General features: G+C 42.3%; 2 protein-coding genes across 2 annotated transcripts; both read right to left on the bottom strand.

Moving 5' to 3' along the window:
• Positions 1-12,348: 12,348 nt before the first annotated feature.
• Positions 12,349-13,296, bottom strand: LOC141082594 (olfactory receptor 5V1-like). The gene has a single exon (XM_073566576.1). The coding sequence runs from the start codon at positions 13,294-13,296 to the stop codon at positions 12,349-12,351; it is 948 nt and encodes a 315-aa protein (XP_073422677.1).
• A 2,501-nt stretch (positions 13,297-15,797) lies between these two features.
• Positions 15,798-48,743, bottom strand: LOC141082593 (olfactory receptor 8H1-like). Its single transcript, XM_073566575.1, has 2 exons — positions 48,654-48,743; positions 15,798-16,730 (listed from the first exon to the last, which is right to left on the bottom strand). Exons 1-2 carry the CDS (start codon positions 48,741-48,743, stop codon positions 15,798-15,800), a joined length of 1,023 nt encoding a protein of 340 aa, XP_073422676.1.
• Positions 48,744-72,089: the final 23,346 nt, after the last annotated feature.

Here is a 72,089-nt window from a genome sequence, read left to right as displayed (position 1 = left end):
TTTTTAGTGCCCATCCTTCTGTCGACAACAGCAATTCACCACAGCTGTTTCACATTTGTCTGTACACAGGCCCCGGTACCTTCACTTCCTTTGTAACTATAATCGTGGCGTCCTCTGTGGCTCTTCCACTGTGGCTGGCCTAGGCCCAACCACCACAGCGCTGCACCAGTCTGAGCCCACCGTCCGTATGTTAGCCCCAGCCCATCTTCGTCTGCGGCTACCGTCCTCTGGGCCACCCCCCTGTGACCGCCTCAACTGTCAGTCCTCTCTGGACCCTTTCCACTCTCTCTATTTCCTCAGCAGAACTTCCTCTTTACTGTGCTCCCGTCGCTGACTGACTCTTCCAGAACCTTCCCTCAGCCTTTTATACTTCCAGTTCTGGTAACTCCACCCACCATTACCTAACAGTTTCCCTGACCAATGGCAGTTATTCAGTCCCACTCCTACACTCTCCACTGCCCTGCAATGGGCAAGCTAAAATACTGCAATACACCTCTGCTTCTCACTACAGGCTGGTTTGTCTGTCAGTCCACCTTCCCTACATCATCCATAGTGAGTGAGCGTGTGTGGGTTACGCCTTCTATATATACGGTGAATCGGAGAAACACATTTTTACACTATACAGCTTGTATCTTGTTATACAGTACCTTTGTTCGACATTTAGCATTACGTTCAAATCCATACTGTTTAAGCGTCTGAGAGTGACTACGGGACTATTTATACGGAGATTTCATTTGTACCCTAAAAAATATATACTTGCTATCTTGCTATCCAGGACCTTTTTTACAACATTTTTTATTATGGTCAAAACCAAACTGAGTGAGCGTCTGAGGGTGACTACGGAAAAATATACCGATATTTTCAATTTGGCCAACACTGTATACAGCAGAACGCTTCTCATACAGTAACCTTTTTAGCTATTTAGAGTCTGGTGTAATCCATAATGAGCCTGTAAACGTCTGTCTGTTACTCCGGCAATATATTTGGAACTTTAAGATTACCCCAACACTGTATACAGCTGTACGCTTGTGTTACATAACCCATTTACAGCTTTTCATATTATTATTACTTTATTATTATTTATTATTGTGTCTGCCTCCTGAAATGTATACGGAGAATCAGAATGTTTACACTATACTATATATACCTTGTATCTGGTGATACTGTATCCTTTTTCAACTTGTTATTTTATTGGGTAATCCATACTGAGCCTGTGAGCATCTGTGTATGCCTCATGAAATATATACGGAGATTTACTGTTATCCATAGACTGTATAGAGCTGTACGCTTCTGATACAGTACCATATATCTGCTGGTATTTTGGGTCCATTTTCCAAAACATGAGGAAGTATGGTTGAAGAGGACGCGGATGTGGGCGTGGGGGGCCAGCTGGTACTGATGGTGGTGGTGCATCTGCTGGTAGTGCCAAAAACACAATAGCAGCTAAGGCAGGTGTTGAGCCAGCGTCATGGTGTAGCTCTGGAAGGCCTGTAAGGCTCCCTTTTCTGGGAGTAGGTAGACTGCTTTTAAAGCCGGAGTATCAGGAACTGTTTGTGGCTTACATTGCTGAAACAGCCTTCACCTCTATCGCCTCCTCTTCTGAAGTTGTAAAAAATGCAAGCACTGAGTCGCAACTGCAGGCTTCTGGTCAGGAGCAACCCCTTTCCTTGTGTCCTTCACCCACACCAAAAGTGAAGGATGTGGAAGCACACACCTCAGATTACTCCATGGAGCTCTTTTCACATACCATGCCTGGGTTAATTAAAAATAGGGCCCATCATGTACTGGAGCAATGTAAATGGGGCAGATCAGAGACTGGAGCAGCATCTAAGGGGCCCATTATACACTGGAGCATTACAAATGGGGCTCATTATATGTGGAGCATTATTAGGGCCCATGATACACTGGAGCATCATCCATGAGGCCCATCATGTACTGGAGCATTGTAAATGGGGCAGATCAGACACTGGAGCAGCATCTAAGGGGCCCATTATACACTGGAGCATTACAAATGGGGCCCATTACATATGGAGCATTATTAGAGCCCATGATACACTGTATGGAACATTATATGTGACTAATTATTTGGTATGGAGAAATATATGGGGCTCATTATTCTGTATGGCGCACAATGTGGTGGCCATAACACTGTATGGAGTAATATACTGTCCTGTTTTTGAGCTATTGTACAATTCAAAATAGATCAGTCATGTGATGTAAGAAGTGAAGTATTTTTCATTGTACTATACCTATATTTCTGTGGCGTATCGGAGCATCATGAGTTGTGGTATGTGATAAAGGGGCGCACTGACACTCTTTGGCTCAGGGCACACGAAAACCTGGAGCCAGCCCTACCCCCCCACAACTTTAGCCAAATAACCCCCAGTTTTCAATGCCTAACTATTATTATAAAGTAAATTAAGGTTGCCAAGCTTCAGTAATAAGAATTGATGTCTTTGGCATTGAAATGGGCACTGTAGGTGTGTTTACTGTCTCCCTGCCAACTTTGCTTCCCCATTGACTTGCATTGGGTTTCGTGTTTCAGTCGGCCTCCGACTTTTCCCTATAGTCGGCCGATTTCGTTCGACCTGACTTTTGTGAAAGTTAGGTTTCATGAAACCCGACTCGACACGAAAAAAGGCAAAGTCGCTCATCTCTATTTGTAACAGTTGTGCTCAATGATGTGAGTTCCCTTTCAACAGTCTCTTTGAACTTATCCATGCATTCTGTTCTGGTTTGTATAGGATTAGAAAAAGGGATTTTTACACTGAAACTTGGCAACTGGTTAATGATTTCTTGATGTTCCTTCTCATCTCCCTCCAAATGTAAATTCTGTAAATTCAATAATGTCATTTGTTCTTTAAAATTCAAGTTTTGAAACTCATTTACACAAACAGATGGAGACTGATATTGAACATTATCTTCATTTTTCCAAAATGTTTTTATAGTCAAATTCCGTGTACATTTTTTTTTATGTCCAAAATAGTAGAAAATAAATCAAAATTTGCATTCGGTACAAAGTTTAAGCCTAAAGACAATACCTCCATTTGGTGCTCCATCAATTTTTATGATGAAAAATTGATCACATTTAAAGATGTTATTTTGTCGTTCTCTTCTTGTAACGGGTTGTATCCCTTTGATTTCTTCCGTTGTTTCCTGCCTTTCCTCTTGTATCGTTTTTTGACAAGTGGTGGCATTTGTTACCTTGTGCTCCATTGGTTCCATTTAAAGAAACATCAGACATGCTGAGATTGTTATCAGAGGAATCAGGATCTCATGACACATGTGTTTTAACCTGTCATCTCTTGTGAATCTGGCTTTGTTTCAAAATTGGTTTTGGTGCAAAATGACTTTTTTCCCAGGCTCCCCACTCATGCACTTTATTTGAGGAATAGTCATTTAAATCTCGCATAAATTTCTTTTTCTTGCGACTCATGATTTCATCTTCCACCATTGAAACATTTTTCTGCATTTTAGCAATAAGAGAATCATACTGTGGCGATATATTGAATTTTTCCATCTTCTTGTTAAGTAGTTCAATTTCATTTTGTATGTCTGATAACGTAGATTTTTCATGTTTCATAATTAATTTCATGAGTTGCAAGAACAATTACTCAAAATGTCATTCCATTCCTCTTGGAATTCAGTGCTGTATGAGGTAGTTGGGATTTTTTTAATGCGCAAATCCCTGGGAATCATTTCTTTTGCTACATAACTTTCGAGTGTTGTGTGGTCCCACCAGACCTTAGTTACTTGTATTACTAATTTCTCTAATTGTATCACATGTTGAGACAAATCCAGCATGTCTGCGGTTTCTCCCGGTTCACCAAGAAAAACCTGTGCGGCTTTTTTTGATCTGTCTCTCTGAAAGCTGTTGCCATGATATAGTAGGCTAAACTGCCCTTATGATTCACAAAAAATATTGATATTATCCATGAATATATAAATAAAATTTAGTGGAGGAGTAAAAGTCTGTAATGCACGGCCATCTGCAATATAAACTGTTCTGCCCTCTGATATAAGGCAGTCTGTTTGTGTAATGTGCTCTGAATAAAGCAATATGTTTATATTATGTGCTGGGTTAATTATAGCACCATCTAGTGATGGCTGAATTTATAGAAGTGTCTTTGATAGCATTATATAGTATGTGCCTTTAACAGAAGCAATGCACTATAGGATTGAAGCAGTGCTTTGTGGGAAGGAAGCAATGTATTCTGGGATGAAGAAGGGCCATTTTTCTTCTGTGTATATCATAGGATTCTGCTTCGTGAAGGTTACTGTGACATGGTGAAGCGGCTTGGCATACATTTTTTGCAAAAAACGTATCGACTAAATACCCTGTATTTGTTATACAGCACTTGCTGATCACTGTTATGTTTTTTACTGCAGAGTATTTTTGCAAATTTGTCATTTTGTGTTCTCTTGTTGTGTTTCAGCCATTGGGTGGTGTGAGCATTGTCTTACTGACTTGTTCACACTTGTGCATGTCACATATGTTTTTAATCCGCTTTTCCTTGCTAAGCATGGTTTGGGAGACCCCACCCCTCTCCTGTGTGCCATGCACATAAATGAGCTGTCTTACACCACAAGCCCATATACTAGGAGGCACCTTTCTGTATCCTGTTCATTTTGACACTGTTCACATGTTCAGGTTTTAAATACATTAGATAGGGACTGCTTCGTGAAGGGTTACCGTGACGTGGTGAAGCGGCTTGGCATACATTTTTTGCAAAAAACGTATCGACTAAATACCCTGTATTTGTTATACAGCACTTGCTGATCACTGTTATGCTTTTTACTGCAGAGTATTTTTGCAAATTTGTCATTTTGTGTTCTCTTGTGTTTCATGTACTGAGATCTGTAGAGGACTCGCAGGAGGAAGGTCCTGTTCAAAAATCTGCCTTATCCGAGTTAATCCCGCAGGCCGCAAGGACAAAACCTTCAAGATTTATGCAATCCTAGATGACCAAAGTAACAGGTCTCTAGCCAGGTCCATCTTCTTTGACAACTTCAGCATTGTAGGCCCTGGTTCTCCATACACCCTGATAACATGTTCAGGTACCGTTGAAACGGCGGGGAGAAAAGCAACTGGATACAAAGTGGAGTCCGTAGATGACCAAACCTGCCTATCACTCTACCGACCATCCTGGAGTGCAACCAGATTCCTGACAACAAGTCAGAAATACCTTCACGGGAGGTGGCGACATATCACCCCCATCTAATGCGTATAGCCCACCTGATACCTGAACTAGATCCAGGAACCCCAATAGCTCTACTTCTGGGAAGAGATATACTACAAGTCCACAAGGCTAGAGAATGTATAAACAGCTCTGGGAACACTCCATACGCACAGAGGCACGACCTTGGATTGGTCATTGTAGGAGACGTCTGCCTAGGATGAGCACACAAGCCGGCCTTAGTCGACAGCATCCTTACCAATACTCTTGAAAATAGACGTCCGTCTCTCTTCCAGCCATGTAAGAGTAGCTTCCTGGTAAAAGAGTTGCCACACAGTGCTCCTCTACCTTGTTCATTAGCTGATCCTTCCTGTGAAGACCACTCATGTGATGGCAACCAAGAGCACATAGGGTGCACAGTTTTCCACAGAACAAGAGAGGACAACAAGGTAGCAATGTCCATAGAAGACAGATTGTTTTTGAACATCATGGATCAAGAGATGGTAAGAGATGAGTCAAAGAGTTGGATGGCCCCTCTGCCATTTAAACCCCAGAGGCAATGCTTACCCACCAGTCAGAAGTCTTGTAAAGGTTGGCACCATTGCAAACACGCATTTACCGCTCCGAACTTGGAAAATGCCAAAAACATGATAATTCGTACCATACAACGCGAGTGTTACGCCAAAGAAATAGACAACCTCAACAAAGGTCAACCCATTTCTAGAGACAGTGTCTTGAAAAAGCTTGATCCAATAATTGACCAAAACGAGCTAATAAGAATTGGAGGTCGTCTTCAGAAAGCCAAGGTGGAATTCATGGAAAAACACCCTGTAATAATTCCTGGTCATCATCATGTGACTACTCTGCTCGTACAGCACCATCATGTTTTGGTGAAACATCAGGGCCGATTGTTTTCCGAAGGGAAACTACGAACTGCTGGACTATGGATAGTCGGAGCAAAGAGATGTGTGAGTAAACTCATCTTCAACTGTGTGGCTTGTCGCAAACTCCGCGGCGTGACTCAAAGTCCAAAGATGGCCAATCTCCCATCAGACAGACTTAGTATGGATCCTCCCTTTACCAACGTCGGACTGGATGTTTTTGGGCCGTGGTCTGTGGTTGCACGGCACATCAGAAGAACCCAAGCCAACGCAAAACGCTGGGCAGTTATGTTTACCTGCATGTCCATCAGAGCGGTCCACATCGAAGTGATTGAATCCATGGATACATCAAGTTTCATAAATGCACTCCGACGCTTCATTGCCATCAGAGGCACCGTGAAACACTTTCGCTCTGACAGAGGCACAAATTTCCTAGGAGCAGTGAAAGAACTCCAAATCCCTTCCAACCTAGACATTACCAGTGTGGAAAGATACCTGAGTGACCAGGGATGTACCTGGACCTTCAATTTACCACACTCTTCTCACATGGGAGGTGCTTGGGAGAGGATGATAGGAATAGCACGCAGAATCTTAGACTATCTTCTTGCAAGAAGATAGCACAAGCCTCACACACAAAGGTTTGACTACATTCTTGGCAGAAGTTTCGGCCATCATAAATGCCAGACCATTGACTGCACTCTCCAATGATGCTGAAGATCCAACCATTTTCACTCCCGCCATGTTACACACTCAGAAAACCGACTCTCCTAGCGCTCCACTGGGAGAATTCAGCAGCAAGGACCACTACAGACATCAATGGAGACAAGTTCAAAGTCTCTCCAATACTTTCTGGGTCAGATGAAGAAAGCAATACCTCTCCACCTTACAGCCTAGGAAGAAGTGGCAGATCGACAAGCCGAACATCAAACCCGGTGATATTGTGCTCATGAAAGACAGCCAGTCACACCGAAATGAGTGGCCACTAGACCGCATCACCAAGGTGTTCCCAAGCAAAGATGAGAAGGTGCACAAGGTTAAGGTCAAAGTGTGGAAGGCTGGGGAGAGTAAACTGTTCCTCAGACCAGTTGTGGAGCTAATCCTATTGCTTTTGCCTAAAGAGCCTGTAAGTGGCATCAGTTGATGCCAAGCGGGGAGTGTTCTGCCCTCTGATATAGGGCAGTCTGTTTGTTATGTGCTCTGAATAAAGCAATATGTTTGTATTATGTGCTGGGTTAATTATAGCACCATCTAGTGGTTGAATTTACAGCAGTGTCTTTGATAGAATTATATAGTATGTGCCTTTAACAGAAGCAATGCACTATGGGATTGAAGCAGTGCTTTGTGGGAAGGAAGCAATGTATTCTGGGATGAAGAAGGGCCATTTTGCTTCTGTGTATATCATAGGATGCACGTGTTTACTTGTCCTCCATCTTAATTCTCCAACTTGAATTCGTTATCCGGTTAAAGCATATCTGGTAAGCTTAATCTTTCTTGCAATGCAGTGATTCAGAGAGGTGTTATTTACTGTCTAGCAGCCAAGAGATGTCATTAACCCTTTAGTTGCCAGTTCTCAGTAAATGTAATCATAAACTATGTAATGTTTGCATCACAATGTACACTTCCTGTGATTGTGTTAGCTGTGATCATCTGCCCAATACTTATGCATGTTATTTGTATGCCTTGTAGTTTTACCACGCATGTTCTATACTCTTCACAAATAAACAAGTTAGACTACAGAGAACAGTCTGCTTATTTTGGAAGACAGAACTGTGATTTATGCTGTATGCTGGATTGCACATCGTGTCAGAGTGCCTGAAGGCAGAATATAAACATAGAAACAAAGTGGTATGGAAACCACAGCCAGCTCACCAGACCCATAGGTGCACGGAACTTCGTTCAGATGAAACGAATAGTATGAAGAAATTAGAAATTGTTCCAGCTCCTAAAAACTTAAGCAAGCTTTATTGGTCCAAAATAGAAATATTAAAAAACTCCTCTTGATGTGAACATACAGGGTAGAATTTTTGCCCATTTTATATGAGGATGAAACATTATCGTCAATTTTAAATAGCGGGGTAAATATAATGGCAAGTCGAGCTCAAACTATTGAAAATATAATTTCTCCCGGTATGTTTCATTCCAAAATAAAGGAAAAAGTTTGGTTGGAAACAAAAGGTTTTTTTAAATGTGGCACTAACAAATGTAAAACCTGCCACATGCATTAAAGACTAAAACATTTTCCAATCAAAACAATTCCATAGAATTCAAAATAAACAAGTTTATTACCTGTAATTTGACCAATGTAGTATTTAAAATGGATTGTTCTCTATGTCATTTGTCCTATATAGGATGTACTACACGCAAACTCAAAACATGTATCTCGGGGCTTTTAAGGGATATATACAATAATAAAGAATTTCATTGCAACATCTCTACAGTTGCAAAACATTTTATTACAATTCATGCATGTAGTACTGAATCTCTCCATGTGTATGGTATAGAGCAGGTAAATAAATCTGCGCGTGGAGGAGATATAAAAAGATGCCTCTTAACGCGCGAAGCCAGTTGGATATATAGCCTGGATACTTGAACACCCAATGGCTTAAATAGGCAAAACAAAATTATATTTAATTATTAACAATACTATGTCTCTCTGTTAAAAATTCTATATGTTTTTATTGCACAATTTTTTTTTCGTTCACATTTGCACGAGATATTGGTCTTTTGAAAACTTGCAGATAATTTATTCAGTAGGACCTCAATCTATGTTATGCGATTTCAGTGTGCTAATTAGATTGGTCCCTGCGAACTACAAAAGGTCAATACATAGTGGGCACAATAGCTTTGATAAAGATCTGTAACAGATCGAAACGCGTCACTTCTACCCTGTATGTTCACATCAAAAGGAGTTTAATATTTCTATTTTGGACCAATAAAGCTTGAAGTTTTTAGGAGCTGGAGCAATTTCTAATTTCTGCATACTGAAAGAATTAGCAGAGGAAATTGCAGAACCACTAGCCAGAATCTTTGAAAAATCTTGGAAAACAGGAAAAGTCCCAGAAGATTTGAGAAGGGCAAATGTGGTCTCTATCTTCAAAAAGGAAAAGAAGACAGAGCCAGGAAATTACAGGCCAGTGATCCTTACTTCTATACCAAGAAAGCTTTTTGAACAAATTATTAAGCAGCATGTATGTAAGTACTTGGATAAGAATACAGTAATTAACCAGTGCCAGCTTGAGTTTGTAGCAAACAAGTCATGCCAGACTAATGTAATTTCCTTCTTTGATGGAATCATTGACTGGGTAGATCAGGGAAATGTGGTAGATATAGTATATCTCTACTTCGGCAAAGCATTTGATAAAGTATTTCATACTATCCTTATTGAAAAAATGACTAAGTATGGGATTGACAAGGCTAGAGTTAGGTGGATTCATAACTGGCTCAGTGATTTTACTCAAAGAGTGGTAATAAATTGTTGCACAACCAATTGGAAAAGTGTTTCAAGTGAGATATCACATGGCTCTGTCCTGGCCCCAGTGTTGTTCAACATTTTTATAAATGATCTTGATAATCAAATTTGCAGATGAAGCAAAGCTAGGAGGAATAGCTAACATGAGAGAAGACAGAGAAAGGATTCAGAAGGATCTAGATAAACTTGAACAATGGGCAGTAACTAATAGAATGGCATTTAACAGAGAGAAATGCAAGATTCTACATCTGGACAAGAAAAACAAAAATTATATCTATAGAATGGGAGGAATAGAACTAAGCAGCACATGTGAAAAAGACTTGGGTATACTAATAAATCACAGACTGCACATCAGTCAAAAGTGTGATGCAGCAGCAAAAAAGGCAAACAGTTCTAAGATGTATTAAGAAAAGCATAGAGTCTAGACCACGTTAAGTAATTGTCCCCCTCTACTTCTCCTTCTTCAGGCCTCATCTGGAATACTGTGTCCAGTTCTGGGCACTTCATTTTAAAAAGACTTTTAAAAAAACTGGAGCAAAATCAGAGAAGAGCTACCAGGATGGTGAGCGACCTGCAAAGTATGTCCTACAAGGAGCAATTAAAGGATTTGGGAATGTTAAGTTTGCAAAAAAGAAGGCTAAGAGTAGACTTAATAGCTGTCTACAAATATCTGAAGGGATTTTTCAGAGTAGAGGGATCATCCTTATTCTCATTTGCACATGAAAGCACGAGAAGCAATTAAATGACACTGAAAAGAAGATACAGATTAGATATCAGAAAAAACTTTTGACAGTGAGGGTGATCAATTAGTGGAACAGGCTGCCATGAGAGATGGTGAGTTCTCCTTCATTGGAAGTCTTCAGACAGAGGCTGTACAGACATCTGTCTGAGATAGTTTAGTGAATTCTGCATTGAGCAGGGTGTTTGACACAATGACCTTTGAGCATTCTATGATTCTATGAATTTCCTTTTTTGGTCATGATTCCCTCTCTCAGAATTTTTTCACCATTTTTTAGTATATTGAATGACAAAATGAATGCTGTCATTCAAATCAACAACTTGTCCTGTAGAAATAAACCAATATAGCTATCTTAATGGAAAAATAAAAAAGTTACGGCTCTGGGAAAATGTAAGAAAACAGCAAAAGTGCAAAAATAGAAAATTACATAGTTAGAAAGTAGTTAAACTTTTAAAATGTTTAAAAAGATCACAAAGAATAGAATAAAAAATAGTTATCTAAATGATAGTTGGCTAGAAATTATGTACAATATATTTCAGATAGTAACAAACAAACAATGGTCATGCTGAAACAAGAAATGTGGGTATGAGAAAGATTTATAACTTAGCAAAATGGTAAATAAAGCATGGAACACACATTTACATACCAAACAGTATCAGTATCCTCCTCCTGAACTATTGCCGGACCCAGATTTCATCTCAAGCCTATATCAGGAGGTAGAAGAGACGTACACCAAAACAATCATCGGGATCCAGCATTGTAGAGAGATTGAGCTAGGGTCTATCTCTTGGCCCTGCAGTGGGCTGATTCCACCACTGAAAACCACACTCTGCTGTGTCCTATAAGTCATGTGAGTATTGCGTCAAAAAGAGAAAAACAGCTTGTGCCAGTGAGACGGGCAGCCTAAGAGAGGCATGCTTTTAACTTTTTATCTCCTCTAATCATGTTGCCATCTGCTGATGTCATGTCTGCTCTAATGTTACCTGCTGTAACATTGACATAATACAAATTGTCATACCACGTCATATCACCTGGTGGAGATAGGGAAAAAGGCCCTTTTTTGCAGCAATAGAAGACATCGGCATTATAAATGGCACATGGTAGTTGGGGTATCATCCTATAGGAATTGCCTAGAAGTTGACCTCTTGCTGTGGCTGAAATGTCACGTGGACCCATCCTGTGTGACGCGACCAGCAGGCCGGTAACTAAAACAACAAGACGTGGCACGTGATACTGTCCTGTGTGACACGGCTCGCAGGCCGGTAACCAAAACAACAAGACAAGGGACGGGAAACAGTTACAACGGTGGGCCCTGCGATAGGGACAGGGGACGTGGAGACCTCCTGCCCTCCCCTGCGTCAGTGTCCCTAACGCTCCTAACGTTCCCTATGCCGGTTCTGCACTGGGCGCCGATCAGGAACCTGTCGCCCTAGCACACCCTACACCTATCCCTTGCTAGGGAGCTGGGTGGTGCAGGCACTGGCCCCACCGCTGTACTAATACACACTAAAGAAAAACACAAATGGGGAAACACAACTTAGCTTTACTCTGTTGCACTTGCTCCTGGCAACAGAGTCCACCACCAGCATGCAGCTCTCCTCCTGAATTGCTGCCACCAAGCTCTGTCAGAGCTACAAGGAAATCCCCTATAACTCCTTCCACACCAGGGCTAAGACAGTGCTGCAAGGAACGCTCTCCAGCTACTTCCTCCACCAAGGATGGTTGAAATGAACACTATCACCAACACTGATTGCAACACCTGTGACTCTTTTATAGCAGAGCCAGCAATCACACATGCATTATAATCATGTGCACTAAACTGAAGAAACTAGAGTGCAATGACGCTCACCACCACCGGGGGCAAACATAGCACAAGCGACACCACAGTGCAATAATCCTAATGGCCACCGGGGGCAAAAACCAAACTTAAGCACAGCTTAAGAAAAAAAAAAGGTTACCTGTGCTTTGATCAATCCTGATCCAGCATGAATCATGACATGAATGGAATGTTTAATAACACAAACAGAAAATGAAGACTCAAGTGGTGTTAGGATCACATGCAATGCATGAACTCCTTATGTCTTAAGTCTTATGTATTTCTTCCTTTCCATTTTTAAATAATAGTAATTGCTTTTTTAAAGCTCTCTTCACTTCTTTATTTCTCAAGCAATATATAACTGGGTTCATCAATGGAGGCAGCACGCTGTTGACAATAGATGACACTCGGACGGCTGTAAAAGATTCTCCAGACTTTGGGCCATTGTAACTGAAAATACCTGTTATGTAAAAAACTGTGATGACAATGAGGTGGGATGAACAAGTGGAGAAGACCTTCTGTCTTCCCTCTGATGAGTGGATTTTCAATATGGTGGAAATTATGTGAACATAGGAGTTCATTACAACTAAAAATGTGGTTACTCCAAGCACCACTGTGTCTACTCGTATGAATATCTGACTACTATTTATGCCACTACAAGCAGCTTCCAACATTGGAAGAACATCACAGAGAAAATTGTTAATATGACGAGGTCCACAAAATGATAGGTTCAAAGTCATAAAGGTGTGAAGCACGGAGTTTATCAAACCAAGAAGGCAACATCCTGCCACAATATAAGAGCAAAACCTTTGGTTCATAATTCGAATATAGTGGAGGGGGTTACATATGGCTATATATCGGTCATAAGCCATTGCGGCTAGAAGAAGACATTCAGTTCCTCCAACACAGATAAAGAAATAAAGCTGGATAAAGCATCCGCTAAAGGATATTCTCCTGTTTCCGGTTAGAGCATTTACCAGCATAGCTGGGAGGGTGACTGTAGAGTAACACACATCTAGGATGGACAAGCAACATAAGAAAAAATACATTGGAGTTTGGAGTTGGCTATCTACCTGGATAACACTAAACACAGACAAGTTAACTATAAGAACCATGATGTAAGCCATTGAAATTAAAAATGAACAGGTCGTTGGTCCCTTGGAGAACCCCAGTAGAATAAAGTCATCCATAGATGTATTGTTTTCTGATTCCATTAAAAAGTCTATGGAAACAAGATTACAGTGTTAATCTGATACCCCATTAAAGTCAACATTCTACATCTTGGTGGTTGATTTTAGATAGCACATTATTACAGTGGTGGGATGTCAAGTATAATAACTTATGTCACTGGCTAGGAAGAAGGACTCAGTCATGAGGGCACCATGCTTAAAAATACATTAGTTCCCACCAACAGTCTTTGTAAATGAACAACGATCAAATATTTTAAAGATGAATCCCACCCCAAGTCACCTCTTTCAATCTCATATTTATATGTAGAGACTGAAGGTGAAACAGGAGCAGTAATTCTGAGACGCTGCTAAGAAGTCACAGCTTGGATGTGCATTAAAAGATTCTTTATTAGTAGAATACGTTTTGGAATCTAGTCGACTCCTTTTTCAGATACATATAACAGAAGACACCCCTTTCAGCCTTAAATAATGAAGTGGTGGTGACATATAAAATGTACCTTAACACAATGACTGCATAAAACCCACAAAAAAAGCTAATAATAATAATATTAAAAAAAGGATTGGTTATTTTTATGTTCAAATAAAAATGTTTGGATGAACTGTGGTTCAGAACTCCTTTTTTAATATTATATTTATGCTCATTAAATCGTTACCTTATGGATTGCATGGTTCTTCCCACGTATTGTAAGTTACGGTTGAATTCACAATTAAAGCAGCTAAAAACAAAACAGCAAATGTTATAAAATAAAAAATAAACACTACTTACCTCTTCTGTCTTTTGCCAGGCATATATATTGAGAAAATAACATAAATAGGTGCGGTTAAATGGCCATTAGTGCACAAGTTGCTGGCCTCTATAATATATTTAGTAAGAGTGTGATAAAGATTCCCAATAATGACTACATACTGTAGCTTTCCAAAATACATCCCTGGTACTCGAAGATCAGCATCAATTCTGTTTAGTTAGCAATCATTCCTTCAATTGCCTGCTTCCCCTCTTTTCTTTGCCATCTCCTGTCATTTTACAATACATAAAATATGCAATGCATGCCCTATTAATCTCCTATGTGCAAGCCTGACTAGTTATCTTATGCAGCACTGGCACTTTAAAGTGCTGGGGTCCTGAGTACAAATACCACCAAGGACAATATCTGCAAGAAGTTCATGCTTGTGTGAGTTTTCTCCCACACTCTGAAGACTTACTGATAGGGAATTTAGATTGGGAGTCCTGATGGGGACAGTGATGATTATGTCTGTAAAGCACTGCTGAATACTGTGTGTTAATAAATTCTACCATCACATAGTATCTGTTGTAGGGTCCATTGCCTTATAATTGTTCCATCCAACTTTCTTCAATCAGCAGCTTCTTGCTACAGGAGAAGTTTGTCATATGGTAATAACCTGTGTGATCAATTACGTTCCTAAACGAATATTAATGACACGGCACCTACAGCATTTAGCAACTCAGATACAGAGTGTTGGTGGCAGAAAAAAATGAAAACAATAGTACTCTAGCTACCCAAGCCTTCATCTCGGCCCTGTATTAAAGATAGTTATTTGTCCTGCTTGCAATCATTAGACTGGTAAGGATGGAAATGAACCAAGTAGAGCTGTAGCTTTATATATACAGATCCTTACTGTTTTTTCAGACAAAGACACAATCCTGGAATTTATATGAAATGTGAGCAGATCAAGTACAGTTTATAATTTCTAATCAGAGAAATAGGTTATGGTATAATATCTGAATCCTTAGGAAGCACCTGGATGAGGCTCTAATGGGCATTGCGTTTCATAAGACTCATAGCACTTGGTGAGCCATATATTAATATCAAGGAGCAGCCTGGGGACATAAGATTGAGGAGATCTGCAGGGACATTCAAGACTTATAGAGGGTTGGGAATTTTAAATTAATTGCATTTGTTTTGTCTGACAGAATTTCATACATTTATTCTTTAAACAATATTTCATTTGACAAATCCACATGAAACATGTAAAAAAAGGTTTGAGGTTGCATGGAAGTGCAGATCAGATGTTCTTGAATCCCTGAACCACTTTCATGGCTTTCTATACAGTACAAACACAGCGGCTTGTCAGCCAGTCACTGCTAAAGAGCACGGAAGTCAAGAAAAGTATCAGAGTACAGCTTCCCAAAAGGACACTGCCTTTATTATCCTGTCCTATCTTGACCCTCCAGCAGTAAAACAGAGCTATCATGAAATCACCCACTAAAGATAATGAGATTACCTGCTTAACTGTCCCGGTCAACACAGCAAAGCTGACAAGTGAGCTGCAACTGCACTCAACAGCCTATTGAGTGTGCTCTAGTGGCCATCCCGAAGACAGCATTATTTAAATATTTGTTTTATTTGTATAGCAACAAAAATAATTAAAATTCATTATATTAGAAAAAATAGTAGCAAATAGTAAAAAAAATACTAGCCAGGTAGTAGCTTTGGAGAAATATAGTGTTTTTTGCCCCAGGTTGTCCAATAATTCTTGTGTTCCATTTATTCCTTCAAAAAAAATTATTTTTGTAATATTTTTGTTATTTTTTGTTTCAAGGCTTTCTTCACATCATTATTTCTCAAGCAATATATAATGGGATTCACCAATGGAGGAAGGACACTATATACAATAGATGAGGCTTGAACAACATAAAATGAATCTGCATGCTTAGGACCATTGTAGCTAAAAACACCTGTTATGTAGAAAACTGTGACAACAATGAGGTGGGATGAACATGTGGAAAAGACCTTCTGCCTCCCCTTGGAAGAGTGAATTTTCAGTATGGTGGAAATGATGTGGACGTAGGAGTTCATCACAACTAGAAATGTTGAGGCACCTAGCAAGGTAGTGTCTATATGCAGTAACATTTGAATGGTCTTGGTATCACTACAAGCTGCTTCCAACATTGGAAGGACATCACAGAAGAAATTGTTAATGTACCGTTTATCGCAAAACCTTAGTTTCAAAGTCATCAAGGTGTGAGACATGGAGTTCAAGCACCCAATAAGGCAACATCCAGCCACAACATAGAAGCAGAACAGCCTATTCATAATAATGGAGTAACGTAAAGGGTTACATATGGCCACATATCGGTCATAGGCCATGACAGTGAGAAGAAGACTCTCCGTCCCTCCAGCATAAACAAAGAAATAAAGTTGTAAAAAACATTCATGAAATGATATTCCTCTGTTCCCTGTCATAGCATTCACCAGCATGGCGGGGAGGGTGACCGTAGAGTAACAGACATCTAAGACGGATAGACATCTCAAGAAAAAGTACATGGGGGTTTGCAGTTGGCTGGATACCTGGATAATACTAAACACAGAGAGATTCGCTAGAAGAACCACAATGTAGGTCAGGCCAAGTAAAACTGAACAGGAAGCTTTGCCCAAGGAAAATCCTAGTAGGATGAAGTCATCCATGTAAGTCTTGTTTGCAGACGTAATTAAAACCTAAGGGAGCAAAATAAAGACATCATAATATTAGAATCAGAACTTAAAACTCCTAGAGCCCAATGCAAGGATCCTACTGTGTAACTTTGCATGGTTTTCCAATTTGTGGCTAAGTTGCTTCCACTTTTCAATAATAATACTCAAAGTGAAATATTAAAAAGGGAAGAAATTTGATGAACTGACTTGATATTAACCCCTTTACCCCTGAAGGTGTTTTGTACATTAAGGACCGGGCCAATTTTTACAATTCTGACAACTGTCCATTTATGAGGTAATAACGTAATAACTCTGTAACTAGTGTTGAGCGATACCGTCCGATACTTAAAAGTATCGGATCGGATGGTATCGGCCGATCTAAAAAAAATATCGGGTATCGCCGATTCCGATACCAGAAGTCCCATTCAAGACTATGGGACTTCCGGTATCGGAATAAGAAAAACCCTATTTTTGCCTTGTACAGCCTCTCTGGGGTCTGTACGGGCCTTTCGGGGGGCTGTGCCGGCCTGCCGGGGGGTCTGTGCTGGCTCCGGTGGTCTGTGCCGGCCTGCCGGGGGGCTGTGCCGGCCTGCCGGGGGGTCTGTGCAGGCTCCGGTGGTCAGTGCCGGCCTGCTGGGGGGCTGTGCCGGCCTGCTGTGGGGTCTGTGCAGGCTCCGGTGGTCTGTGCCGGCCTGCCGGGGGGCTGTGCCGGCCTGCCGGTGGTCTGTGCAGGCTCCGGTGGTCTGTGCCGGCCTGCCAGGGGGCTGTGCCGGCCTGCCGGTGGTCTGTGCAGGCTCCGGGGGGCTGTGCCGGCCTGCCGGGGGGCTGTGCCGGCCTGCCGGTGGTCTGTGCAGGCTCCGGTAGTCTGTGCAGGCATCGTCCGATGGGACTACAAGTCCCATCGGGCGATGCCTGCTACCATGACAGTGATTGACACATTAGCCAATGATGGGACAGTAGTAGTCCCATCATCCGGCTAATGTGTTGAATGTAAAAAAAAAAAAAAAAAAAAAAATTTACATGCTACATACATGCTACATACATGCTACATACATACAACATGCATACTACATATATACTACATGCAACATACATACTACATACATGCTACATACATACAACATGCATACTACATATATACTACATGTAACATACATACTACATACATGCTACATACTACATGCATGCTACATACATACTACATGCATAATACATATATACTACATGCATGCAACATACATATAACATATATACTACATGCATGTAACATGCATACTATATATATACTATATACTGTATACTACATGTAACATACATACTACATATATACTACAAGCAACATGCATACTACATACATGCTACATACATGCTACATACATACTACATACATAATACATATATACTACATGCATGCAACATACATACAACATATATACTACATGCATGCAACATGCATACTACATATATACTATATATACTACATGTAACATACATACTACATATATACTACATGCATACTACATACATACTACATACATGCTACATACATACTACATACATACACTACATGCATGCAACATACATACTACATATATACCACATGCATGCAACATGCATACTACATATATACTGCATATATACTACATGCATGCAACATACATATATACTACATGCAATACATACATATAGACATACAGTACATATAACATAGAGTACATACTCACCGTCACTTGTCACTTTGATCCCCGAAGCCATTGAAGACATTCAACACATTAGCCGGATGATGGGACTACTACTGTCCCATCATTGGCTAATGTGTCAATCACTGTCATGGTAGCAGGCATCGCCCGATGGGACTTGTAGTCCCATCGGACGATGCCTGCACAGACCCCCGGAGCCTGCACAGACCACCGGCAGGCCGGCACAGACCACCGGAGCCTGCACAGACCACCGGCAGGCCGGCACAGCCCCCCGGCAGACCGGCACAGACCACCGGAGCCTGCACAGACCACCGGCAGGCCGGCACAGACCCCCGGAGCCTGCACAGACCACCGACAGGCCGGCACAGCCCCCCGGCAGGCCGGCACAGACCACCGGAGCCTGCACAGACCACCGGCAGGCCGGCACAGCCCCCCGGCAGGCCGGCACAGACCACCGGAGCCTGCACAGACCACCGGCAGGCCGGTACAGACCCCCGGACAGTCGGCACAACCCCCCGAAGGCCCGAACTGACGGCGCATCATGATGCGCACAGACAGCGCATCATGATGACGTCATTTCGGCAGCCAATCAGAGCCACAAAAGTGGCTCATTGCATTTTGGACTTCCGATTCCGGTATCCGATACGAAAAAGTATCGGTACTCGGTATCAGAATTCCGATACGGCAAATATCGGCCGATACCCGATACTTGCGGTATCGGAAAGCTCAACACTATCTGTAACGCTTCAACGGATCCCGGTGACATATTGTACTGCATGTTAGTGGTAAAACTTTTTCGGTATGACTTGCGTTTATTTGTAAAAAAAAGCTGGAAATTTGTCAAAAATTTAGAAAAATTTGCAATTTTTCAACTTTGAATTCTCATGCCCTTAAATCACAGAGATATGTCACACAAAATAGTTAATAAGTAACATTTCCCACATGTTTACTTTACATCAGCATAATATTGGAACCAAAATTTGTTTTTGTTAAAAAGTTATAAAGGTTAAAAGTTAACCAGCAATTTTTCATTTTTCACACAAAATGTACAAAACCATTTTTTTTGAGACCATATCACATTTGAAGTCACTTTGAGGAGTCTATATGATAGAAAATACCCTAAAGTGACACCATTCTAAAAACTGCTTCCCTCAAGGTGCTCAAAGCCACATTCTAGAAGTTTATTAATCCTTCAGGTGCTTCACAGTATTTTTGAAATGTGGAGAAAAAAATGAACATTTAACTTTTTTTCACAAAAAATTTACTTTTGATCCAATTTTTTTTTATTTTGACAAGGGTAACAGGAATAAATAGCCCCCCAGATTTGTTGTGTAATTTCTCCTGAGCATGCCAATATCCCATTTGAGGGAGAAAAAAAACCACTGTTTGGGCGCACAGCAGAGCTTGGAAGGGAAGGAGTGCCATTTGACTTTTTGAATGCAAAATTTGCTGGAACAATTGGCAGACGCCATGTCGCATTTGGAGAACCTCTGATGTGCCTAAACAGTGGAAACCCCCCACAAGTGACACCATTTTGGAATCTAGACCTCCAGGGAACTGATCAAGGTGTGTGGAGAGCACATTGAACCCTCAGGTGCTTCACAGAATTTTAAAACGTTGAGCCATAAAAATAAAAAAAATCTACCGTAATTTTCCCCACAAATACAGGTGCTTCTCACAAAATAAGAATATCATCAAAAAGTTAATTTATTTCAGTTCTTCAATACTAAAAGTGAAACTCATATTATATAGAGTCATTACAAACAGAGTGATCTATTTCAAGTGTTTATTTCTGTTAATGTTGATGATTATGGCTTACAGCCAATGAAAACCCAAAAGTCATTATCTCAGTAAATTAGAATACTTTATAACACCAGCTTGAAAAATTATTTTTAAATCCGAAATGTTGGTAAACTGAAATGTATGTTCAGTAAATGCACTCAATACTTGGACTAGGCTCCTTTTGCATCAATTACTGCATCAATGTGGCGTGGCATGGAGGCGATCAGCCTGTGGCACTGCTGAGGTGTTATGGAAGCCCAGGTTGCTTTGATAGCAGCCTTCAGCTCGTCTGCATTGTTGGTCTTGTGTCTCTCATCTTCCTCTTGACAATACCCTATAGATTCTCTATGGTATTAAGGTCAGGCGAGTTTGCTGGTCAATCAAGCACAGTGATACTGTTGTCTTTAAGCCAGGTACTGGTACTTTTGGCAATGCAGACAGGTGTCAAGTCCTGCTGGAGAATGAAATTTCCATCTCCAAAATGCTTGTCGGTATAGGGAAGCATGAAGTCCCCTATGATTTCCTGGTAGACGGCTGCACTGACTTTGGTCTTGATAAAACACAGTGTACCTACAACAGCAGATGACATGGCTTCCCAAACCATCACTGATTGTGGAAACTTGACACTAGACCTCAAGCACCTTGGATTGTGTGCATCTCCACTCTTCCTCCAGACTCTGGGACCTTGATTTCCAAATGAAATGCTAAATTTACTTTCATCTGAAAAGAACATCTTGGACCACTTGGCAACAGTCCAGTTATTTTTCTCTGTGGCCCAGATAAGATGCTTCTGGTGTTGTCTATTGGTCATGAGTGACTTGACACAAGGAATGTGACACTTGTAGCTCATGTCCTGGATACGCCTGTATGTTGTGGCTCTTGAAGCAATGATTCCAGCAGCAGTCCACTCCTTGTGAATCTCCCCCAAGTTTTTGAATGGCCTTTTCTTAACTATCCTTTCAGGGCTGCGGTTATACCGGTTGCTTGTGCACCTTTTTCTACCACACCTTTTCCTTCCACTTATCATTAAATATACACAAATAAACAGATATAATAAACAGAAAAAAACACTTGAAATAGATCACTCTGTAATGACTCTATATATAATATAGGAGTTTCACATTTTGTATTGAAGAACCGAAATAAATTAACTTTTTGATGATGTTCTAATTTTGTGAGAAGCACCTGCATGTTTTTAGCCCAAAATATTGCATTTTCATAAGGGTAACAGGAGAAATTGCACGATACAATATGTTGTACAAATTTTCCTGAGTACACCGACACCCAATATGAGGGAGAAAACCATTTGAATTTTTGAATACAAACTTGGCTAGAATAGAGAACAGACACCATGTTGCTTTTGCAGAGCCCCTGATGTGCCTAAACAGTGGAAGCCCCCCACAAGTGACCCCATTTTGGAAACTAGACCCCTCAAGGAATGTATTTAAATGCATAGTGAGCACCTTGAACCCCCAGGTACTTCAAAAAAGTTTATAAAGTTGAGCTGTGAAAATAATAAAATCACATTTTCCTCAAAAAAATATTATTTTAGCCCCAAATTTTGCATTTTCATATAGGTAAAAGGAGAAATTGCACCATACAATTTGTAGTGCAATTTCTCCTGAGTATGCCAATACCCAATATGAGGGATAAAACCACTGTTTGGGCACACATCAGTACTCGGAAGGGAAGGCGCATCATTTGACTTTTTGGATGTAAAATTCCCTGGAATCATTAGCGGATGTCATATCCCATTTAGACACCCTTCCAGCAATGCACTTAGATGTGCGGTGAGCACCTTGAACCCCAGGTGCTTCACCAAAGTTTATAATATTGAGCTGTGAAAATAATAAAATCACATTTTCCTCAAAAAAATATTATTTTAGCCCCAAATTTTGCATTTTCATATAGGTAAAAGGAGAAATTGCACCATACAATTTGTAGTGCAATTTCTCCTGAGTATGCCGATACCCAATATGAGGGATAAAACCACTGTTTGGGCACACATCAGTACTCGGAAGGGAAGGCGCATCATTTGACTTTTTGGATGTAAAATTTCCTGGAATCATTAGCGGATGTCATATCCCATTTAGACACCCCTCCAGCAATGCACTTAGATGTGTGGTGAGCACCTTGAACCCCAGGTGCTTCACCGAAGTTTATAACATTGAGCTGTGAAAATAATAAAATCACATTTTCCTCACAAAAATGTTGTTTTAGCCCCAAGTTTTTAATTTTTCTAAGGTTCTAAGGGCTATTAGGATTTTATTAACAGCAAACTGAGGTCAATTTTTTCCTGAGTGTGCCAATACCCTACATGTTATCAGGAAATATTTTTCAGGCACAATGCAAAGCTCAGAAGGGAAGGAGCATCAGCTTTTACTGTTATGGTTTGCAGGTGCCATGACTGGGAGAGCCGATAAGGTGGCAGAACAGCAGAAATTCCCATAAGTGACCCCATTTTACAAACTACACCTCTCAATTAATTCATCTAGGGGTGCAGTGTTCATATTGACACCACGGGTGTGTAACAGAATTTTATACGATGGAGCAGTGAGGAAAAATAGCTAAATTTTTACCACCAAAATTTAGTTTTAGTCCCAGAAGTGGGTAAAAATGGCACCATAATTTGTCCCACAATTTCTACTGAATGTAGAAATAAATCATATGTGTCTGTACAGTACTGCTTAGCCATACGGAGAGACTCGGGAGGAACAGAGCACTATTTGCCTCCTGGAGCGCAGATTTTCCTAGAACAGTTTGTGGACTCCATAAACAGAGCCCCCTGCTAGAAGATGTCAATTGACCCCATTTTGGAAATTATACCCCTTTTGGAATTTATCTACAGGTGTAGTGACAATTTTAACTTCATGGGTAATTTCCAGAAACAAGCAGCAATGAATGTTGTCGAGTGAAAATTGCAAACTGCAGTTGTAGTGACTTGTACACTGTAGTGACCAGTACATTGCAGTCACCAGTGCATTATGCCCAGCCCTTGCTTCTGGAGACATGTACCCGTAAGGCAAGCTCTCATCGCTTTAGAAATGCCAAACATGTGGACACTTATGTGGTTTAGGTACACTACGGGGCTCAGAACGGAGGGGGCATTTGGATATGGGAGCGGAAAATTTGCTGAATTTCTTTTGGCAGGTGAGAAGCCATTTCGCTTTTCCAGATCCTTTGTACTACCAGTAATGTGGACGCCCCTTATATTTGCATTAACAGATGACAGACCTGAGTGAGGGCTTGCTTTTTCTGTGGATTGAATTGAAGCTTTTATTGGGAACATTTTGCATAACGTTTCGGATCACATTTATCTACGCTGACCACTTACTTTGGGGTTTCCTTCTAAATCACTGAGTGACGTGATTCAGATGAAATCCTCGAGGCATCCATTCACTATAATGAGGAAGCAGAGTGACTCTCGACTCCGTCTGGCCTCTGTTCAGTGGTGTCCTTTTGTCCTTTTCAGAAGTGCACAAAACTGTGGCCGACAACACTTTTATGCAGTCCTAAAAAGACAGGCACCGCCGAATCACAGGTCAAATGGCATCCACAGTTCCTCCTATCTGCCTCATTATAGGGAATCGTCCGTCGAGGGCTCTGATTGAATCACGTAATTCATAGATTTACATGGAAAGCGCTCAATGCAGAGTGCAGGAAAAATGTGTGTCGAGCCTTACTGCGATCTTTGGGAGGCAGAATGAAAAATCAACAGCGGGTGAAGAATTGGTTTTATTTATTTTTTATGCAATTCCTCATGTGTCATAAGTGATTAGGCGACTCTATTCTTCCTGACAGTGCGATTACAGCAATACCAGATTTACAGTATATTGGGTTTTTATGTTTAGCTACTGTCACACACTAAAAGACACTTTTCATTGCTTTAGGCTTAGCTAGCCCTCCGGCTGTGCCGAGGCATCTAGGATCATCGTAGGTGCGCTCCATGGCTAATGCTAGTTGTGTGGACAGGATCAGGGGTCTGCAATCTGCTTAGTTACCAACCTCTCTGGTTTTCTGTGGCTTAGCATGGGCCTGCGATCCTCTTCGGTGACCCATTCATAACCCGACCCCCTGGCGTATATGACTCGCGTATAAGCCGAGAGAGGGACTTTCAGCCCCAAAAAATGGGCTGAAAATCTTGGCAAATACGCGAGTATATACAGTAGCTTGATGAGCAGACTTGGCAAGCCCCTGTCCCACCTCGGCTTAGCCCTTTTCGGCAGAGTGGAATCAAACAGGTGAAAAAACACCTATAGTGGCAAATTCTTTGCTCAACTGCCTTTAATGTAGAACATTGTGACTTTTCAAAGCTTTTACTTCAGTCTTCTGATGTAAAACATTTGATTAATCAGCCCCCATGTCTACAAAAAAAAATAGTAGCAAGAGCACAATATTTAAGGGCTGGGGGGACATTTACACTGTTCAATGGACAAGATGCTGGATGGGGTGGGCACGGAAGCCATGAAGTTATCACCTCACCTCACATACAGTGGGTACGGAAAGTATTCAGACCCCTTTACATTTTTCACTCTTTGTTTCATTGCAGCCATTTGGTAAATTCAAAAAAGTTAATGCAGGGGGGCATTTATGTACATTTAGTCGAAGTACATTTATAAAAGTACAGGCAGTTATAACATGGCTGAATCTAACACGCATCTCTATTCTCTTCTTACAGGTATTTAACTCTTTCAAGATACTTCACTGAATCCTGCATGTATCCTACCTATGTAATTAATCTTAGCAGCATATATAATGGTATTTAACTCTTTCAAGATGCTTCACTGAATCCTGCATGTATCCTACCTATGTAATTCATCTTAGCAGCATATACAGTTAGGTCCATATATATTTGGACAGAGTCAACAAATGTTGAAACTCCTAAACCCTTCATCCAATTTTAATGTGGATACCCTCAAATGAAAGCTGAAAGTCTGAACTTCAACTGCATCTGAATTGTTTTGTTTAAAATTCATTGTGGTAATGTCTAGAACCAAAATCAGAAAAATGTTGTCTCTGTCCAAATATATACAGTTGTGGCTAAAAGTATTGACACCCCTGCAATTCTGTCAGATAATACTCCGTTTCTTCCTGAAAATGATTGCAAACACAAATTCTTTGGTATTATTATCTTCATTTAATTTGTCTTAAATGAAAAAAACACAAAAGAGAATGAAGCAAAAAGCAAAACATTGATCATTTCACACAAAACTCCAAAAACGGGCCAGACAAAAGTATTGGCACCCTCAGCCTAATACTTGGTTGCACAACCTTTAGCCAAAATAACTGCGACCAACCACTTCCAATAACCATGAATGAGTTTCTTACAATACTCTGCTCGAATTTTAGACCATTCTTCTTTGGCAAACTGCTCCAGGTCCCTGATATTTGAAGGGTGCCTTCTCCAAACTGCCATTTTTAGATCTCTCCACAGGTGTTCTATGGGATTCAGGTCTGGACTCATTGCTGGCCACCTTAGAAGTCTCCAGTGCTTTCTCTCAAACCATTTTCTATTGCTTTTTGAAGTGTGTTTTGGGTCATTGTCCTGCTGGAAGACCCATGACCTCTGAGGGAGACCCAGCTTTCTCACACTGGGCCCTACATTATGCTGCAGAATTTGTTGGTAGTCTTCAGGCTTCATAATGCCATGCACACGGTCAAGCAGTCCAGTGCCAAAGGCAGCAAAGCAACCCCAAATCATCAGGGAACTTCCACCATGTTTGACTGTAGGGACCGTGTTCTTTTCTTTGAATGCCTCTTTTTTTCTCCTGTAAACTCTATGTTGATGCCTTTGCCCAAAAAGCTCTACTTTTGTCTCATCTGACCAGAGAACATTCTTCCAAAACGTTTTAGGCTTTTCAGGTAAGTTTTGGCAAACTCCAGCATGGCTTTTTTATGTCTCGAGGTAAGAAGTGGGGTCTTCCTGGGTCTTCTACCATACAGTCCCTCTTCATTCAGATGCCGACGGATAGTACGGGTTGACACTGTTGTACCCTCGGACTGCAGGGCAGCTTGAACTTGTTTGGATGTTAGTTGAGGTTCTTTATCCAACATCCACACAATCTTGCGTTGAAATCTCTTGTCAATTTTTCTTTTCCGTCCACATCTAGGGAGGTTAGCCACAGTGCCATGGGCTTTAAACTTCTTGATGACACTGTGCACGGTAGACACAGGAACATTCTGGTCTTTGGAGATGGACTTGTAGCCTTGAGATTGCTCATGCTTCCTCACAATTTGGTTTCTCAAGTCGTCAGACAGTTCTTTGGTCTTCTTTCTTTTCTCCATGCTCAATGTGGTACACACAAGGACAAAGGACAGAGGTTGAGTCAACTTTAATCCATGTCAACTGGCTGCAAGTGTGATTTAGTTATTGCCAACACCTGTTAGGTACCACAGGTAAGTTACAGGTGCTGTTAATTACAAAAATTAGAGAAGCATCACATGATTTTTCGAACAGTGCCAATACTTTTGTCCACCCTCTTTTTTATGTTTGGTGTGGAATTATATCCAATTTGGCTTTAGGACAATTCTTTTTGTGTTTTTTCATTTAAGACAAATTAAATGAAGATAATAATACCAAAGAATTTGTGTTTGCAATCATTTTCAGGAAGAAACTGAGTATTATCTGACAGAATTGCAGGGGTGTCAATACTTTTGGCCACAACTGTATGGACTTAACTGTATAATGGTATATAGTTATTTCAACTTACTCTGCTTGTCCCCTTATGCTATAAGGTCAAGAAACTTTTCAAAGTGGTTTATGATCCATGTAGGCCCGGACACTTGTTTATCTGCTCACTACATTTATTGTGTCCTGCTGTCTCAACTTAGTTTGATTGATTGCTAACGAGTGACAAAAAAAAGTAAGATCTTAGAACTGGCCTCCTATATATTCAGACATAGCCTGGGGAATCATTTAAGCAGGGGGCCATTTATGTACATTTAATCGGAGTACATTTATCAAAGTATGGGTATTTATAACATGGCTGAATCTAACATACATCTCTATTCTCTTCATAGAGGTATTTAACTCTTTCAAGCTACTTAACTGAATACTGCATGTATCCTACCTATGTAATTCATCTTAGCAGCATACAGTGGGGAAAAAAAGTATTTAGTCAGTCAGCAATAGTGCAAGTTCCACCACTTAAAAAGATGAGAGGCGTCTGTAATTTACATCATAGGTAGACCTCAACTATGGGAGACAAACTGAGAAAAAAAAATCCAGAAAATCACATTGTCTGTTTTTTTTTCATTTTATTTGCATATTATGGTGGAAAATAAGTATTTGGTCAGAAACAAAATTTCATCTCAATACTTTGTGATATATCCTTTGTTGGCAATGACAGAGGTCAAATGTTTTCTGTAAGTCTTCACAAGGTTGCCACACACTGTTGTTGGTATGTTGGCCCATTCCTCCATGCAGATCTCCTCTAGAGCAGTGATGTTTTTGGCTTTTCGCTTGGCAACACGGACTTTCAACTCCCTCCAAAGGTTTTCTATAGGGTTGAGATCTGGAGACTAGCTAGGCCACTCCAGGACCTTGAAATGCTTCTTACGAAGCCACTCCTTCGTTGCCCTGGCGGTGTGCTTTGGATCATTGTCATGTTGAAAGACCCAGCCACATTTCATCTTCAATGCCCTTGCTGATGGAAGGAGGTTTGCACTCAAAATCTCACGATACATGGCCCCATTCATTCTTTCATGTACCCGGATCAGTCGTCCTGGCCCCTTTGCAGAGAAACAGCCCCAAAGCATGATGTTTCCACCACCATGCTTTACAGTAGGTATGGTGTTTGATGGATGCAACTCAGTATGATTTTTCCTCCAAACACGACAAGTTGTGTTTCTACCAAACAGTTCCAGTTTGGTTTCATCAGACCATAGGACATTCTCCCAAAACTCCTCTGGATCATCCAAATGCTCTCTAGCAAACTTCAGACGGGCCCGGACATGTACAGGCTTAAGCAGTGGGACACGTCTGGCACTGCAGGATCTGAGTCCATGGTGGCGTAGTGTGTTACTTATGGTAGGCCTTGTTACATTGGTCCCAGCTCTCTGCAGTTCATTCACTAGGTCCCCCCGCGTGGTTTTGGGATTTTTGCTCACCGTTCTTGTGATCATTCTGACCCCACGGGGTGGGATTTTGCGTGGAGCACCAGATCGAGGGAGATTATCAGTGGTCTTGTATGTCTTCCATTTTCTAATTATTGCTCCCACAGTTGATTTCTTCACTCCAAGCTGGTTGGCTATTGCAGATTCAGTCTTCCCAGCCTGGTGCAGGGCTACAATTTTGTTTCTGGTGTCCTTTGACAGCTCTTTGGTCTTCACCATAGTGGAGTTTGGAGTCAGACTGTTTGAGGGTGTGCACAGGTGTCTTTTTATACTGATAACAAGTTTAAACAGGTGCCATTACTACAGGTAATGAGTGGAGGAAAGAGGAGACTCTTAAAGAAGAAGTTACAGGTCTGTGAGAGCCAGAAATCTTGATTGCTTGTTTCTGACCAAATACTTATTTTCCACCATAATATGCAAATAAAATGAAAAAAAACAGACAATGTGATTTTCTGGATTTTTTTTTCTCAGTTTGTCTCCCATAGTTGAGGTCTACCTATGATGTAAATTACAGATGCCTCTCATCTTTTTAAGTGGTGGAACTTGCACTATTGCTGACTGACTAAATACTTTTTTTCCCCACTGTATATAATGGTATATAGTTATTTCAACTTACTCTGCTTGTCCCCTTATGCTATGAGGTGAAGTAACTTTTCAAAGTGGTTTATGATCCATGTAGGCATGGACACTTGTTTATCTGCTCACCACATTTATTGTGTCCTGCTGTCTCAACTTAGTTTGATTGATTGCTAATGAGTGAAAAAAAAGTAAGATCTTAAAATTGGACTTCTATATATTCAGACATAGCTTGGGGAAGCATTTATGCAGGGGGCATTTATGTACATTTAATCGGAGTACATTTATCAAAGTACGGGCAGTTATAGCATGGCAGTTAGACAGGGCAGGAGACAGGTAAGACAAATTAATAAATCTATTCCCTGTACATTTGGATTACCACAAATATATACCATATGCATTTGTATAATTTATATCCTGGCTGCTGCATTCACTCACATCCACCACCCTTGCATTAACTCTTTACACTCCATTCATATTGGCCCCTCTGTCCTTTCCTCTCCTATGTATAGCACTCACGCTCTTTTCACATTACTAAACAGCACATATCCATTCAGTGGCACCATCCAACACTCGAGACGCTCTAACAAATCACTTAACCATCTGCTCACTCTTTCTATCCTCCTCCTAGTAACAGGAGACATCTCTCCCAACCCCGGCCCCTCATGTTATAGTAAGTTGAACCCCTCAACTGCTACACTCAGAAACCAACCTCTCTAATCTTATTAATATTCCATACATGCCTTCTATCTCTTTTAATTGTGCCCTTTGGAATTCTCACTCAGTGTGTAATAAATTCATCCATGACTTCTTCCTTTTCGATTCTCTTAACCTTCTGGCTCTTACTGAAACCTGGATCCAGCAGTCAGACACCACCACTGCTGCTGCTCTTATATGGTGGACTACACTTCTCTCATATCCCAAGATTGGACAACAGAGCAGGTAGAGGCATTGGTCTGCTCCTATCACCCAAATGTACCTTTCAGGTTATCCCTCAAGTATCCTCACTTGTCTTCCCTTCTTTCGAGGTCCATGCTGTCAGACTCTACGTCCCTTCTCCATGCGTGTGAGTGGAGGTGGTTTACGGTCCTCCGGGCCCCTCCCATCAGTTTCTGGATCACTTTGCCACCTGGCTTTTCCACAATATCTCTCCTGTGACATCCTCCCCACCCTCATGGGAGACTTCAACATCCCCACTGCTCTTCCCCTCTCACCATCTGCTTCTCACCTTTATCTCTAACCTCCTCTTTCGGCCTCTCATAGCATACTAACTCCCCCACGCATGAAGACGGAAACTCCCTCGACTTGGTCTTCTCCGAGCTTTGCTCAGTGGATGATTTCACAAACTCCCCTCTCCCGCTCTCTGACTACAACCTTCTATCATTCTCTATCAAGAACTGCCATCCCACCCAGGTCACTCCCACTTTCCACACTTTTAGAAACATACAGGCCATTAACACCCAAAAACTAATGAAAAACTTGCAGTCATCGTTGGCCCCTATCTCCTCCCTCTCATGTCCTTATTCTGCACTGAAGCATTACAAAGAAACACTTCAAAATGCCTTGGATGAAACTGCACCTCCTATACATAGAACAACTAGGCACAGACGGCGACAATCCTGGCACACACTGCAAATACGCTTCCTACAGTGATGCTCCAGGTGTGCCAAATGTCTGTGGAGAAAATCCAATCTACCCAAAGATTTCATCCATTATAAGTTTATGCTGAAAACATACAACACTTCCCTTCACCTCTCAAAGCAAACATATTTGTTGTGAGTTCATTTTTCCCTTCACCATTGAGGTCTGATGAACTCCCTCCTCTGGTGAAGGAAGGTAGTGAGGCTGATTACCAAACACATGGGCAGCTAGATGATGACTGGGTGGCTGGAATTGAGTACTGGATATAAGGCTGCCGACGCCCTTCTTCCTGGCTGGTGATTTTCCTGCTGGATTCTTGGAGACCAGTCTGATTCCTGCATCTCAAAGCTAAGTTTTTCTGCTCTGCTTTGTACACTTCAGTTTGGTTTTTGTTTTGCCTTGTTTTTTGGGAGTTCTGCCATCCCCGGCCGGGGGTGAGCTGAATTCCATTTTTGTCTCTGATCTGTTGATCTTTTGCTCTGTCTTCAGAATATACCTGAGTGCTGATATAGTCTTTTGAAGCCTAGCGTCTTCAGGGCCTTTTTTTCCTATCAGTCGGTTGGCTCATTTTGATAGGGGTTTTGCGGATGGCAGACAGCAGCTTTCCTATCCTGTCCTATGTAGTTAGCTTGGGCCCCATCATTTGCTCAATCTATCTTTCTATCTGTGTTAGTGTTTTCATCTTGCTTCACAGTCATTATATGTTGGGGGCTGCCTATTGCTTTGGGGTCTGCTCTGGGGCAGTTTAGTTTTTCCCCTTTCTGTCTTTAGGCTATGTAGTTCTCCGGCTGTGATCGAGGGGTCTAGGGCACCGTAGGAACCCCCCACGGCTACTGCTAGTTTTTGTGGATAGGTTCAGGGGTCTGCAATCCGATAGCTGCCAACCTCTCTGGTTTTTCTGGACTTAGCTGGTATTTTGTTTTTTCCTCCTTCGGTGACTCATCAGAACACCTATTTCAATACCCTCATCAACTCACTTACCAATAACCCGAAATGTCTCTTTGACACTTTACTCCACCCAAGAGTGCAGGCCCCAACCACAGATCTCCACGCTGACGATCTGGCTAATGATTTCAAAGAAAAAATTGACCATATACGATAGGAAATTATCTCCCAATCCCCTCATACCATGCACTGTCCTCCCTCCCCCACTGCATCTAGCTCACTCTCTGATTTTGAACCAGTAACAGTAGAAGGCGTCTTGCATCTTCTCGCACTACTACTTGCACCAGTGACCTCATTCCATCACATCTCCTCCAGTCCCTTTCCCCGGCTGTCATCACTCACCTAACAAAAATATTTAACCTCTCACTCTCTTCTGGTATCTTTCCTTCCTCATTTAAGCCTGCCATCAAACAGCCATTACTTAAAAAACCATCCCTCGACCCAAATTGTGCCGCTAACTATAGACCTGTCTCTAATCTTCCCTTTATCTCTAAACTTCTGGAACACCTGTTAAGGCCCGACTTATCCGCTATCTCTCAGATAACTCTCTCCTCGACCCTCTACAATCCGGTTTCCGCTCTCTTCACTCAACTGAAACTGCCCTCACTAAAGTCTCTAATGATCTTCTAACAGCTAAATCTAATGGCCACTACTCCAAGGTAATTCTCTTGGATCTCTCCACAGCATTCCACACTGGATCATCAGCCCCTACTCTCTATGCTCCGTTCCATTGGCCTCAAGGTCATCGCTCTCTCTTGGTTCTCCTCCTATCTCTCTGACCTCTCCTTTAACTGTACATTTTGCTGGCTCCTCCTCCTCTCATCTTCCCCTTACTGTTGGGGTTCCTCAAGAATCGGTTCTAGGCCCCCTCCTCTTCTCTTTGTATACTGCCCCTATTGCTCAAGCAATCAGTATATTTGGGTTCCAGTACCATCTCTGTGCTGATGACACCCAATTATACACTTCTCCTGATATCACGTCTGCCTTTTTGGAAAACACCAGTGATTGTCTTACCGCTGTCAATAACATCATGTCCTCCATCTATCTGAAACTGAATCTGTCAAAAACTGAACTTCTCGTGTTTCCTCCCTCTACTAACCTACCTATGCCCGACATTGCCATTTCCGTGTGTGGTTCCACCATTACTCCCCAGCAACACGCCCGCTGTCTTGGGGTCATACTTGATTCTGAGCTTTCATTCACCCCCCACATCTGATCACTGTTTCGCTCTTGTTATCTGCGCCTCAAAAACATTTCTAGAATTCGACCCTTTCTTACTTTCGACTCTGCAAAAACTCTTACTGTTTCTCTTATTTTTTCTCATCTGGACTATTGTAGCTCTCTACTAATCGGTCTCCCTCTTACCAAACTCTCCCCTCTCCAATCTGTCCTGAATGCTGCAGCTAGGATCATATTCCTCACCAATCATTATACCGATGCCTCTACCTTGTGCCAGTCCTTAAACTGGTTAGCTATCCACTCCAGAATTCAGTATAAACTTACTACCCTCACCCACAAAGCACTTCATGGCTCAGCACCACCCTACATCTCCTCCCTCGTCTCAGCCTACAACCCTACCCATGCCCTCCGTTCTGCTAATGACCTGAGGTTAACATCCTCAATAATCAGAACATCCCACTCCCATCTCCAAGACTTTTCACATGCTGAGCCAATTCTTTGGAATACACTACCCAGGTTAATACGATTAATCGCCAATCCCCACAGTTTTAAGCGTGCCCTAAAAATGCATTTGTTCAGACTTGCCTATCGCCTCAACGCATTAACTTAAATATCCCTGTGTGGCTCATTCAAAATTTTTTACCATAACCATGTTCTCACATGCTTTATGCATTTAATAGCACTCTGTGTCTGTACTGTTACATATTTAGACTGTTAACTGGTTCATGCAGCAACAGGAACACCCGATTCTTACACTGTGGCTGGTCCAAACAATAAAAGCAATTGCTACCATCCACCTTTCTTGTCTCCCCTTTTTCCTTATAGATTGTAAGCTTGCGAGCAGGGCCCCTGCTCCTCTTAGTATCTGTTTTGATCTATGTGTTTATTGGTATGCTGTAATGTCTATTGTCTGTAGAATTCCCCTCTATAATGTAAAGTGCTGCGGAATATGTTGGCGCTATAGAAAAAAATTATTATTATAATTTTTTTTCTCACTGATGTACACTCTGCACTCTATCTTGACTGAAAAAAAACAGAAATGCAGACATTTTTGCAAATGTTTTAAAAAAGTAAAGATGAAATTTACCAAATGGCTGCAATGAAAAAAAGAGTGAAAAGATTAAAGGGGTCTGAATACATTCCGTACCCACTGTACTATCCAGCTCTGCCACAAGCCAATGAAGAAACAAAATAAAAAATTGCACAAGCTCCTGTCTATCAGTAACTTCCTCACAGAGTCAGAGGAACCTTCATTAGGCACCATGGTGACCGTTTAGAACTCATTAGAAAAGCCAGAGCCACAGCATTTAGTTGAAGGTTTTGTCCAGATGACCAATTAACCCCTTAACGTCCATTGATGGGCATAGCCCGTCATGGCTGGATGTAGCTTCCTGCACCATGACGGGTTATGCCCATCATGCTTTTGATCTACGTGTGTAAACACGCAGTGGTAGTTCAGTGCCGACAGCTGTCACAGAAAGGGGTGCAGGGACCCTTGCTGTTGGTCCCTGCACCCAGAACGCTTCGATCGATCAGTCATTCTGACTGACCGATCACAGCATGAGCGGGCAAGAGATGCTGAAACCAAAATTGTGTCGCTAACTATAGACCTGTCTCTAATCTTCCCTTTATCTCTAAACTCCAGGAATGCCTGTTAACACCCGACTTATCCGCTATCTCTCAGATAACTCTCTCCTCGACCCTCTACAATCCAGTTTCCGCTCTCTTCATTCTACTGGAATTGCCCTCACTAAAGTCGTATTCGAGCGCGATTGCAGTGTTCAGGGGGGTGAGGCAGAGGGTCGGGGGTTCCCTCTAAATCAGGTCGGCATCCCCGCGATATAATCGCAGGGCAAAATCTCAGCCATGATGACTCGGGGTTGTCATGGCAACCACAGGGTCATCCAGCTATGGAAAGCCTCTGAGACCATGCTCACAGCATGTCTCAGAAGCTTTATCCATAGGCATAATGCATTGCAATGCTGGAGCATTGCAATGTATTATAACTGCAATCAAACTGTAAAAAATGAACGTCCCATAAAGGGACAAGGTAAAACAAGGTTAAAAAATATATAAAAAAATAATAAAAATAATTTTAAAAAATCCCCTAAAAAATACACATTTTTATGTAAAAAAAAAATACACGTTTGGTATCACCGCGTCCGTAAAAATCCCATCTATAAAAGTGTCACCCTAGTTAACCACTTCAGTAAGCACCATAAAAAAGCACAAAAAAGTAGCAAATTATACTTTTTCCAAGCGGTATCATAATACCACTTGGAAAAAGTGGAATAAAACGCTATCAATAAAACAAATGATAATAAAAATAGTATCACTGAAAGCGCCATCTTTTCCTGCAAAAAAACAAGCCGCCATACAGCTCCATCAGCGGAAAATTAAAAAAGTTTTAGCTCTCAGAATAAAGAGATGCAAAAATAATTATTTTTTCTATAAAAGTTTTATTGTGTAAAGAAGCCAAACATAAAAAAACGATATAAATGAGGTATTTCTGTAATAGTAGCGACCCAAAGAATAAAGCTGCCTTATCAGTTTTACCACATGTGAAGCGGAGGGAAAAAAACAATTCCTGGATTACTGTTTTTTGTTCATTCTGCCTCCAAAAAAATTGGAATAGAAAGCAATAAAAAAATGGCATATGCCCAGAAATGGAATATGAAAAAGGAGAAAAAGCCAGCTCACCCCTCTGGTAATCCAGGAGCTCAAGCATAGAAGAAATCCAGCTTCCCCTTCCTGGAGAAATTTCCTTTATTGGACTCATGTGTAGAGCAATGATTAAGAGCCGCTAAGCTAGAAACGCGTCTGTTCTGTCCCACCTTCAGTGGTGATAATATGCTGATATGAAGTTGGCTTTATATACTTTGTCCAATAAAGGAAATTTCTCCAGGAACGAGAAGCTGGATTTCTTCTATTCATGCTGAAAGTGGTACCAATAAAAACATCAGCTCGTCCCGCAAAAAACAAATCCTCACATGACTCTGTTGGCCAAAATATGGAAAAATTATAGCTTTCAAAATACGGCGAAGCAAAAATTTCTTACAAAAAATTCTTACAAAAAAAGCTTCTTTTAGTGTGTGACGGAAGCTAAACATAAAAAAAGGATATAAATCTGGTATCGCTGTAATTGTACCGACCTGAAGAATAAAGTCACCTAATCACTAATACCTCACGAGGAACGGCATAAAAAATAAAACCAATTCTTCACCTTTTATGTATTTGTTTGTTCTGCCTCCCAAAGATCGCAGTAAGACGATCACAGTGGTTCCCCCCCCACATATGTGGTATTAGCGTACTAAGGACAAATTGCACAACAGCTTTGGGGGTCTAATTTCTCCTGTTACCCTTGTGAAAATAAAAATTTTGGGGCAAAAAGATCATTTTTGTGGAAAAAAATATGATTTTTTTATTTTTATGGCACTACGTTATAAACGTCTGTGAAGCACTTGAGGATTCAAAGTCCTCACCACACATCTAGATAAGCTCCTTGGAGGGTCTAGTTTCCAAAATGGGGTCACTTGTGAGGGGGTTTCTACTGTTTAGGCACATCAGGGACTCTGCAAACGCAACATGACGCCGGCAGACCATTCCATCAAAGTCTGCATTCCAAAACGGCGCTCGCTCCCTTCCAAGCTCTGCCATGCGCCCAAACAGTGGTTCCACCCCACATATGGGGTATCAGCATAGTCAGGACAAATTGCACAACAACTTTGGGGTCCTATTTCTCCTGTTACCCTTGTGAAAATAAAAATTTGGGGGCAAAAAGATAATTTTTGTGGAAAAAACATGATTTTTTTTATTTTCCCAGCTCTACGTTATAAACTTTTGTGAAGCACTTTGGGGTTCAAAGAGCTCACGACACATCTAGATAAGCTCCTTGGGGGGTCTAGTTTCCAAAATGGGGTCACTTGTGGGGGGTTTCTACTGTTTACGCACATCTGTGGCTCTGCAAACACAACATGACGCCTGCAGACCATTCCATCAAAGTCTGCATTTCAAAATGGCGCTCCCTCCCTTCCAAGCTCTGCCATGCACCTACACAGTGGGAAAATAAAAATTGTGGATGAAAACAACATTTTTGTGGAAAAAATGTGAGTTTTTAATTTTACAGCTCTATGTTATAAACTTCTGTGAAGCCCTTGAGGGTTCAGAGCTCTCACCACACATTTAGACAAGTTCCTTTGTGGGTCTAGTTTCCAAAATGTGGTCACTTGTGGGGGATTTCCACTGTTTAAGCACATCAGGGACTCTCCAAATGCGACATGACGTCCGATCTCAATTCCAGCCAAAAAAGTCAAATGGCACTCCTTCCCTTCTGAGCGCTGCTATGCGCGCAAACAGTGGTTTACCCACACATATGGGATTTCAGCATACTCAGGACAAGCTCTGCCATGCGCCCAAACAGTGGTTCCACTCCACATATGGGGTATCAGCATAGTCAGGACAAATTGCACAACAACTTTGGGGTCCTATTTCTCCTGTTACCCTTGTGAAAATAAAAATTTGGAGGCAAAAAGATAATTTTTGTGGAAAAAACATGATTTTTTTTATTTTCACAGCTCTATGTTATAAACTTCTGTGAAGCACTTTGGGGTTCAAAGAGCTCACGACACATCTAGATAAGCTCCTTGGGGGGTCTAGTTTCCAAAATGGGGTCACTTGTGGGGGGTTTCTACTGTTTACGCACATCTGTGACTCTGCAAACACAACATGATGCCTGCAGACCATTCCATCAAAGTCTGCATTTCAAAATGGCGCTCCCTCCCTTCCAAGCTCTGCCATGCACCTACACAGTGGGAAAATAAAAATTGGGGATGAAAACAACATTTTTGTGGAAAAAATGTGAGTTTTTAATTTTATGGCTCTATGTTATAACTTCTGTGAAGCCCTTGAGGGTTCAGAACTCTCACCACACATTTAGACAAGTTCCTTTGTGGGTCTAGTTTCCAAAATGTGTTCACTTGTGGGGGATTTCCACTGTTTAGGCACATCAGGGACTCTCCAAATGCGACATGACGTCCGATCTCAATTCCAGCCAAAAAAGCCAAATGGCGCTCCTTCCCTTCTGAGCGCTGCTATGCGCGCAAACAGTGGTTTACCCACACATATGGGATATCAGCATACTCAGGACAAATTGCACAATAACTTTTGGGGTCCTGGTACCATTGGGAAAATAAAAATTACCATGAAAAGATCATTTTTTGTGGAAAAAATATGATTTTTTTAATTTTACGGCTCTACGTTATAACCTTCTGTGAAGCACTTGGGGGTTCAAAGTGCTCACCACACATTTAGATAAGTTCCTTGGGGGGTCTAGATTCCAAAATGGGGTCACTTATTGGGGGTTTCCACTGTTTAGGTACATCAGGGACTCTCCAAATGCGACATGGCGTCCGCTCTCGATTCCAGCCTATTTGACATTCAAAATCTCAAATGATGCTCCTTCCCGTCTGAGCACTGCCATGCGCCTAAAGATTGGTATTCCTCCACACATGGGGTATTGGTGTACTCAGGAGAAATTGCACAACAAATTTTGTGGTTCATTTTCTCCTGATACCCTTGACAAAATAAAAAAAATTGTGTCCGATGAAAAATTTTGGGGAAAAAAAGTTAAATGTTCATTTTTTCCTTCCACATTGCTTCAATTCTTGTGCAGTACCTAAAGGATTAATAAACTTCTTGAATGTGGTTTTGAACACCTTGAGGGGTGTAGTTTTTAGAATGGTGTCACTTTTGGGTATTTTCTGTTATATTGACCCCCCAAACTCACTTCAAATGTGAGGTGGGCCCTAAAACTAATCGTTTTGTAAATTTTGCTTTATAAATGAGAAATCGCTGGTCAACTTTTAAAGGGAATCTGTCGCCGGAAGTTGGCGGCCTTTGTAAATGGCCTGTGTCCGGTCCGATGGGCGGTGTTTCTTCTAAATCATTACTATGCATGCGCCGGTACACTAGCAATAATTTTTGGCTTTACTCACAGTTGGGCAAAGCATACTGTGCATGCGCGAAGCAAGATTGCTTTGCGCACGCGCGAACTATGGAATAGAACTACTAGAATTCCGGAAAAGAAACACCGCCCATCGGACCGGGCACAGGCCATTTACATAGGCTTCTTCCGGTGACAGATTCCTTTTAACCCTTATAACTTCCCAACAAAAAAAATTATGCTTCCAAAATTGTGCTGATATAAAGTTGACATGTGGGAAATATTTATTAACTATTTTGTGTGACATCACTCTCTGATTTAAGGGTACAAAAATTAAAATTTTGGAAATTGCAAAATTTTCAAAATTTTCACCAAATTTCCATTTTTTTCAGAAATAAACACAAGTCATATCAAAGAAATGTTACCACTAACATGAAGTACAATATGTCATGGAAAAACATTCTCAGAATCAGTGGGATCCGTTGAAGCATTCCAGCGTTATAAGCACATAAATTGACACTCGTCCGATTTCAAAATTAAGGCCTTAGTTATTAACCTACAAAGTGGCTTGTTCCTTAAGGGGTTAAGACACAATTTTAGGCTTAAATTAAAGTAATATTTTATGCAGACATATGCAGACCCACCACCTTCCATTCTCCATTTTATAATTACCATGAGTTCTCTCTTGCAGAGATGTGAAGTCTGTCTTTTAATGCAGCAACTTCATATAAACTTTTGATGATAGTAAGTGGAGTTGTCCCCTTGATTTTATCTCTTTTCATAACTTCTATAAGAAAAAAAATATATTGTCTATGCAAATATGATTTAAAATACTTTCGTCCATCATGATTGAAACAAAAATGGATAAAATGTGTCACTAAATTAAATAAATTATTTATGTCTTCAAAATGTTACAGATTAGGGGATTCAACCTCTTCATCAGACACATTGCTGAAGAAACAGTTGAGTTCCGTAATGTTTAACACTTTTGAGGTTTTAATAAACTATTTTTGTCATTATATAACTAGAATTGTAATCTTACTTCAAATTCAGACCATAGTTATTGATGCATGTTATCCATGTATGTCCAATTCACTTATGTGCTGGGTTGAAAATATAGAACAGGAGACTGAGGCTTCTGCTTCCCCAAAATTCTGCATTCATTTAAGAGTTGTGCCTTCAACACAGCTGAACAAGGCGATCGACTAAGCTATCATGAAACTACGCTTTTATGCCAGGGACTTACAGGGATGAGAAAAAATGGTTACAATTATAAAGATATATTAGAAAGCTCAAATTGTTGGATAAGATAAATCTAGTGAACGGAACAAACTTACCCAACTTACCCAGATACACTGTGTGCAGAATTATTAGGCCAGCGAGTGGTGTGACCACATCATCATTTTTATGCAGATTTCTCTACTCCGTTCTGTACAGACTTGAATTCTTATTGGATGAAGCAGATCTGGTGATGTGTATATAAGTAATGAGGGGGGAGAGGCCCATCATCACCCTTTATCTAGATGTGCAGAATTAGGCAGCTTGTTTTCCAAAGGCAAAATGGGCCAAAAAAGAGATTTCACTGACTGTTTGAACAAAGGGTTTCACCCCCTAAACGTCACAATTGGTGGGCAATTGCACACCCATTCCGTATCCATGTTGTCTTCATGAAAGGCTAGTTGTATCTAGAGCTGATCCAGCTCACTCCATGAATTTGCATTGGATCGTCTCACAGACCTCACTCTTGATACCAGCTCTGAAGATTATTCTATGCAGCAAGTATTTGTCTAGTATCCATGCAATTATCTGTGAAATAGTTTTTCTTGTACTTATACTACTTACTAGAAGTAAATAATGGCAACTTTTAACATTATTCGCACTTGTGTCCTTTTCATTATACTTTGAGTATATTGAGTACTAGTGATGAGGGAGTATACTTGTTGCTTCGGTTTTCCAGAGCATGCTAGGGTGTCCTCTGAGTATTTTGGCATGCTCGGAGATTTAGTTTTTGTCGACGCATGTATTCAGGCTGTCTAGCAGCCGCAAATCATGCAGCTGCGTCAACAAAAACTAAATCTCCGAGTACGCCAAAATACTGAGAGGACACCCTAGCATGCTCCGGAAAACCCGAGCAACGAGTATACTCGCTCATCACTATTGAGTACACATTTTTTGAGCATATAGTCTATGTTGTTTTTGAGAGACAAATTGCCTGCATTTTGCTGCACAGCTATTGTGTCACTTTTCTATTGCTTGTTTAGAAATGTATTTTGTACATTTTGAGTTACGGTATTTAGTTATTATTCTCAATTTAACAGATGAAAATCATCAATTGAGATAGAAAACGTTAGTTTTACATTTAGTTTTATAATAATTCTGCACACTAATGGTTGCCCAATAATTCTGCACACATAGATATTCTCCTAAGACAAAACCTCACTTTTACTTTCTTATATATTCAGGTAACCTTTTGGATTGACCGACAGCACTGGACTTGTTCAATAATAACTTTAATTATCAAAAATACAAATTGCCCAATAACTGTGCACACAGTGTATTACTAAGCCATTCACCTTTCTAGAATCCTTGACTTCTACAAACAGACTAATCATCAGCTATGTGTCTCTGCCAAGGAATCCATAGCCAGACTTCCCCTAGGACACCTTCTTTAGCAGTCTAAACAGTTTTCCCCATTTTCCTAGTCTCTTCTCCAGCTTGAATTACTCTTCATCCCTACTAGGCATTGATTTATACAATATACATTGATTTATACCCAAACGTCTCCCCATAAGCCTCCTTCCAACACTTTGTATATTTGCAGGCTATCTCCATCCATAAACATCATATAATTCTCTCATCTTAAATCCTGCTTATCTTTAACTTTATAAGATAGCAACTCTTTTAAAAAGCTCCATGGTTGGAAGACGCCATAAAAACCAGCTTTCATTACTCCTAAAATAGTGGATAAACTATGATAAACTATATAAAAGTCACACCATCAAACAATTTATGGCTCGATCTTACATTTTTATGTGCTTGGGATCTTGACCTTTGCATCTTATCATTTACCTGTCCTCAAATATTTAGCCAGTAAGCTTCTGGAAAAGAAATACAACCTTATCATTCGTTCAAGTGAGCGTTGCAGCACATCATCTAAAAAAAAATGACAATTTTTCACGTGTATTTTAACCCCTTTGGCATCCCTTTTTATACATCAACAATGAATACAATTTACACTACCAAGTACAGTTTCCTATGTTAATAAGAGCAATGTATCCATAAGAGTTGGATGCCATATAGTTGATCTGTATGGTGTCCATGTTTTTGTGCACCCATAGACTTGAATAGGCGAATCTCATTTGAAATATGGAAGAGATTGGTGCATGCTGCAATTTTTTTTATCTCTACATTTGATCTGTGTAAAAGATTGAATAGCATTGATCCGAGTGCTTTTCGATTTTTCGAGGGACAGAACACATACGGTCGTTTGAATGTAACCTCAGATGGTATAAAACCTAAAAGTGGCTACATCAAAATCAACTACTGACACCTGGACGTTCCAATCAATTTTAGACCTAGTCATTTGGTTGCCGTGTCCAAATTTTTCTTCCTTAATATTAAAAGTTGCTGGTGATCACGAAACATACAGTATCTGTCAACAATGCATAGACATTATGATTCAATCTATTTTTCTCAATCTTTCGCCTAAGCATAGAACATTTCCCATGTTTCAATTTTTCTTTTATATGATACAGGCATCAAAAACCTTGATAACACCTTATTGGGTTAATAAATCCCCCTTCATCTCACATGTTTGATAAAGTATTACACATTTGCATGCCAGAATAAACTCTCACATTTTGAACTGCGCTTAAAAAATTCCATCTCGAATGGCAGGTAAGGCCGGACTTTTGGTTGTTGGTTTGCTCATTGGTTCACGTTGTCTAGCTTTGTGCTTTGTTTAATTCACGTAAGCGTTTCATCATTTACTTAGAGACTTTTATGTGCATGTATTTTCATATCTGAATAAACAGAAAAGAAAAGAAAAAAACAATAAACAGATTTGTGTCATATAACCCACAAATTTGTTTCTCCTTTCATCGCCCAAAATGGTCATGAAGCTACCATATAGCCTCAAGTCCTCCAATTCCACAGAAATTCTATAGCTCCTATAGATTTGCACCCTTTACTACACTGGTTCACTTGAGAGCCTCCATCAGCAGCTCTGTCTCTTAGGCCTGAATTAGACATCCGATTTTCGGTTCTGAGGTTACCAAGGATAGAACTTGTACATGTGATAAGCTAAGGGGTCAGTCATACATTCAGAATTTTTCACACATCCTGAAAATCTCAGAGACATGTTGGATTTTGATCCCAGGGTTAGATCTAAATTTGCAATTAAAGTCTATGGGCCCGATTTTCACAGAAAGTCACATAGGAGAAGATGAAGAAACTTTTTTTCTTCAAGTATAAGAAACATGGGTGACACGTAGACCACACTCTAATCAAATTCTCATCATAATAATTGGTTCATTTTCTTGTTCATGAGGAAAACAGACATGTGAATGAGACATTATAAAGGTAAGACTAGTGCTGCACAATCACTATGAGAGAAGCCAGAATGCCTCCCCAACTAATTCAATTATTAGTCAATGGCTCAATAAGGCACTGTATGGATTTATTATATGAGAGCCACAGTGCAGATGTGAGCATAACCGTATGTGTGTTTTGGTTCTCAGCACCATAACCTTATTTTAGGGCAAAAATATTTTCACAGAAATTCTGTCCAGTTTTATAGCTCAAAATTATTGTAAAATTTTATGTAAGTGTAAAGACTAATTAGTAATTTAATGATTTAGAAATAAAAGAAATGGAACACAAGAAAGTGTGCTTGTTCTTTTTAAAAACATGATATGGTTGATATAACATGGGCAATCAGAGGAGTCTTTTTGGCAATAGCAGTGGTGGCCCAATAGTGGTGCCTACAGGCATAAGTGTGTCATGGAGTCTCCATCCTTCTGCTCCTTGTGAGACAAATTCAGATATGGAGAAATTGCAAACATCTGCAGATACTTCAGTGTAAGCACACTGGTATTATACTTCTGAAAGAGGCTCTGAGTCTAGAATATTACTGCATTTTAGACCCTATGATGCTATTTAACCATTGGGATAGTCATAACGGAGAGGGCTTCAATGGAAACAAACCACAGGTGGCTTCAAAGCCACTGGTTGGAGACTTCTAATTTACTTCTATATAATATATGTCTGATGGCCTTCTTTTTAATATGCCCCTTTTTATGGTGGCACTTCAGAAAAAAAAATTGTGTCACTATGAACTGTCCAATGTGAATGCCCAAGATGCTGCTAACAGCCATGGGCATTGGGGCACTAATTGGGGACTAATAACGCCACTTAAATGATTCATCTCCTTAGGCTGCAGACCTCTGCCACTCCATCGATGTAGAGCAACACTCCTATGGAATACTACTACAGCAAAAAAAGGTCTAATATTTGTCCCCAGATTTGCATTAAGCTTCGGCCTTTTAGGTCATGACAAAAATATAGTTTTATATTCTGCCAGTCAGTGTATCATTAACAGACAAGTTTCAGGATACTGTACATGTAAAGTTTAATTCACATACACCCTAAAAAAATGAGTTTTAATTAATCTGTAAACTATACATACCCTAAAGAGTACTAATAAAACAATAACCTATTCCAAAATAAAAAAGATATGAGACTGAAAAGTGGTGGTCCTGACACTTCGATGTCCAGACATTCATAGAGCAACCAGTATTTTTGTGAGAAATGAGGTGATGTGTTGCGGTGGATCAATATGCCTGTCCTGTAACAGGATCTTCCATTTATATCCACCTCTGCTTTTCATAAACACTTGACTCATTTATTTTTTTCTATAGCTTGCATCTTCCAAGTCTTTTGGTAATTATTGAATCATGTAAATACAAGTGAGGATAAGACACCAGGGGACAATAGAGGGAAGAAATCTTCAGGGACTATGAATTTATGGGATTCAATTTATTTGTATTAAGCAAATGTATAACTACTATTTTCGTCTAATTAAAAGAATGAAGAAGATCTAAAAAAATTATTTATGGTGTTTTGAGATTATTTATTTTTAGGAAAGACCGAACCCAAACTGGGAAGTTTGGGGTCCGTACCGGACAGCTAATGTCCGTTACCGTACCCTAAACACGGATGTTTAATAGTACATCTATTTTCTTGCTCAGGTTCGCCAGTCTAATAAAGTCTGTTGAAAGACTGCAGTACAGTCAATCAGCATAGTTTCAGACTGTGGGCACTTCCAGAGCTACCACAGCCATTGGCTTGCACAGCATGTGACCCAGTTTGTATAAAGGCCTGACCATGAGTGACACCACCATTATGCTCTCATTAGTGTAGGGAGTACTGTCCTTGAAGCCGCTGTGTACACTCTGCACCCCCTCCTGTGGGAGTACTGTCCTTTAAGCCACTGTGTGTACTCTCTACCCTCCACCTGTGGGAGTAATGGACTTAAAGCCACTGTGTGTACTCTGAACTCCCTACTGTCTGTGAGAATACTATCATTGAAGCCGCTGTTTGCACTCTGCACTCCCTGGCTTTTAAGCCACAGTGTGGATTTTTCACCCACTACCTGTGGGAGTACTGTCCTTTAAATGGCTACGTGTAGTCTGTACCTACCACCTGTGGAAGTACTGTCTTTTAAACTGCTGTGTATTTTCTAGTACTCTGAGAAATAAATAATTGGCATCAGCCATCTGATTGCCATTAGTAGGCCAAATAGATAATTTTTCAGGACCGCTGTGTGTTTTCTAGCAGTTTTGCAAAGAAATATATCACATCAACCATCTCACTATCATTTCTAGGCACATGAAATATTTTTCTGGACTTGTGTGTTTTTTAGTAGTCTGTGAAAAAAATAATTGGCATTAGCCATCTTATTGCCATAAGTAAGACAAAGAAATAACTTTTCGGGACCGGTGTGTGTTTTCTAGTAGTCTGGGAAAAAATAATTGTCGTCAGCCATCTTGTTGCCTTTTATACGCCAAATAAATATTTTTTCAGGAATGCTGTATGTTTTCTAGTAGTGTTGCAAATAAGTAACTGGCATCAGCAATTTTTTTGCCATTTATAGGCCAGAAAAAAATAATTGTTTTACTGGTGTGTGTTTTTTAGTAGTCTGGGGAAAAAATAATTTACATCAGCCGTCTCTTTGCCATTTGTAGGCCAAACAAATAATTTTACTGTACCACTGTGTCTATACGAGTAGAGTGTGTAAAAAATAATTTTACTCTATAAATTTTTTGGGGAGTAGTGTGTGTAAAAAACTGTTGTACTCTGCATCTTTTTTGCGAGTAGTGTATCTAAAAAATTATTGTACTGTGCAGCTTTTATTTGCAAGTAGTGCGTCTAAAAAAATCAGTGTACTCTAAAGTTATTTGAGAGTAGTGTGTCTAAAAAAATAAGTGGGCTCTGCATCTTTTTTATGAGTAGGGAGTCAAAAAAAATCAGTGTACTCTGCAACAAATTTTTGTTAGTACTCTGTCTAAAAAATGAGTGTACTCTGCAGCAGTTTTTTGCAAGCAGTGAGTCTAAAAAAATCAGTGTACTCTGCAGAATTTTTGGGGGAGTAATGTGTCTAAAAAAAACTGTACTCTGCAACTTTTTTTGGCAAGCACCATGTGTAGGAGAAGTGGACTGACCTATGAACCTGTCTGCAGCAGGAGGGTAATGTACAGTGTGCTTGATGTGGACTGCTGCTTATGAAGGTGGGAGACAGCTAGAAATAGAAGGATGGTGAAGTACTGGGTTTGGCCACTAGGGGGAGACTAAAGACCACAGAAGCAGAAGGAGGTGTAATACTGTAGTTTGGCCACAAGTTGGCAGCAGAGAGCAGTGAGAAAAGGGCTTTACATCATCTTAAGGCTACGAAACCGCAGAGTCATGGGGGGTGGGGTTACAGGAGCTCTAGAGGGGAATTCCCAGGGAGGGGAATAAATAGTTGCAGAGAGTTCCAGAAGCTAGCCAGTCCAGGGAGAGGAGCTCAGGAGAGAAGACTGAAGAGAGAGACAGACAGAGGAGAAGCTCCAGAAGGGACTGAGGAGTAAGACAGTCAGGGGGGTGGCCCTGACAGGAGAGCCGCAGGACAGAGAAGGCCTGGGGGTACCAGACGGACGGACTCGGACGGGTGAAGCGCTGTGGTGGTAGACCTAGGGCAGCCACAGTGAAAGAGCCGCGAGGGAAGTCAATTAGGAAAAGGAAGAAAGTGAAGGTACCCTGGCCTGTGTGCGGAGTCGAGCAGCTGCTGTGTGATGCTGCGGAGGACGGCAAATAAAAAGGACCTGTTGAATACACATCGGTGTCTCATATATAGAAAAGATGAGAAGATGGAAACAGTCTTAGGAGCTCAGGAAAGAGACTCAGACAAGAGATGGGGTTAAACCACAACGCGTTTCGACAGAGAATCCGTCTTCATCAGGTGGAAGTTTATTAATGACATAGGGGATGGGGTATTTAAATGGGAGGCAGCCAATCACAACAGTCAAAACAGTCACATGTTATGATAGTCACATGTTACGACAAGATGACATCATATATTATAAAAAAAAAAAGAAATAAAAACAACTTACATAAAACGTGAGATGAAACAGCATTAGATAAACAAGTTTTAAATATATAAAATGTGCAAAAAGGAGCAATAAAATAATATAGATAAAAATGAATAAAATTATTAACAGGTTAGTAGACCAGTAAAAAGACCAATAAAAAAGCAAGAACCCATATTAATAATAAAAGCATGTAAACAATAGCATCTAGGTAAAACGCACTGATGCTAAAAAGGCAAATAAAGGTATCTGGTCACTTTATCTATAGTTAAATTCAGGCCTTCAGGGGCAAGTGTGCCAAGCTTGAATATCCAAAAGCTTTCTCTATTGATTAAACTGTTGAAGCGATCAGCCACGGTATCAGGTATGTGGTCAATAATCGTTAGTTTCAAAGTTTTTGGATTTTTTTGATGCACAGTTAAAAAATGTTTGGAAAGGCTGTGCAGGAGAAAGCCATTTCGCATATTCTGTAGATGCTTGTTCAATCTAGCATGCATCGTTTGTATGGTTCGACCTTCGTACTGTAGGCAGCAACCACATTCAATAAAGTATACCACAAAAATAGATTGACAGTTAACATGAAAATTAATTTTATATGAGGTACCTTTAGTGTTGGATTTAAATTCATGTACCCCATTTAAAATGGAGGTGCAGCAAAGACATTTGGGGGCTCTACATGCATACCAACCTGGGTTCAGAGAAATTGGGAGAGAGGATAGGGAGCCTGAACTCAAGGTGGTGTTGCTTGGTGCAACAAGGTTCTGTAACGTGCGGTTTCTGCGGAATACCGTTCTAGGTCGGGGGGGAATATGCTTGGTCAAAACTGCGGATATTCCCTCCACCTAAACAGATCCATTTTTGCATGTGGCCCCAAGAAACGCCCATAGTCAGTTCTATCCTCTTCACCAAAAAGGGTCACATATAGAAACATTCCAACAGCTCATCTTTAAGGAGGTTCGCTCGCTATCCCCTGGTAATAAGTTAATTACTAACCTGAGCACTGGTGAAAAGGCAGCCATCAAGTCCCTTCGTGAGAACAGCAATATTAACATAAAAAATGCGTATAAAGGGGGTGGGGTGGTTATAATGAATAGGGGACCCTATATCCAGGAAGGGTTCAGATTACTCAATGATCCAGATTTCTATTCTAGGCTGGACCATGATACCTCTATCGATATTTTTCTTGAATATACTGCATTCATTAAGGGAGCCCACTCTTTAGGTATCTTGAACAAAAAAAGAAGTTAAATTCCTCAACATCCCCCGTTTCAAAACTCCACTCTTTTACTTTATACCAAAAATCCATAAGAACCCGCTTAACCCTCCTGGACGCCCTATCATTTCCGGCATTGGCTCAATTACGAGTAATCTATCCCATTATGTAGATCTCTTTCTTCAGAAGTATGTTATGGGTTTAAACTCGTATCTTAAAGATTCCTCCCACCTCATTGATTCCCTTCAAAGAATACCACCTATTCCTAATTGCCTTCTTGTCACAATGGATGTTCAAGCACTCTATACGAATATATCTCATGATCGAGGCATAGAGGCTGTAGACCAATTCCTTTCCACTGATGCATTATTGCTCCCCCTTCAAAGGGAATTCTTAAAAAATGCTATTCATTTTGTGCTTAATAATAATGTATTTTCTTTTGAACATTCCTTCTTTCGCCAGGTCAAGGGCTGCGCGATGGGGACGAGATTCGCCCCCAGTTATGCAAATGTCTTCATGGGGGCATTTGAATCTCTCTTCATCGCGCAGTCCGACCTGGCATTGGGCAAAATAGCCTTTTATAGACGCTTTATAGATGATCTGTTCATCATCTGGACTGGCACAGAGGAGGAAGCACTTGAATTCATCCGCAATCTAAATTTGAATGCCTGGGGCCTCCGCTTCACAGCTAATACCTCCACTATGTCCATCCAATTCCTGGACCTGTTGGTACATGTTGATAAATTGGGACGGTTTTTCACCACCACACATTTTAAAGACGTAGATGTGAACAGCTACCTTAGTTTCAGCAGTGGTCATCTACCCAAGTGGATTCAGAACATTCCATAAGGGCAATATTGGCGTATACGAAAAAATTGTACAGAGGATATTGACTTCATTGAGGAGGCAAAAGTTCTGAAAGAGCGGTTTCAGCAGAAAGGGTACCCTAAAAATTTGGTCCAGGATGCATTCCTGAGAGCCAAAACTTTCACACAGAAAGACTGTATAAGCAAGATTATGAGTATTAAAACCGCTTGTTCTTCTGGTACAGAGCTAGGTAGATGGAGTTTCGTTACCACTTTCAACCAATCCTATGGGTTGATTAAGAAGCTCCTTACCAATTACTGGTTCATCCTGAAAGGGGACCCAGTTTTGACCAAGCATATTCCCCTCCGACCTAGAACGGTATTCCGCAGAAACCGCACGTTACGGAACCTTGTTGCACCAAGCAACACCACCTTGAGTTCAGGCTCCCTATCCTCTCTCCCAATTTCTCTGAACCCAGGTTGGTATGCATGTAGAGCCCCCAAATGTCTTTGCTGCACCTCCATTTTAAATGGGGCACATGATTTTAAATCCAACACTACAGGAACCTCATATAAAATTAATTTTCATGTTAACTGTCAATCTATTTTTGTGGTATACTTGATTGAATGTGGTTGCGGCCTACAGTACGTAGGTCGAACCATACAAACAATGCGTACTAGATTGAACAAGCATCGACAGAATATCTGAAATGGCTTTCTCCTGCACAGCCTTTCCAAACATTTTTTAACTGTGCATCAAAAAAATCCAAAACTTTGAAACTAACGATTATTGACCACATACCTGATACCGTGGCTGATCACTTCAGCAGTTTAATCAATAGAGAAAGCTTTTGGATATTCAAGCTTGGCACACTTGCCCCTAAAGGCCTGAATTTAACTATAGATAAACTGACCAGATAACTTTATTTGCCTTTTTAGCATCAGTGCGTTTTACCTAGATGCTATTGTTTACATGCTTTTATTATTAATATGGGTTCTCGCTTTTTTATTGGTCTTTTTACTGGTCTACTAACCTGTTAATTATTTTATTCATTTTTATCTATATTATTTTATTTCTCCTTTTTGCACATTTTATACATTTAAAACTTGTTTACCTAATGCTGTTTCATCTCACGTTTTATGTAAGTTGTTTTTATTTCTTTTTTTTTTTTTTATAATATATGATGTCATCTTGTCGTAACATGTGACTATCATAACATGTGACTGTTTTGACTGTTGTGATTGGCTGCCTCCCATTTAAATACCCCATCCCCTATGTCATTAATAAACTTCCACCTGATGAAGACGGATTCTCCGTCGAAACGCGTTGTGGTTTAACCCCATCTCGTGTCTGAGTCTCTTTCCTGCTCTCCTAAGACCGTTTCCATTTTCTCATTGCTCATATCCTCCATTGGAGGTTTTCGGCTGGAGCTGCGGTGGAGACCTGACATTTTTGTCTGCCCCTGGGTTGCTTCCTAAGCGCTCCTCTATGACCGCTTTTCACTGACTCTTATATATAGAAAAGATGGCAGGCAGAACTTGCAGGATCCGAGAGATGCACGCTCACCGTCCAAAGACCCAATTGGACAACAGGAATCCCAAAGAAATGAAGAGGAGCAGCATGCAGCATCCAGTCCAGGTGAAAAATGTATAAATTTATTCAGCCATGAAGAAATGCGACGTTTCGACCAGGCTTGAAAAAGACCATTTGTTGGTCGAAACGTCGCATTTCTTCATGGCTGAATAAATTTATACATTTTTCACCTGGACTGGATGCTGCTCCTCTTCATTTCTTTGGCACACATCGGTGTCTGTCTTAAGTCTCTTCGCGGCGGAAGAAGGATCACTCCCCAGTCGGCTCACGTACCTACACATGTCTAAAAAAATGCTGTGCCTGCTTAACGGCTGCGAATTGGCCTGATTGTTACTAGTGCTATTTGCTGGGTGGCCACCCTATTGGATCACAGGTACAAGGACAACTTACCATAATTACTTCTGTCACTGAAGCTAAAAAGATGCAGAAAACCAGTCTGGTGCCGACGCTCCCAAAAATTATATCATGTACTAAAGTGACTTATTGAAAAAGTTTTTTATTCTACATACTGTATACCAAGTAAAAACAAAGCGTTTCAGCTTGAAAACAGCAAAAGCCTTCATCAGGTAAATTATACAACCATACTGAAAAGATAGACATGTCTTTTTTAGCAAAGGGAAAGGGAGTGGTGTTTGCTACCAGCACCAATACTCCACTTGATTTGCTTACGCCTCTTGATTAGTTTAATTCATTAGCACAGGTGGATAAGGGGTGCAGTTCATTTCGAGGCAAAAGGAATTTATATGCAAATATGAACCATATAGCTTAAAAAGGTTAAAATCTGGTAGAAGGTAATCATACATTATAGGGCCAATATGGCCTAACGCACAAAACTTAAAAAATTGACATAAAAACATTTTCACAGAAATTCTGTGCAGTTTTATAGCTCAAAATTATTGTAAAATTTAATGTAAGTGTAAAGACTAATTAGTAATTTAATGATTTAGAAATAAAAGAAATAAAAGAAATGGAACACATCAAAGTGTGCTTGTTCTTTTTAAAAACATGATATGGCTGATATAACATGGGCAATCAGAGGAGTCTTTTTGGCAATAGCAGTGGTGGCCCAATAGTGTTGCCTACAGGCATAAGTGTGTCATGGAGTCTCCATCCTTCTGCTCCTTGTGAGACAAATTCAGATATGGAGAAATTGCAAACATCTGCAGATACTTCAGTGTAAACACACTGGTATTATACTTCTGAAAGTGGCTCTGAGTCTAGAATATTTCTGCATTTTAGACCCTATGATGCTATTTAACCATTGGGATAGTCATAACGGAGAGGGCTTCAATGAAAACAAACCACAGGTGGCTTCAAAGCCACTGGTTGGAGACTTCTAATTTACTTCTATATAATATATGTCTGATGGCCTTCTTTTTAATATGCCCCTTTTTATGGTGGCACTTCAGAAAAAAAAATTGTGTCACTATGAACTGTCCAATGTGAATGCCCAAGCTGCTGCTAACAGCCATGGGCATTGGGGCACTAATTGGGGACTAATAACGCCACTTAAATGACTCATCTCCTTAGACTGCAGACCTCTGCCACTCCATCGATGTAGAGCAACACTCCTATGGATTACTACTACAGCAAAAAAGGTCTAATATTTGTCCCCAGATTTGCATTAAGCTTCTGCCTTTTAGGTCATGACAAAAATATAGTTTTATATTCTGCCAGTCAGTGTATCATTAACAGACAAGTTTCATGATACTGTACATGTAAAGTTTAATTCACAAACACTCTAAAAAAATGAGCCCCAGCACCAATACTCCACTTGATTTGCTTACGCCTCTTGATTAGTTTAATTCATTAGCACAGGTGGATAAGGGGTGCAGTTCATTTCGAGGCAAAAGGAATTTATATGTAAATATGAACCATATATCTTAGAAAGGTTAAAATCTGGTAGAAGGTAATCATACATTATAGGGCCAATATGGCCTAACGCACAAAACTTAAAAAATTGAAATAAATCTGGGATAAAGTAACCGAAAATACACAATAGAATAAAAATAGAATAATTTTTTTTTTTTTTAAACCCTTTTAGAAAATTTTTCTTTTTTAAAAAAATGAGGCAGCAGAAAATATTGATTCTAAGTACAACAGTTATTATTACTGAAAAACTAAAAAGTATAAGAAATCGGCTATGTTGATAGTTCTAATATCGCTAAACTTTCTTTATCACATCATTCAAACCATTCGGGTAGAGAATTTGTAAGCGAAATATCAGAAAAGATTCCTTCTTGTTTAATATTTGATTGCTATTCAACACTCAAGAAGGTATATTTTCTATATTTTCCAACTGCCAACAATTTGATGGAAGAGGAACTTAAATACATCATGTATTAGACACAGAGGTGGGCGTCATACACATTATGCTAAAATTGTCATGTAGTGGAACTCCTACACTCTTAAAGGCTTTGCACAAACAGCAAAGCCATGAAAAAATATTATATAGAGGGCAATACAGTCATTCATAGACTCTGGAAGGCAACAATTTGTGAGCCTCATTAAAATATTTTGAAAATGTAGTTGGTGTAATCCCACACTCATAAAGGCTTTGCACGAAGTACAAAGGCAGGAAAAAATTATCGTATTTTTTAGACTGAAAAGATGCTCTTTTTTCCTCCAAAAATTTGGAGGAAAATGGGGGGTACATCTTATAGTCTGGATGAACCTGCTCTGGCTGTGGTGGGGAGGTGGGGGAGCCGCAGCAGTGGACCAGCGAGTCATAGGAGGCAGGTGGAGAGCCTGCCAGGGCCAAGGGGATACTTGGTACCAGGCCGGTTTTAAGGGGATATGTCATGGCAGCAGTGACCCGGTCTGTGGCCCTGGGCATCCAATGAAAATGATGATAAAAGGGGAATAAAGTTTATAAGATATAGTTCATGACGCCACCTGTGGCATTCAGCAAGGGATAGCCGATGCTGCTTAAAGAGACCGCTGGGGCTGATGGTGATGCAGCAGAGTTGATACAGCTCTCCACAGATAGAGCTAAGTCCCAGGGCACTTTTAATGTTAAAGATAGTGGTGATGTTTGTAGTCCAGAGCAGGTGGTGCAGTAAATAATTCTCAGGACACAGCAGGGTGCAGTCTTCACACTTTTACTCACGGTTTGTGGGACAGTCCAGAGCACTGATTACAGATGGTAATGGAGATCCGGGCAGCCTGGTAGGACTTTAGGATCCCCTAAGCCAGATTGTGTTGGAGGTCTCCTTACTGCACTGTTTTCTGAGGTCCTTGAAGCTAAGCTCAGTCCTCTGTTCCTTACTGTTATTTAGTCCTTGCCTGTATGGCAGGTAGCTTGAGCCTTTTACAGGTATCAATCCTTCGTGGTGACTCCGGCTCTGGTATGCAGCTGTGCCTTCAGGTATGTGATGAGACCTGGAGGCCTGCAGTCTCCTGCCCTCCAGATTTGGCTGCTGGGACTGTTGTACCCATGCAGCTACGGACTCCAGTGTCCGGGGTCAAGCGCTCTTCCCTGGCGTGAGCTTGGTCATGCTCCAATCCTCAGGTTTTCCTAAACTTCCACTTTCCTCTCTCTTCACTATGATCTTGGATCAAGCTCCTCACTGCTCCTGTCCCTTGCACAGATTCTCACAGACTGCAACTAACCACACTTCCAAGCCAGAACTAATAAGGAAGCTTTCCTGAATCCTGGTTTTGAGTTCCCACTTCTGGTCTGGAGTCAGGAAAGGTGTTGTATGCTGGTGTTGTCTGAATAGGGAAACCTTCCTTGCTTCCAGTCATGTCATCACACCCCTGTGAGGGAGGCAATGCCACTGTGGCAAACTGGACTCCTGGGGTGCCACACAGGAGACTGCGGATAACTCCTGTGTCCAATGCTAAAGAGAAATGAATATTTACTGCATTCCATGCCCATGGACATGGAAAGCAGTGAATATTAATTTCTCTTTAATGGCAGACGCTCTCTTAGCTTCAGCAGCTAACTTTTTTGCAGCTGCTGGGCGTTTGCATGTCCCCGCTACTTAAGGCAATGAATATTCACTGCTCTCCACTCCAATAGGCATGGAATGCAGTGAACATTCATTCTTTTTGGTAGCAACAGACATGAACGCCAGGCAGCTGAAGGAAGCTGGCGGCTGCGGTTAACACTATGCTCGCTATTAAAGAGCAATGAATACTCACTGCTCACTACGCACATAAGTCCCGGTGTGGAGAGCAGTGAGTATTCTGGCAGCTGTCCTCGGCTTGTTAGCAACACATTATGTCCCTGCCATGTGCTGCTTATGGGTCGCCCTCCCAGGGCTGTGGGGTACTCGGTACCGGGCCGGTGTCAGGGGGAAGTGTCACAGCAGCGGTGACCCGGTCCGCGGCCCTGGGCGCCCAAATCAATGGTGGTTTGTGGTTAATGGAATAGTTTGTGACGCCACCTGTGGTGTTCGTCAAGTGAGATGTGAAGCCGACGCTGCATGCAGATCCTCTGGGGCTGATGGTGTGTTGCAGCCTAGATGATGTAGCTCCCCACAGGTGAAGCTGTAGCCCCAGGGCAGTGTAGATGTGGTTAGCAATGGATGTAGCAGTGCCGACAGGGTAGGAAGCAGACAAGACACAGCGGGGTGCAATTTCTGTACCTTTACTTGGTAACTGCAGTCCAGGGTCCTGATTACAGATTGTAACGGAGCAGGCTAGCCTGGAAGCAATTCAGGGATTCTCTCTCACAGGCGGGCTGTGCAGTCTCCTTCCTAGCGCCTTGTGGTGTGAAGCACTCCAGTACTTAGTTACTCTAGAGTTCCTCCTGATAGATGTTCTCAAGAACCTTACTTGCACGGCAGACAGCTGTAGCCTATCTCGGGGACTTCTCACTCCTGAGTTCCGGCTCTCTATCCAAGCTGCTGTTGTGCCTCAAGTCTTAGATGGAAGTAGGGAATTTACAGCCTCCTACTCCTCTGGTATCTGTTGCAGGACCTTTAGTATCCGTACAACCGTGGAGACCAGGCTCCAGCTCTTGCCCTCTCACACTGAGGGAGCTCGCCTTCCGCAGCTCAACCTCCAGCTTCTCCTTACACGTCTGCACACTTCACCCTCTGCAGACTAACTGACCATCCCTTCCTCTTGGCCCACAGAGAGCACTCCTCCCCTTAATCCTGGTTCAGAGTTCCCCCTGCTGGCCTGGAGTGGAACTGTGTTGCATGTATGGATTGACTGCGAGAGAGACCCATCATTGCCTCCAAGCCTGGCATTACCCTCCCCTGGAGGAAGTCAAAGCCAGTGTGGCGACCTTACTCCTGGGGACACCACATTCCCCCCTAGTGAAAGTCAGCACTCCTGGGCTGAATAAAGAAAGCATGAATAACATTTAAACAATTAAACAATAATAATTTGTACAAGATTTAAAAGGAAAAATTTACAAAAACCAAATGCTGCAAAAACGGTCCTATGATGATAAGTCCAGCATCAATGTCCATGGTCCATTCCTGGCAAATGGTAAATGATATACAAATAAAGTTTTTGACCACACACAAGTCCTGTGGTTCAGTGTCCATAAAAGTTAAAAGGGAACTCTTACAGGTTACCTGTAGGCACAAAAGCTTGAAAAACAGTTACATATTTACAAAATTTCAACATTTACATTAACTTTACTATATACGATATCTAAGGAGCGGTATCCCTTGTGTGATGCGGGTAGACCTGCGTAAGTCTACTGGTGTAGTGTGTACTGTAATGGATATACTACCGGGTGGTAAACTGGGCAGCACTCTCCTATGGACTCTTAGACTCACCAGGGGCATAACAGGTTCACCACTGGCACCCTCCGCAGACTAACTGATCACCCCTTCCTCTTGGCCCACAGAGAGCACTCCTCCCCTTAATCCTGGTTCAGAGTTCCCCCTGCTGGCCTGGAGTGGAACTGTGTTGCAAGTATGGATTGACTGCGAGAGAGACCCATAATTGCCTCTAAGCCTGGAATTACCCTCCCCTGGAGGAAGGCAAAGCCAGTGTGGCGACCTTACTCCTGGGGGCGCCACATTTACAAACATAAATCAGCTGCTGGCTGTCATGATCCAGGTTGGATTGTGACAGATAAAAGCATTGGTAACCTTTTTTTTTCTTTAAGCTGGTTGCTTAAAGTAGTTTTGCCCCCAGTGGCCATAAGGGTCATTACACAGTCGTGTCTTTTGTTCCAGTTGCCCCCGGTGGTGGTTAGCGTTATTACACGGGAATCAGCAACAGGTGTGATTGCTCTGGCTCTGACCTATAAAAGAGTGTCAGGTGTTGCAATCACTGTTGGTGATAGTGGTCATTTCCAACCATCCATGGTGGAGGAAGGAGTTAGAGAGAGTTCCTTGCAGCACAGTCAGAGTCCTGGTGTGGAAGGAGTCACAGAGGGGATTTCCTTCCAGCTCTGACAGAGCTTGGTGGCGGCTATTCAGGAGAAAAGCTGCATTCTGGTGGTGGACTCTGTTGCTGGGAGCAAGAGCAACAGAGCAAAGCTAAGTGGTGTTTCCCTGTTTGTGACTTCCCTTATGTGTGTTTCAGTGCAGTGGTGAGATTAGTTTCTGCACCGTCCATTTCATTAGAAAAGGCTAGGTGCAGGGCGAGCTAGGGTTCTTAGGTTCCAGCTTGGCGACAGGTGCGGAGCCTGTATAGGGACTGTTAGGAGTGTAGAGACTGGCACAGGGGAGTGCAGCAGGTCTCCACGTCCCTGTTCCCTATCGCATTGTATCGGTTTCCCTGGTGTTTCCCCTTGTTATTTAAATTCGCCCTGCTGGAGGCGGTGTATCCAGTTTCAAGTGTAATTCTGAAATTCGCCTGCTGGAGGCGGTGTATCCGGCTGCACGTTATATTATTTAAATTCGCCCTACTGGAGGCGGTGTATCCAGGGTCACGTGTGTGATAGAAATGCGCCCTGCTGGCAGCGGTGTGTCCAGTCACACGTTGACCATCATATTATCACCAACCTTACATTTTTCTCTGTTGAGCCATGGGCCAAGTGCAGACCGGTGAGCAGTTGCTGTTGGCCCTCACTGAGGCGAGGATGTGCCGTGGAGTCCCTGCTGGGGAGCAGGACTTGCTTATACTATACAGGCGGACGTACCCAGGCAGGTGGGAAGAGTTGGTGTCCCCATGGTGCTTCCTGGTGTTCCCCAAGGTGAAGGGGTACGTCCCTGTAGCGACCAGACTAATGATTTAGTCCTTGGCACTGACGCCGAAAATTCTGTACTGTACTGTCAGAGAAGCCGTGCCCCCCGGGTCGTGTGGAGGAAGACGACCTGGGAGTGTATATTTCCTCCTCGCCCTCAGAAGGTACTGTGTCAGCAGAGTTGATGGCTGGCCAGTTACCTGAGGGCATACCGGTGCTTGTGAACAGTGGAGCTGAAGTCAGTCTGGTGGATGCTCAGTTTGTCTAGACTCATGGTCTGAGTTGTGAGACGCCGGACAAACCCATAAGCGTCCAGGCCATTAACTCTATCCCACTGAGCCAGAGGGGTTAAACCAAGTCGTAGAAGACATTGTGCTGTATAGTGAATATCATGATGAGTCCCAGTCATACTACGTCTTGGAGGGAAATCCAGCACCTATCGTTGTGGGCCCCCCTTGGGCTAAAAAACACAACCCAGTTTCAGATTGGCGGACTAGGGAAGTAGTCAGCTGGGAGCAGTCGTGTGAGGGCTGCTGCCTAGGGGCTACTGTCCCTGCCATCTCTCTACAAGCGTCCCCTTCCTCTCCAGTGGGAGCAGCGGAGGTGCTGCAGGAGAGTAGGGGCAAGTCTCTACCCTCGCCATTAGCCAACCCTGGGAGGCAGAGACCTCGTGGTGGAAGTGGTTGGAGGGTGGTGTTTCCCTTGGTGAATTGCGGGGGTGTGAGTGTGGTGACACAGGGGGACGCCTCTGTTGTCAGTTCCAGAGAGAGTTCACCATGTTGTGACAAACAAATGTGTGGCAATAAATGTTCAGGTCCGGACCTGTGTGTGAACGAGCATGTATGGGTGGCCACCAAAAACATCCAGAGGAAGTGTGTTGCGGGGGTCTGGAATTCTCAGGTGATCGGGCCGTATCTGGTGTCGGCTATCCAGGGCCTGGAGACTTGCCAGCTGGAGTTACCCACAAATATGCACATACACAACTCGTTCCCCAGGTCGGTGATTTGGAGATGTGTGGTGCCTCCAGAACATACATTGCCAATACCAGCGGTGCTCGTTTGTCATAAAACTGATGTTCAGATAGTTGCAGGGGTGAACTCTGGATCTGGGCGTCCCTGCTGTAGGTGGTTCCCTGATAAGGAGCGGTCTTGAGGGTCCAGAGACCCCTCATTGAGGGAGGGTACTGTCATGATCCAGGTTGAATTGTGACAGATAAAAGCATTGGTAACCTTTTTTTTTCTTTAAGCTGGTTGCTTAAAGTAGTTTTGCCCCCGGTGGCCATTAGGGTCATTACACAGAGGTGTCTTTTGTTCCAGTTGCCCCCGGTGGTGGTTAGCATTATTACACGGGAATCACCAACAGGTGTGATTGCTCTGGCTCTGACCTATAAAAGAGTGTCAGGTGTTGCAATCACTGTTGGTGATAGTGGTCATTTCCAACCATCCTTGGTGGAGGAAGGAGCTAGAGAGAGTTCCTTGCAGCACAGTCAGAGTCCTGGTGTGGAAGGAGTCACAGAGGGGATTTCCTTGCAGCTCTGACAGAGCTTGGTGGCGGCTATTCAGGAGAAAAGCTGCATTCTGGTGGTGGACTCTGTTGCTGGGAGCATGAGCAACAGAGCAAAGCTAAGTGGTGTTTCCCTGTTTGTGACTTCCCTTATGTGTGTTTCAGTGCAGTGGTGGGATTAGTTTCTGCACCGTCCATTTCATTAGAAAGGGCTAGGTGCAGGGCGAGCTAGGGTTCTTAGGTTCCAGCTCGGCAACAGGTGCGGAGCCTGTATAGGGACTGTTGGGAGTGTAGAGACTGGCTCAGGGGAGTGCAGGAGGTCTCCACGTCCCCGTTCCCTATCGCATGGCCCTCCATTGTATTGGTTTCCCTGGTGTTTCCCCTTATTATTTAAATTCGCCCTGCTGGAGGCAGTGTATCCAGATTCACGTGTAATTCTGAAATTCGCGGCGGTGTATCCAGCTGCACGTTATATTATTTAAATTTGCCCTAATGGAGGCGGTGCATCCAGAGTCATGTGTGTGATAGAAATTCGCCCAGCTGGAGGCGGTGTGTCCAGTCACACGTTGACCATCACACTGGCATCAGAACAAGATGCTGCAAGGGAGCGCAAGAAGGTAAGTATAATGGTTTATTGTTTTTTTTAATGTTTTTTCTGATGGGGGCCATGCATACCAGGATGGGGATGGGGCCAATCATAACAGCATAAGGATGGGGCTTTGCATGTCAGGACGGAGATGGGGGACCCTGCATTCCAGGATAGAGAAAAGGAGGCCATGTATACCAGGACGTAGATGGGGGCCCTGCATACCAGGATAGGGATGACGGGGTCATGTGGATCGCCCGCCAGGGCAGTGGGGTACTCGGTACCGGGCCAGTATCTCAGAGGGAAGTGTCACAGTAGCGGTGACCCGGTCCGTGGCCCTGGGCGTCCATGTAAAAGGGGTTAAGAGTGGCTGGTTAAAGTTTATAAGTGGATGATACGTGACGCCACCTGTGGTGCTTGGCAATGAAGGGGTTAAGCCGACGCTGCAGGCAGATCCTCTGGGACAGATGGTATAAGGCAGCAAGATGTAATAGCTCCCCACAGGTAGAGCTGTGGTCCCCGGGCAGTGGTAATAGGTGTTGAGGAAGAGGGTGTAGTGTCTGGCACAGAGATGTAGCAGTGCAGGAAGAATGCAATGACACAACAGGGTGCAGTTTCCGTTACCTTTACTGTGCTTTGTAAGTGCAGTCCAGGGTCCAGATTACAGATGGAACAGAGACTGGCCAGCTTGGAAGCAACTTAGGAATCTCTCTATGCAGATCGGTTGTGTAGTCTCCTTTCTAGCGCTTTCTGAGGTACTTTCAGTACTGTGTTACACTGAAGTTCCACTTGCTTGTTCTCTTTTAGAACTCCCTCGTATGGCAGACAGCTGTAGCCTCCTTCCTCTGGCTCACACGTTGCTATTGTGCCTCCGAGTCTTATGTGGGAACAGAGCATTTACAGCTTCCTATTCCTCCGGTTTCTGCTGCAGGAACATCAGTATCCGTACAACCTTGGAGATCGGACTCCAGATTATGCGCTACAGCTAGAAGTGAGCCCGACTCTGCTCAGTCCTCCAGCTCTTCTCCTCACGTCCACACACTTCGCCCTCCTCACACGAACTAACCAATTTCCCCTTCCTGGCCCCCAGAGAGCAGCTCCTCCCCCAGTTTTGGTTCAGAGCTCCCTCTGCTGGCCTGGAGTGGGAACTGTGCTGTGTGTTGTGTTTACCTGACAGAGAGACCCTTTATTGCTTCCAAGCCTGACATCACACTCCCTAGGAGGAAGGTAATGCCACTGTGGCGACCATACTCCTGGGGGCGCCACACATGCATACCAGGACAGAGATGGGGGTCCTGCATACTATTATTATTATTGTTTATTTATATAGCTCCATTGATTCCATGGTGCTGTACAGGAAAGAGATGGGGGTACTGCATACTATTATTATTATTGTTTATTTATATAGCTCCATTGATTCCATGGTGCTGTACATGAGAAGGAGTTACACACACATTAAAGATATCACTTACAGTAAACAAACTAGCAATAACAGACTGATACAGAGGGGAGAGGACCCTGCCCTTGTTGGCTTACATTCTACAGGATGGTGGTGAAGGAGACAGTAGGTTGGGCAGCTGCAGTAGCTCCGCTGTTGGTGAAGATTTAGCTCCGGTAGTGATGAGGAGGCAGTGGGGTCATTGCAGGCTGTAAGCTTTCTTGCAGAGGTGGGTTTTCAGATTCCGTCTGAAGGATCTGAATGTGGTTAATAGTCGGACGTGCTGGGGCACAGAATTCCAGAGGATGGAGGATATTTGGGTGAAGTTTTGGAGGTGATTAGGTGAGGAGCGAATAAGTGAGGAAAGAAGGAAGTCTTGGGAGGACCAGAGATTACGTAAGGGAAGATATCGGGAGATTAGTTCAGAGATATATGGAGGAGACAGGTTATAGATGGCTTTGTAGGTCAGTATTACTAATTTTAACTGGATACCCTGAGGGAATTGGAGTCAGTGAAGAGATTTGCATAGGGGAGAAGTGGAGGAGTAGCAAGGATAGAGATTAATTAGTCAGGCAGGAGAGTTAAGGATGGACTGGAGGGGTGCGAGAGTGTTAGCAGGGAGGCCACAGAAAAGGATGTAGCAGTAGTCGAGGCGGGAGATGATGAGGGAATGCACAAGCATTTTAGCAGATTGAGGGCTGAGAAAAGGAAGGATTCCTTAAATATTTTTGAGCTGGAGGCGACAGGAAGTGGAAAAAGCTTGGATGTGCGGTTTGAAGGACAGGGCAGAGTCAAGGGGTACTCCGAGGCAGCGGACTTCCGGTACGGGGGAAAGCGTGATGTCATTAATTGCGATAGATACAGTAGATCAGAAGATCTGTGAGATGGAGGAAAGATAATGAGTTCAGATTTGTCCGACACATACCCCCATAAGGAAGAAGCTATTCGCGAAACGCGCTTCAGGGCGTCAGGACTGCTCACAGGTCAGATACAGTTTCACTGGTGTGACTTTCTACACAATGACCTTTTTATTGATACAAAATCTCCATTAATTCCAAGCTGCTGGGCACTGTTTGCACTTTGCAGATCTAGTATATATCTTTTCATGCTACTAAGATATATATTGAATCTTATTCTTATGCACTTTGCTTTGCACATTTGCACTTTATAGAGGTGCTTACCATCTGATATATAAAACATTTTTATTTTTTTTGCTGCTATGCACTATTGTACTTTGCAAGCTGTATATGTTAAATAATCTATTATTGGTACATTTTCTGATGGTGTGCACTGCTATATATATGCAGGAGAGGTTTTCCAACATTAATCAGCTATTATAATTTAATTATCCATTGTGTGGGCACCTGTGTGTTTTTCAGTATATAGGGATTAATTTATACATGTTGTAGGCTTATTTTTTAGCCACCTGTATTATAAAAATATTCATTCATTGCTGAAGTAACTGTTTGCAACACCTTGAATAGTGTAAAACTGTACTTGTTGTGACTTGTGATAGCAGTTTTTTTTTTTTTGCATGTGTATCTCCATTGTTTACTTTTTAAAAAAACATGATTGTTTCAATAAAGATGGATTATAATTTATTTATACTATGCATTTACTTCTATTTTTTGTAGGATTCATTGATCAATGGGAAGTGCCTTTATTAGGCCTTTATTTGTTTTTTGTGAATATACTTTGTCCACATTGAGTTTGAGGAAGCAAGAGGAGAAGGAGGATATGGCTGATAGACCCTCCGGGATTCTGGATAGCAGAGGCGTGATGTCTGTGCCAGAGAGGTAGATCTGAGTGTACTACATATGCAGATTAATAGACTTGTAGCGCTTAAATGGGGACTGTACTTTCAACAAACTTTACATCAATTAATAGTACAGTTGAACGTAAGAAACCTTGTAATATATCTTTATCAGAGAAATCTGCTTCTTTCTCCACTTATCAGCCACTTCAACTTCCCTCTGAACTTGTCATTCAAGCAGAAAAAAAGAGCATAACTCCATCTTGTTTGGACAAGACAAACTGCAGGCTCACTTTGGCATCATGTGACAGCGTATTTTACTCTATGAAGAGGGTGCCAGAGAGAGACACAGAAATACTGTGTGTTACAATCACGGATGCAGCGTGTCTTAACCAGCCAATGCTCCCACGTTGTCGAACCATAACGACGACGGGGTATGCGTCCCAGATGTCGTGGAATGTGGACCCACTGGACCACAGAGAGGGACCCGGGCCTACTCGGACTAAGGAAGGGTAGCGACCGGGGTCTGTGGCAGCTGAGCTTGTGGACAAGATGTCCATATGCAGAACTAAAAGACACCGCACAACATCAGGTATAAAGAAACATAAAGTTTACTTAAACAAAGCAAAAAGACATCTAGACATCAGGTTCCCAACTATGCACATCATGAAGGGTACACATCTCAGGTTGACAGGCGAAGCAAGAGGTTATCATGGGTTGACGCAGTCCACGGTCATCTGGCACGGGCATCCTAAGAGGACTTCACACTTAGGCCTCAGGAGTGGCACAGGCACAGCAGGAGAACATCAGACACCGACCTCGGACTAGCTTCAGATGATGGTAAGAGGTCATCACGGGTTGATGTAGTCCAGGGACATCTGGCACGGGCATCCTAGGAGAACCTCTCTCTCGACCCACAGGAGAGGCACAGGCACAACAGGAGAACATCAGACACCGACCTCGGGCAGACTTCAGACGGTGGCTAGGGTCATCACGGGTTGATGCAGTCCAGGGTTATCTGGCATGGGCATACTAGGATGGCCTCTCTCTCAGGCCTCAGACGTAGCACAGGCACAGCAGGAGAATATCAGACACCGACCTCGGACAGCCTTCAGACAATGGCAGGAGCCATCACGGGTAAGACCCCAGGGAACCAGCAGGACATCAGAACATAAGCAAGACACGATAGCACAGGTCCAGGAAGATTGGCACTAAAGCACCGGGCATCGGCTGGTCAAGTCCAGGGCTCACTGGCGGGACTGTCACCGGGGAACAGAGCTGGAGACTCCCGGGAAACACGGAGGAGGAAACCATCCAGGAACATGAGCGAGACCGACTCAAGAGCACAAATTGGACCACCAGGACCATGGACTGGACATCTGGACACAGGCTGGACATCGGAACACAAACAGACATCTGGACTCAGGCTGGACATCATGACAAAGGCGGAACATCAGGACACAGGCGGAACATCAGGACACAGGCAGAACATCAAGACATCAGGTAGGACATCAGGACATCAGAACACAGGTAGGACACATGGACATCAGGACACAGGTAAGGACATCTGGATATCAGGACACGAACCAGACATCAGGACATCAGGGCACAAGCCGGACATCAGGACTCAGGCACAAGCCAGACATCAGGACATCAGGTCACTGACAGGACATCAGAACTCGGATCTCAGATATAACATCAGAACACTGGCATCGGACTCCGGACATCTGGCAGTGATCGACAGGCTCCGGACATCAGGCAGCGAAGGATAGGATTCAGACATGAGTCTGCAGTCATCAGGCTCTGGACATCTAGCAGCGATCGGCAGGCTACGGACATCAGGCAGCGAAGTATAGGATCCAGACATCTGGGAGCAGTCGTCAGGCACCGGACATCAGGCCACGGTCATCAGACTTCGGACATCTGGCAGCAACCTAAAAAGGAACTCAAGCGGTCTGATGCAAACACCGCCGGGTTGGACTGGAGCTGACTGGGGATTGCACTGAATAGCAAGCTGAGTACAGAGTAGTAGAAACTCAGCAGAAACACCGGACTCCAACTTCCAAGATGAACCCAGGTTTGTTCACAGAAAGTCAGTTAGCAAAAAGTCACAGTCACTGGGTACAGGGTTCAAGACACAGAAGGACTTCAGGAACAACACACAGCAGGAATCAGGACAAGGACTCTGGTACCAACACATAAACAGGGCAAGTCAAGGAACACAGACATCAGCTGTCCCAAAGCTGATAACAGACTGAATAGAAATGGATCTGGGTACTCAGCCACCAGAGCAGGTGGAAAAACAGGCATCAGCTTTACTAGAACTGAGCGCAGACAGGACAGAAGCTGAGCACTAAACACACATGACAAGACTCAGAAACTTAATGCGAAGCTTTGGCAACGCCCTACAGGGCAGGGGAGCTTTACATAGGAGCTGCCCCACAGCGATAGGCTGGGGCCAGCAATTCAAGTACACACCCATTCCTCATAAAAGCAGGGGAGGTGTGGCCGCGCGCTCCCTAAGCACAGCCAGAAACAAATCAGCATAGCAATGGACACCTGGCAGAGGCTGCAAGCCTGGACATACGTGGTAAGTCATGCACATCTGCAGAGGACCTAGCAACCCGCGGGTAGCTTTCACAGTGGCTGCAAGGGACCGCACATGTGGGTGGTTATGCAGTGCAGCAGAGACACTCACACATGTACGGCTACGCAGCAGAGCCGGGAACTGAGCAGCATCCATACAGGTAACTAACAACAGCATTCCAGCTCACTATGGGGAAAGGAGCGAATGGTTAAAGCAGAGATATGCAGAGTAAGGCCAGTTAAACAGAGTACAAACAGTGGCGTTACACTGTGCTGAGCTTTCTACAAAGTCTTTTACTTCACTCCAGTGCTGTATTCACATCTACACCGATCAGTACTGCTGGGTGATTTCCTCTATACTGCTGCTGCATCTCTTATGTGATAAAACAGGAATGAAGAGCAGAAATTCATCAGATTGCTGCGTATGGGACAAATCACTGCAACCTTTTTCCTCCCACCAGCTAAGAGTGGATCGCAAACTAAGGACTCCTTCACATGTTCCATATAAGCAGGCACGTGAAAAAACGGTATTGGTGTCATTATTGTTTTCCATTCATGTGTAATCTGTGTGACCATTTTTGTCATCAGCGTTTTTCCGGTATGGATAAGGAAAGAAAGAAATTACAAAGCTTCTCCTATACTTTGCAATATTAAATACGGACACTGTGATGCCTTCTGTGTAAGGTAGGTGTTTTTCACAGACCAATAGCCTATTCATCCATGCTGCCTGAAAAAACGAACATACAGTTAGTTTAAAAATAGGGATATGTGCATAACGTCATAAAGTCCAATGTGTATGTGTGGTATCTGTGAAAAAAACATGGATAGCACAGATACTGGAAACACGGACATATGAGGAAGGCCTAAGAGGTAGAGCATGGAGATGGGAAAACTGGTGAAAATATAGGATACAAGTCACACAATGGCTAGAGATAGTGTCATTCCTCATGTACACACACAGAACAGCTTATTCTGAAAAAGTTACTTGAAAGTATAGTTACCCTTTAAAGGGGTAGTTATATCAGGGAAACCCATATCTGCTTGCGCTAAGAAAAAAAGTACAAAGCAGCACACCTACCATGTTTAGTATTGCAGCTGAACTCTACTAAAGTACATAGAGTTGAGTAGGAATACAATAGACACCTGGACAATGTAGTGCAGTTTGTGGCAGAATGTAGCAGTGTTTTCTTTTTCAATCTTGTACAATAAAATTATTTACATAATATCAAAAAACTTTACATTTACCCAACATTTCTGTAACCTACTGTATGGAATTGTACTTCATGATCTATATAGATTGCAGAAAACATTTCATTATATTTAAATACAGAAATTACTGAGTTACCGTAGGGGATACATGGCCGGCCATGTTTGTACCCGTTTCTTTGTCTTATCAGTAAAAAGGGTGAAAGGAGAACTATGAGTGTGTGAAGGTCAAAGCTACATCTGGCAGTAAACGACTTCTATGCAAGCTGCGCACACATGCATACCAGAATAAGGATGAGGAGGACCATGCCTATCAGGATAGGGATGAGGTGCCCATGCCTACAAAGCTGGAGATAAGGGGGACATGACTACCAGTCTAGGGATGAGGGGGCCATGCATACCAAGGTGGAGATGGGGAGGCCATGCATACCAGGATGAGGATGAGAGGGCCATGTATACCAGGATGGGGATGAGAGGGCCATGTATACCAGGATGGGGATGAGAGGGCCATGTATACCAGGATGAGGATGAGAGGGCCATGTATACCAGGATGGGGATGAGAGGGCCATGCATACCAGGATGGGGATGAGGGGGCTGTGCATACCAGGATAGGGATGAAGGGGCAATGCATGCCAGGATAGAAATGAGGGGGCTATATACACTAGGATGAGCATGAGAGGGCCATGCATACCAGGATGGGGATGAGAGGGCCATGTATACCAGGATGGGGATGAGAGGGCCCTGCATACCAGGATGGGGATGAGGGGGCTGTGCATATCAGGATAGAGATGAGGGGGCCGTATAAACCAGGATAGGGATGAAGGGGCAATGCATGCCAGGATAGAGATGAGGGGGCTATATACACTAGGATGAGCATGAGAGGGCCATGCATAACAGGATAGGGATAAAAAAGCCATGTATTCCAAGATAGGGATGAGGGGGCCATGCATACCAGGATGGGGATGAGGGGACCATATATACCTGGATAGGAGATATTAGGTACAGAATTTTTTCTTTCAAATTTTTTTTTCTAATTTCCTCTTCTAAAACCTAGGTGCGTCTTATGGTCCAGCACCTCTTATAGTCCGAAAAATGCATTATAAGGGCAGTCATCCATACACCCCTGTAAGGCACCAACTGGTAGGCCTCATTCAAATATTTTTAAAGTGTAGCTGCTGTACTCCTACACTCATAAAGACTTTGTGTGGCGCCCCTGAGGGTTCAGTCGCCACAGAGGTACTGCACCTCCTCCTGAGGTGTGGTACCCCACCATTCAGGTAAGGTGGGGACACCTGACCACACTCCAACACCTGCATCTCACACAACATAGTAGTGTAGTAAAGCACCCTTTGGTGGCTCCCTGCTTGGAACACGAAGAGTGCTAGGAGGTGGGTGGAGCTTAGTCAGCACCAAAAGATTGGGAAGAGTTTAGGATTTAGTCAATCTGACAGGGTCAGAAGGAGAGAGAAGATCCCCAGGGTGGGATGGATGAAGGAAGTGCTGCAGCGGACCTCAGTGACCTGGGTCTGCTGGCACAGGAAAGAGACATTGATGGAAAGCCTGACTCTTTATAAGAAAGATAGATTTGAACGGATCGTAAGGAGAAGAGGAGGACTCAGGATTAGGGTTAGAGCAGAACCCTTCCCAAGTTCACAGCGCAAGGCCGGGATCCTGTCCCCGAGGTTGTATGGATACTAATGGTCCTGCAGCAGACACCGGAGGAATAGAAGTTGTCACCACTTTATTCCCACACAAGACTTGGGGGGACAACAGCAATGTGAGTGAGCCGGGACGTAGTAGCAAGGAGTCCCCGAAGCAGGCTACAGCTGTCTGCCGTACAAGTAGAGTTCATAGGAACATCTGACAGGAGGAACTCCAGTGTAACTCAGTACTGAGAGTACTTCACTATAGGCGCAAAAAGAGAGACGTTCAGGAAAGGCACATGTTGGCGGAGTGTTGGAATGGAGTGCTTCATCTAGCTTGGAGATTGACTGAGTCCCTGACCCGGAGGACACGGCACGGAAGAGGGCACCTGTATGCACAACAGACTGTGAGTAAAGCTTTGGAACTACATGCCCTGGTGTCCTACGCTTATTTCTGTGCCAGCACTCCCAGCACTGCTACATCTCTGTGCCTGACACTGCACCATCTACGTCTCTCCCCTATCTCTTCATCTCCACTGCCCTGGGACTACTGCCCTACCTGTGGAGGGCCACAACATCATTGCTGCACCACACCATGTGTCCCAGAGGATCTGCCTGCAGCGTCGGCTTAAGACCTTTCTTGCCGAACACCACAGGTGGCGTCACGAATCATTCAATGAACATTACCGCTATTTACAATGGGCGCCCAGGGCCACGAACCGGGCCATAGCTGCCGTGACAACAACCTCCCTCTTGGAGATACGCGGGCCCGGTATCGAGTACCCCTCCGCCCTGGGTGAGGGCGACCCATTTGCACAAAATACAAGGCTAGGAAAAAATTATAAAGACGGTCAACCACAGATGTCTTGGGCCTAGGCAGGCCTCATTCGAAATATTTTTAAAGTGTAGTTACTGTACTCCTACACTCATATAGGCTTTGCACAAGGTACAAAGCAAGGAAAAAAAATTCTAAGGATGGTCATTAATTGACCCCTGAAAGGCAACAACTGACAGGCCTCATTCAAATACTTTTAAAGTGTAGTTGTTGTACTCCTACGCTATAAAGGCTTTGCACAAAGACCTGTGAAGACTCAGACGTCAAGGTTAGATTTCAGAAAGGCAGATTTTAAGGGATTCAGAAAGAGAATTGGAGGGATTCAATGGCTGGATATCCTTAAGGACAAAAATGTCCAGGAAGGATGGGAAATCTTGAAAAATGAAATTCTCAAAGCACAATTGTTAACAATACCGAAAAGAGGGAAGAATAGGAAGCATTTAAGGAAACCAGGATGGATGAACGCAGAACTTAAGCACATGCTAAAAAGGAAGAAAGAAATGTTTATAAAATGGAAAGAGGGAGGCATATCTAAAAAATAATATATTGATGTCTGCAGAACCTGCAGGGCATGAATCAGATTACTAAAGCTGACAATGAATTGAGGCTTGCAAGAGACGTCAAAAACAATAATAAAGGATTTTGGGGATATGTCAAAAGTAAAAGAAAAGTCAAAGTTGCTATAGTATTTTTACAGGATGTAGATTATGAAATGGTAAGACAGGATGTTGAGAAGGCAGAACTTTTAAATTCCTATTTTGCATCTGTTTTCTCTCAGAAAGGAAATGTAACTGTTCTTCACTGTCCTATTAAGGGAATAGAAGAATCCAGGATATCTATAAACAGAAAGATAGTAAGGAAACACTCAGCTAATCTAAATGAATTCAAGTCTCCAGGTCCTGATGAATTACACCCCAGAGTACTGAAGGAGATAGCAGAAGAAATTTTTGAACCCCTCTCCATAATCTTTGAAAATTCTTGGAGTACAGATGAAGTCCCAGAAGACTGGAGAAGAGCAAATGTTGTTCCTATCTTCAAAAAGGGGAAGAAGGTGGACCCAGGCGACTATAGGCCGGTGAGTCTGACTTCTATACCAGAAAAGATCTTTGAACAAATTATTAAACAACATGTATGTAAGTACCTGGATAAGATGGATAAGAATGAAGTGATTAAACAGAGTCAGCATGGGTTTGTAACTAATAAGTCATGTCAGACTAACTTAATTTCCTTCTATCACAGAATCACTGACTGGGTGGATCAGGGAAATGCTGTAGATATAGTATATCTTGACTTCAGCAAAGCATTTGATGAAGTATCTCACACAATCCTTATCGAAAAAATGGCTAAGTATGGAATGGACAAGGCAACTGTTAAGTGGATTCATAACTGGCTTAGTGATCGGACCCAAAGAGTGGTCATAAATGGCTGCACATCCAGTTGGAAGAATGTCTCAAGTGAGGTGCCACAGGGCTCTGTCCTGGGCCCTGTATTGTTCAACATCTTTATCAACGATTTGGATGAAGTAATTGAGGGTAAACTGATTAAATTTGCTGATGACACAAAGCTCGGAGGGCTAGCTAATACTAGAGAAGAGAGAGAGGATTCATAAAGATATAAATAAACTGGAACAGTGGGCAACAACTAACAGAATGGTTTTTAACAGGGAAAAATTCAAAGTACTACATCTGGGCAATAAAAATGAAAAAAGCATATACAGAATGGGAGGAATAGGGCTTAGCAACAGCACATGTGAAAAAGACTTGGGTAAACTAATAGATCACAGACTGAATATGAGTCAACAGTGTGATGCAGCAGCAAAAAAGGCAAATGCAATTCTAGGATGTATTAACAGAAGCATACAGTCTAGATCATGTGAAGTCATTATTGCCCTCTACTCCTGTTTAGTCAGACCTCATCTGGAATACTGTGCCCAGTTTTGGGTGCCACATTTTAAAAAGACATTAACAAACTGGAGCAAGTTCAGAAAAGAGCAACCAGAATGGTGACAGGTCTGCAAACCCTGTCTTATGAGGAAAGGTTGCAGTATTTGGGAATGTTTAGCTTGCAAAAGAGAAGACTGAGAGGAGACTTAATAGCTGTCTACAAATATCTCTAGGGCTGTCACATTGTAGAAGGATTATCTTTATTCTCATTTGCACAAGGAAAGACTAGAAGCAATGGGATGAAACTGAATGGGAGGAGACACAGATTAGATATTAGAAAAAACTTTTTGACAGAGTGATCAATGAGTGAAACAAGCTGCCGTGAGAGGTGGTGAGTTCTCCTTCAATAGAAGTCTTCAAACAGAGGCTGGACAGACATCTCTCTGGGATGATTTAGCGAATCCTGCTTTGAGCAGGGGGTTGGACCAGATGTCCCAGGAGGTCCCTTCCAACTCTACGATTCTATGATTCTATGATAAAAAAAAATATGAGGATGGTCATCCATAGACCCCTGTAAGGCAACAACTGGCAGGCCTGATTCAAATATTTATAAAGTCTAGTTGCTTTACTCCTACACTCATAAAGACTTTGCACAAAGTATAAAGCCAGGAAAAAAATTCTAAGGAGAGTCATCCATAGAACCCTGAAAGGCAACAACTGACAGGCCTCAGT

Source organism: Dendrobates tinctorius, unplaced genomic scaffold (assembly GCF_039654945.1).
Source record: "Dendrobates tinctorius isolate UK_male_01 unplaced genomic scaffold, ASM3965494v1 ptg000018l, whole genome shotgun sequence".
Classification (NCBI taxonomy): Eukaryota; Metazoa; Chordata; class Amphibia; order Anura; family Dendrobatidae; genus Dendrobates; species Dendrobates tinctorius.
This window is presented reverse-complemented; position numbering and strand designations above follow the sequence as displayed.

What these genes read in the sequence shown, in the direction of transcription:
- LOC141082594 (XM_073566576.1), bottom strand. Translation starts at nt 13,296, where the DNA reads ATGGAATCAGAAAACAATACATCTATGGATGACTTTATTCTACTGGGG.
- LOC141082593 (XM_073566575.1), bottom strand. Translation starts at nt 48,743, where the DNA reads ATGAGATATATTCGTATAGAGTGCTTGAACATCCATTGTGACAAGAAG. An exon ending in CTTTGAAGGGAATCAATGAG is followed by an intron (nt 16,731 to 48,653) that starts GTGGGAGGAATC and finishes TTGCTCCCTTAG; the next exon opens with GTTTTAATTACGTCTGCAAA.